Source organism: Pongo pygmaeus, chromosome 1 (assembly GCF_028885625.2).
Source record: "Pongo pygmaeus isolate AG05252 chromosome 1, NHGRI_mPonPyg2-v2.0_pri, whole genome shotgun sequence".
Classification (NCBI taxonomy): Eukaryota; Metazoa; Chordata; class Mammalia; order Primates; family Hominidae; genus Pongo; species Pongo pygmaeus.
Window position 1 is genome coordinate 198,946,465 of NC_072373.2, and position 56,620 is coordinate 199,003,084.

At 50.6% G+C, this 56,620-nt stretch overlaps 1 protein-coding gene across 7 annotated transcripts; it reads left to right on the forward strand.

Annotated features, from left to right (window-relative positions):
* The first annotated feature begins 215 nt into the window (after positions 1-215).
* SPOCD1 (SPOC domain containing 1) lies at positions 216-31,066 on the forward strand. Of its 7 annotated transcripts, none has more exons than XM_054465125.1 (16): positions 216-286; positions 875-2,296; positions 19,808-19,849; positions 20,894-21,070; positions 21,370-21,495; positions 21,649-21,703; positions 22,027-22,111; positions 22,915-23,074; positions 23,192-23,308; positions 24,802-24,927; positions 27,256-27,367; positions 27,594-27,744; positions 28,063-28,213; positions 28,738-28,827; positions 29,104-29,290; positions 30,239-31,066. In XM_054465125.1, exons 2-16 carry the CDS (start codon positions 914-916, stop codon positions 30,886-30,888), a joined length of 3,612 nt encoding a protein of 1,203 aa, XP_054321100.1. In that variant the 5' UTR covers positions 216-286; positions 875-913; the 3' UTR covers positions 30,889-31,066. The 7 variants fall into 7 exon arrangements, with proteins under 7 accessions (XP_054321100.1, XP_063522666.1, XP_063522658.1 ...); XM_063666596.1 differs by having other exon boundaries at positions 225-286; positions 875-1,525; XM_063666588.1 differs by lacking the exon at positions 19,808-19,849 and having other exon boundaries at positions 225-286.
* The last annotated feature ends 25,554 nt before the right edge of the window (positions 31,067-56,620 follow it).

The following is a 56,620-nucleotide window of genomic DNA, read 5'->3' on the forward strand; positions in this document are numbered from 1 at the left end:
AAGTTCAACTCTCAGGCAGGCAGCCAAGGCCCCTCGCTGCCCCATGCACCCACCTACCTCTGCTTGGGAGCCAGGATTGGCACCTCCTCCAGGAAGCCCTCAGGAGGAAGAGGGCGCCCTCTGCCGGGGCAGGAACGCCAGCACGCCTGGGGAGCAGCTCTTTGCGCATCATCAGGGACTCCGCCCCTATCCCTCAGCAAGGGCCTCCCTCCCCCGCATCACGTGATCCCAGCTCCTTTTCAGCTAGTGGGTGGAACCCCAGGAGGGAAAACCCAGGGAAGCCCAGGTGAGAGCGACGCGACCGATGGGGCCCGGATTTCTTGGATGCTGGGGGACTGTCCCAGTAAGGCTTGGGAACCTGGGTGGGGCGCCTTTCAGAACGGGACCGATGGGAGAGAGACGGGAAGGGTTATGGGCACGAACCCCGTTCAGTATCTGCTCCTTGCGGAGTGTGAGAACTGGGAGAGAGACTCCTGGCCCTTCCGTTTCCTGTGCTTCCTTGGGTGAGTGTCTTAACATCTCAGAATCTCAGTGTCCTCACCTGTGGCTGCCAGTATGAAATGAAATAAGCACGTAAGTCATAAATAAATGGTATCTTATTAGGTCCCATTTAAGCGAATGCGTGAACTCTCAGAGAAAAGAAGACCCTGGAGGCCACCGTAGCTCGGCCCTGTTTGGAGGCAGGCCTCTCCACCCTCACCCAGGACACCAGCTCCTGCTAGGTGCTCCCCTCCCTGGAGTGCTCACCCCTAGGCCTCAGGAGTGGAAGGGTCTGGGAGCGCTGGCTGGAAGAGGGGCTCCTCCCAGTTCCCACTGAACGGGCTGACAGGTCGGATTCTCCATGACAAAGTCTCCTCTTTCTGTCTCCACACAGGGCCCCTGTTGTGCTTTTGGCCCAGGTAGGTGGACAGACATGTCCCAGGCAGGGGACGTAGAAGGCCCCAGCACAGGAGACCCTGTGCTCAGTCCCCAACACAACTGTGAGCTTTTACAGAACATGGAAGGAGCCAGCTCCACGCCAGGCCTGGCACCAGATGGGCCGGGAGCAAGCTCTGGGCCCGGAGTCAGGGCTGGCAGCAGAAGGAAGATCCCCAGGAAGGAGGCCCGTCGAGGTGCCAGCTCCTGGGCTGCGGGTGCTGCTGAGGTCCGGCCAGGGGTCTTGGAGCTGCTAGCTGTGGGACAGAGCCGGGGCTCGATGCCAGGTCCTGGGCTCCACATGCAGCTGCCCTCGGTGCCTGCTCAGGGGAGAGCTCTGACCTCCAAGAGGCTCCAGGTTTCTCTGTGTGACATCTTAGATGACAGTTGCCCCAGGAAACTTTGTAGCAGGTCTGCTGGTCTCCCAGACAGAGCTCTGGTCTGCAGGGAGAGGCTTACAGGGGTGGAGGAGGTGAGCTGCCCCAGGCCCAGGGAAGCCAGAGATGGTGGAATGAGTTCTCCAGGGTGTGACAGAAGAAGCCCCACACTCAGCAAAGAGGAGCCCCCTGGAAGGCCCCTGACATCCTCACCAGGCCCAGTCCCTGTGAGGGTAAGAAAGAAATGGAGGAAGCAAGGGGCTCATTCAGACTGTGGGAAAGGGGCTGGTGGCTTCCTGTGGCTTGATCAGAGCCCTCGTGGGGACAACCTCTTGTCTGTGGGAGACCCTGCCCAAGTTGCTGACCTGGAGTCCTTGGGAGGCCCCTGCAGACCTCCCTCTCCAAAAGGCACTGGGTCTGGGCCTGGAGAGCCAGGTGGACGTGGGGCAGGATGTGCCTCAGGGACTGAGAAATTTGGATATGTGCCCACTGCAGGGCATGGGGCCCAGCCAGGCAGCCCCTGTGGCCCTGTCGGGTTCCCAGTGTCCAGTGGAGGGGAGTCCCTCAGTTCAGCTGCACAGGCTCCTCCACAGAGCGCAGCTCTCTGCCTGGGGACGTCAGCACAGGCCTCTGCAGAGCAGCAAGAAGCTGTGTGTGTCATGCGGGCTGGCAGCGATGAAGGCCGGGCTCCAGCTCAGGACCAGCAGGAGCTGGAGGCCAAGGCTCAGCCAGCTTCCAGGGGAAGGCTGGAGCAAGGACTCGCTGCCCCCGCTGACACCTGTGCCAGCTCCCGGGAGCCCTTGGGCGGCCTCAGCTCCTCCCTGGATACTGAAGCCAGCAGGGCCTGCTCAGGCCCATTCGTGGAGCAGAGAAGATCCAAGGGCACCAAGAACCTGAAGAAAGGTTCAGTGCCCTGTGCCCAAGACCAGGGCGCAGACAGAAGCTCAGACAACTCCCACCAGGACAGGCCAGAGGAACCCAGCCCAGGAGGCTGCTCCAGACTGGTGAGCTGAGTCTGAGAGTTTGGGATAGGAAGGGCCTGGCCATGTTTCTCAATACCATACTTGGCGGTGGAATTTAATAAAGCTAAGCTAGATGGGCGCTTCATGAACATTCTCTCTCACATCCCTATTAACTAAACTGGGTAAAATGAGGCCCACAAACCGGGAAAGAGAAAATAAACTACATTCGCTGAATCCTTGTGAGGGGTCATTATCTTTTGGAGTCAGTGAGTCCTGGGTTCGAATCTTGCCTCTGCCCACTTCCTAGCTGAGTGACTGTGGGATGTTTTCTTAACCTGTCTAGGTTTCCTCATTGTAAAAAAAGGATACTAATTGCAGCTTCATGGGGTTGTTTCAAGGATTAAATGAGATTATGGTATAAAATAATGTGCCTAGGCCTGGTGCAGTGGCTCACGCCTGTAATCCCAGCACTTTGGGAGGCGGAGGCAGGCAGATCATGAGGTCAAGAGATCAAGACCATCCTGGCCAACATGGTGAAACCCTGTCTCTACTAAAAATACAAAAATTAGCTGGGCGTGGTGGCATGTGCCTGTTCCAGCTACTCTGGAGGCTGAGGCAGGAGAATCACTTGAACCTGGGAAGCGGAGGTTGCAGTGAGCTGAGATCGCGCCACTGTACTCCAGCCTGGTGACAGAGCAAGACTCTGTCTAAAAAAAAAAAAAAAAAAACCAAAAAACAAACAAACAAACAAAAAAAAGGTGCCTAGCACAGCACAAGGCGCAAGGTAAATTGCTTAATTCGTGTTAAATTTGCTTTTCCTTTAGTGTTCACAGTTACCTTGTAAGATAGGCGTTAGCCCCATATAACCAGATGGGGAAACTGAGGCTCGGAGGGTTAATAATATTCTCCAGGCTCACATAGCTAGGGAGTCAGTGCCCAGCCATGTTCCCTATATCACCACTTCCCTTTCCTTTGTTCTTTTGCTTATGATCATCATCATTTTATTAATAATCATAGCTAACATTTATACACCAAAGGCAGAAGAAGACTCTACTTGTTTTTGGTGTATATTTCTCACATTGTTGGATTTTCATCACGTTTATTGAATATGCATGATGTGCTAGATGTTTTTGATTTAATCTTCACATGACGTCCATGGAGGTGAGGTTACAGACCCAGCTGGTGAATGGGAGCAAGGGTACAAGCCTAGGCGGTCTGTCTTGAGAGCTCACTGCACTGCCTTCTCTGTGTATTTTCTGTGTTATCGGCACAGTCGTAACAGCATCTGGCTTGCTTAACATATGCTGGATATTGTGCTAAGCACTTTATCTGCAATCTTTGTAACAAGCCTATGAGATAGACTCTATTGACATATACCCATTTCACTGATCTGAACACTGAGGCTCTGAGAGGTGACATGAGTACTCAAGGCCAAACAGCCAATTAGTAAAATAGAACCAGTGAGCTGTTTTCCACTATGCATCAAGCCTTTTTATCTATAAATAGGCTCCTATTATGCCGTATTGTTCCAGGACTTTGCTTGGTTTTGTAAGTTCTGTAGTATTTGAAGATCTTTCCCAGTGGGTTCACCTTGCTCTGCCGAATTTGATCTTTTCCTGAGCCCTGCGTCATAACTGTCTATGGATGTATTTGTCACAGGCACAGGTGCTGTCAGGATGAGGGCAGGTACTTCCTCTTCTCATTTCCAACCACTGTAGTGTAGTTAGGAGCATGAGCCCTGGAGACCAATAGGCTAACATTCAATCCTGACTTTGCCACTATCTGAACAACCGAGGTGAGTGGCTTCACTTTTTCAAGTGTAATTCTCTCATCTGCAAAATGTGGGTATGAAGAGTGCTTACCTCCTAGGGAGGTGGTGAGGTTGAAATGAGATGACACATGTTTGGCATTTAACATAGTGCTTGGTGCAAGAAAAATACTCAAATAGGTTACCTGTTAGTGACATAAGCAATTTCGTCCTACTGTAAGTAATGCAGGGGTGACCATCCTTGTGCGTCTGGCTCCTCCCTTCTTCACATGATTTATTTGGACCAGATGCCCAGAATTGGGATTCCTGGGTCTGCAGCCTTTAAGGGGGCTGGTTTGAATGCGGTGGTGGAGCCAGCTTCCTGCCTGGCTTGACTGGAAGCAGCCTACGACTGCTGGCTCCTCCAGGCTCCATCCTTGACTCTGCGGCACAGCCCATCATCCCACAGCTTTCCAAACAACTCGTTGCCGTGACAACCAGTACCAGCTGCGGGAGAAAAATTGAGTCTGGGCTATAACAGGGACAGGCGGGTGGTTGTGTACAGGGCTGAGTGGGACCTGGGCAGTGGGGGGCACAGTGCCCGGCTGGTCTGGAGCCCCATTTAGGGCCTTAGCACCTTCCCCTGGAGACAGCCTGGCTTGTGGCAGGGGCAGACAGGTTCAAGGTCAAGCTCTGCCTCTTACTACAGGGTACAGGGTGACTTTAGAACTGTCTTCAGACATTTAGATGAGTTTAACTTTTTTTTTTTCCTTTCTTAAGCTCAGTGGCAAGAAGACTTTTTTTTTTTAAATTTAATTCTTTTTTAAGATGGGAGTCTCGCCCTGTCACCCAGGCTGGAGTGCAGTGGCACAATCTTGACTCACCACAACCTTTGCCTCCTGGTTTCAAGGGATTCCCCTGAGTAGCTGGGACTACAGGTGTGGGCCACCATGCTCAGCTAATTTTTGTGTTTTTAGTAGAGGCAGGATTTCACTGTGTTGGCCAGGCTGGTCTCGAACTCCTGACCTCAGGTGATCTGCTGCGTCGGCCTTCCAAAGTGCTGGGATTACAGGCGTGAGCCACTGCGCCTGGCTGCAAGAAGACTTTAGACATTTAGAAATGTCTCTTCTCTGAATCTGAGTTGCCTCCTCTGTGAAGTGGGGAGAATGAACTGGGCCCCAGAACTGCCAGGAGTCTGATATCAGAGGCTGGCCGTGTTGTATTCTTCTGGAATGAACCAGAGACTCTTGGAAGAGAGATGGGAGGGGGACTGGATGCCATTCTCTTGTCCGTCCTGGGCCCCACAGTAGCCAGTGAGGTTTGGAGCTGCTCTGTGGGTGGGATAGCAGTGGGTATGTGTGGGGGGGGGCAGCTCTGCCAGTGAACCCGGGCTGCTCGCATTCCACCAGTCATAACCAGAGAGGCACACAGCTCCTCTGGCCTGACCCAGAATCCCTGGTTCAAGGTATGCTATCTGTAGCTGCAAAGTGTCAAGAAGTGACTGAAGGAGGAGCGTGTCTTCCTAACAGATGAGCAGCCTAAGAGGAGCTCGTTTCATTTATATTAGTGTGCCTACTATAGACTGAGCGCTTCAAGTATGTCATCTCATTTAATCCTTACATTAACCATTAAAGGTCAATGTCGGCCAGGCATGGTGGCTCACACCTGTAGTCCCAGCACTTTGGGAGGCCAAGGCGGGTGGATTGCTTGAGCTCAGGAGACCAGCCTGGGCAATGTGGCAAAACCCTGTCTGTAGAAAAAATACAAAAATTAGCTGGGCATGGTGGCTTGTGCCTGTAGTTCCAGCTACCCGGGAGATTGAGGTGACAAGATCACCTGATTCCAGGAGGTCAAGGCTATAGTAGGCTGTGCTGGTGCTGCTGCCTTCCAGCCTGGGCAACAGAGTGAGACCCTGTCTCAAAAAAAAAAAAAAAAAAAAAAAAAAGTCAACACTAATATCCCCATTTTACTAAGTAAGAAAACTGGGCTTCCGAGAAGTTAAGTGACTCACTCGGGGCACATCGTGAGTAAGTGGCCGAGCCAGGGTTTGACTCCAGTCCTGCATAACTTGACTGTTCACAGGGCTTTATTATAATTTGTTGAACAAGGAGCGGGGCTCGTCCAGGGATCTTACAGTCTAGTGGGAGGAGAAAGCCGCTAACCGGAGAATTGAAATACAGACTGAAGCCCAGTGGACCGTGGATGTTCAGAGGGGAGGAGAGGGCAGAGGAGGGGGCTGTCTGAACTGAGTCTGGGCAAGGGAAGGAGATGTTCAGCAGGTGAGAAAGTAGGAGAGGCTTGCTAGGAAGAGGGCAGTGCTCTGCAGAGCTGCATTGCAAGAGGCAGCTTGGAGTGTCGCAGGAGTAGAGGGTGGGGGTTACAGGTGGGACAGGAGCCAGGTGGGAGAGGCCAGCTTGAATGGAAATGGAGAGCCTGCAGGGTGGTCGAGTGTCAGGATGGCCTTTCTCCAGGGCAGGGACCAAGGAACTTTATCAACACAGGCATTTATAGAGAGAGCTTGTTCTGTTCCAGGCACTATTCTAAGAGTCTCGAATAATGATAATGATCCTTGCCCCAACACCATGAGGTAAATACTGGTATTATCCTCATGCTACTGATGAGAAAACTGAGGCACAGAGAGATTAAGTAACTTTCCCAAGATCACACAGTTCCTAAGTGTTGGCACCAAGTATCCCCATTGCATGAATATGCCCCAATTTATTTATTTGTTGACTCCGTGTGGACATTTGGTGTTTTTTTTTTTTTTTTTTTTTTTTTTCCTGCTACATATGGTGCTGCTGTGATAGTTTTGTATGGTTTTTGGTACATATGGGCAAGAGTATCTCCAGGGAATATTTTCTGGGGTGGAATTGCTAGGTTATATCTTCAACTTAAATGGTGCCAGATGTTTTCTAAAGTGGTTGAAATAGTATACACCCCCATCAGCAGTGTATGAATGTTCCGGTGACTTCACCTCTTCACCAGCCCTTGATGGTACCAGACTTAGGGTTTTTGCTGAAATGGAGATATGCTGTGGTGTCTCAATGTTGTTTTAATTTTCACTGCCCTCTTACTAAGGAGCATCTTTTCATGCATTTTGGTTATTCTTGTTAAGTCTTTTCTTAAAAAAGTTTTTTGGCTGGAGTACAGTGGCGTGATCTCAGCTCACTGCAACCTCCCCCTCCCAGGTTCAAGCGATTCTGCTGCCTCAGCTTCCCAAGTAACTGGGATTACAGGTGCCCGCCACTATGCCCAGCTAATTATTTTTGTATTTTTAGTAGAGACAAGGCTTCACCATGTTGGTCAGGCTGGGATTACAGGTGTGAGCCACTGCGCCTGGCCATTTTTTAAATTTTTTGTTAGCGACAGGGTCTTGCTCTGTCACCCAGGCTGGGTGACATAGTTCACTGCAGCCTTGAACTCCAGGGCTCCAGAAATCCTCCTGCTTCAGACTCCTGAGTAGCTGGGACTACAGGCCAGTGCCACCATGCATGGCTGGCTAATTAAAAAGTTTTCTTTCTTTTCTTTTTTTTTTTTTGAGACAGAGTCTCGCTCTGTTGCCAGGCTGGAGTGCAGTGGCGTGATCGTGGCTCACTGCACCCTCTGCCTCCCGGGTTCAAGAAATTCTCCTGCCTCAACCTCCCAAGTAGCTGGGACTACAGGTGCGCCCCGCCACCACACCTTTTTTATTTTTAGTAGAGATGGGGTTTCACCATGTTGGCCAGGATGGTCTCGATCTCTTGACCTCGTGATCCATCTGCCTCGGCCTCCCAAAGTGCTGGGATTACAGGCATGAGCTACCGGGCCCGGCCTTCTTTTTTTTTGAGATAGAGTTTTGCTCTTGTTGCTCAGGCTGGAGTGCAATGGCGTGATCTTGGTTCACTGCAACCTCTGCCTCCTGGGTTCAAGTGATTCTCCTGCCTCAGCCTCCTGAGTAGCTGGGATTAGAGGTGCCCACCACCACGCTTGGCTAGATTTTTTTTGTATTTTTGGTAGAGATGGGGTTTCACCATGTTGGCCAGGCTGGTTTCGAAATCCTGACCTCAAGTGATCCTCCGACCTCAGCCTCCCAAAGTGCTAGGATTACAGGTGTGAGCTACCGCGCCCGGCTAAAAAAAAATATTTTTTTTGAGATGGAGTCTCACTGTGTCGCCAGGCTGGAGTGCAGTGGCACGATCTCAGCTCACTGCAACTTCCGCCTCTTGGGTTTTAAGCGATTCTTCTGCCTCAGCCTCCCAAGTAGCTGGGACTACTGGCACGTGCCACCATGCCCAGCTAATTTTTGTATTTTTAGTAGAGACAGAGTTTCATAATGTTGGCCAGGATGGTCTTGATCTCTTGACCTCATGATCTGCCCAACTTGGCCTCCGGATTACAGGCGTGAGTCACCACGCCTGGCCAGAATTCTTTATCTATTCTGGATAGTACTCCTTTGTTGCTTATGTATTTTGCAAATACATTCTCCTAGAGTGTGGCTTATAATTTTGCTTTCTTTATGGTATCTGTTGATGAGCAGCAATTCTTAATTTTTAAAAATTGTGGTAAAGTGTATACATAACTTAAAATTTACCATTTTAACAATTTTTAAGTGTACAGTTCAGTGGCATTAAGTACATTCACATTGTTGTGCAGTCATCACCAAAATCCATCTCCAGAACGTTTTCCTCACCGCAAACTGAAACTCTGTACCTATTAAACAATAACCCCCCATTTCCCTCCCCCCACCCCTGATACCCACCATTCTACTTTCTGTCTCTATGAATTTGACTCCTCTAGGTACCTCACTTAAATGGAATCACTAAATAATTGTCCTTTTATGACTGGCTTCTTTCACTTAGCATACTGTTTTCAAGGCTCACCCACATTGTAGTGTGTATCAGAATTTCATTCCTTGTTGAGGATGAATAACATTCCATTGTATTCTTCTATCAATGGACACTTGGATGGTTTTCACCTTTTGGGTATTGTGAATTATGTTGCTAAAAACATTGGTGTACAAATATCTGTTTCAATCCCTGCTTTAAATTCTTTTTTGTGTATATACCCAGAAGTGAAATTGCTGAAGTAATTCTTAATTTTAAAATATCCAACTTTATCCGTTATTTATAGTTTGTTTTAGAAGTATTTTTAAAGAATTCATTTCCTATCTTAAGGTAGTGATGAAGTTCTCATATATTGTGTTGTTTTGCCTTTCACATTTAGGTCTGTAATCTACCTGGAATTGACTTTTGTGAATGATAGGGGGCAGGGATCTAATTTAATTTTTTGTATGGATACCCAATTGTTCCAACACCGTTTGCTGAAAATTCTGTCCTTCCCCATTTACATGCAATGCCAGCTCTGCCGTAAGTCAAGTTTCCGTATATGTGAGATTGATTTCTGGTCTCTACACTCATCTTGTTCAAATTGTCTTTCCCTTTGTTAATATTACATAATCTTAATTATAGTAGCTTATTAATAATTCTTGATAGTTGGTGAGACAAGTCTTCCAACTTTGTTTTTGTCAAGAGGATCTTCACTCTTACATTCTTCTGCTTTTTCATGTATTACAATCAGCTTGTCAATTTCCAGACACCCACACACACCACACACACACACACACACACACACACCCCACACACTGATTGAGATCTTGATTGGAAACATATTGAAACTATAAATCAGTTTGAGGAGAACTGACTTTTTTTTTTAAGAGATGGGGTCTCACTATGTTGCCCAGGGTGATCTTGAACTCCTAGGCTCAAGTGATCTGCCTGCCTTGGCCTCCCAAAGTGTTGGGATTACAGGAATGAACCACTGCACCTGGCTGAGAACTAACATCTTTACAATATTGAGTCTTCCAATCCATGAACATAGTATATTCATTTATTTTGATCTTTAATGTCTTTCAATACAGTTTTACATTTTCTCCATAAAAATCTTGCACTTTTTTTTTTTTTTTTAGACGGTCTCACTCTGTTGCCCAGTCTGGAGTGCAGTGGTGTGAGCTCAGCTCACTGCAACCTCCACCTCCTGGGTTCAATCAATTCTCGTGCCTCAGCCTCCCAGGTAGCTGGACTCACAGACATGTGCCACCATGCCTGACTAATTTTTGTATTTTTAGTAGAGATGCAGTTTCACCATGTTGGCCAGGCTCTTCCCAAACTCCTGGCCTCATGTGATCTGTCCACCTTGGCCTCCCAAAGTGCTGGGATTACAGGCGAGAGCCACCATGCCTGACATTCTTTTCAGGATTTATTCCTAGATATGATATCTATATCTATATATAACTTTTTATTATGGAAAATTTCGAGTATATGTAAAAGTAGACTGAATTGTAAGCAGGGCAAATTATGGTCCGTGGATGGTTTACCTCACCTGGTTTTGTAAATAAGCTGGACTATTTGTTTACATATTTTCTGTGGCTGAGTTCCTGTTACAATGGCATGGTTGAGTAGTTGTGATAGAGACCACATAGACAGCGTCAAAGATAAACAAAGCCAAACACTAGCTAAAATGGTAAGGACAGATTTCAGTAATAATGATTGCAATAGGGAAGATAGTTCAGCATGAACTAAACTGAACTCAGCTTTGATTTGTACAGAAGTAACTGGGCATTCTAAAGGAAGAATCTAGGAGTGGAGGAGGGGGGACAAGCAAGGGCTCAGTAGAGCCAGGGAACTGAAAATTACAAAGAGTCAGTCAGTATAAATGTAATTAGTCCAATTTTGTCTTCTAGGCGGCAGTTATCAAAGTTAGGATTCTATCCTCTGGTAGAGACTGGAGGCAGAGGTTCTATCCTCAGGTGTTGGCTGGAACAAACAGTACATTTTGGGGGCAGCCTTGAGTTTTCTTAGGCAGCTACTTTAAGAGGGGTAGAGTCATCTTAGGGATGTGGCCATGAGCTCTTAGAAACTATTTTAGTGTTTATTCAAGTCTTTATAGACAAAGGTTGAGGCCTAGCTGAGAAGGAGGCTCAGAGGAGCCTGGCTAGAGTTTGGTCAAGAAGAGAAACTGTCACTTGGCAGTCCTAAAGTATTTTCTGTTTTTTTTTTTTTTTTTTTTTTCCTGAGACCAATTCTTGCTCTGTCCCTCAGGCTAGAGTGCAGTGGTGCAATTTCGGCTCACTGCAACCTCTGCAGCCCGGGTTCAAGTGATTCTCCTGCCTCAACCTCCCAAGCAGCTGGGATTACAGGTGCCCACCACCATGCCTGACTAAGTTTTGTATTTTTAGTAGAGACGGGGTTTCACCATGTTGGCCAGGCTGGTCTCGAACTCCTGACCTCAGGTGATCCACCCGCCTGGGCCTCCCAAAGTGCTGGGATTACACCCTGGAATGAACCCTTTTGTACTCACACCCAACCCTAGCCACCATATGTTATCTTATCTTGCCTGAAAATCATCAAATATTCATTTAATATCCAAATTTGCAGTAGTTTCATAAAGATGACAAATTTTTAAATAATTAATTAATTAGTTTTTTTTGGAGACACAGTTTTGCTCTATTTCCCAGGCTGTAGTGCAGTGGCACAGTCTCAGCTTACTGCAACCTCCTCCTCCTGGACTCAATCGATCCTCCTGTCTCAGCCTCCTGAGTAGCTGGGACCACAGGCGTGTGCCACCACGCCTGGTTAATTTTTTGTATTTTTTGTAGAGATGGGATTTTGCCATGTTTTCCAGGCTGGTCTCAAACTCCTGAGCTCAAGCAGTCCACCCACCTTGGTCTCTCAAAGTGTTGGGATTACAGGCATGAGCCACCGCACCTGGCCAACAACTTATTTTTATAACTTGTCTTATTAAAGTCAGGATAGAAATAAGGTCCACACTTTGCGATTGGTTGATGTTTCTTTTAAGCCTTTTAAACTATAGGTTCTCCCTCCATATCTTGTTTTTTCTTGCAGTCTTTTTTTCTTTTGAAGAAGAAGAAATTAGAATGTCCTGTAATTTTTGTATCCCTGTAGTATAGTTAAGCATGCTCCTCTGTCTTTGCTTTAAGCTGTGAACTGGTGGTTGAATCTAGAGATTTGATTAGAATTGGATTCAGTTTTTAGCCCGAACTACTTCTTGGGTTGGTAGTGTGTTCTTTCCATCAGAAGGTACATGTCTCCTTGTACTACTTTATATTTACTGATGCTATTTTTTATATATATATGTGTATGTGTGTGTGTATATGTGTGTGTGTATATATATATATATAATTTTTTTTTTTTTTTTTTTTGAGACGAAGTCTTGCTCTGTCGCCCAGGCTGGAGTACAGTGGTGCGATCTCAGCGCACTGCAACCTCTGCCTCCTGGGTTCAAGCAATTCTCCTGTCTCAGCCTCCTAAGTAGCTGAGACTACAGGCACCCACCACCATGCCCGGGTAATTTTTGTATTTTTAGTAGAGACGGAGTTTCACCATATTGGTTGGGCTGGTCTTGAACTCCTGACCTCAGGTGATCCACTCGCCTTGGCCTCCCAAAGTGCTGGGATTGCAGGCATGAGCCACCAGGCCCCGCCTGTTTTGTGCTTTGCATACGTTTTGCATTTCTACACTTTCTCCCATGTAAAAACAGAATTGAGTTTTGTTTATTGATTTTGCATCCAGAAATCTTGCTTTTATTAATCTATATAATTTATCTATTTGAATTTTGTTTGTTTTCTATGTAGACAATCATATGTAGACAAATGACAGTTTTTGTTATTTCCTTTCCAATTCTTTACATCTCTCTTCCCTTCCTTTTCCTTACTGTGCTAGCTAAGACTGTTAGTATAATGTTGCATAGAAATGGTGATAGCAAGGAACCCATGACTTATTCTGGATTTTAAAGGAAATGTGGTCATCATTTCACCTTAAGTATGACACTTGCTATGTTATTTATATAGATGCTCTTTATCAGGTAAAGGAAACTCCCTTCTCTTCCTGATTTGCTAATTATTTACAATTATTATTACAATTATTACAATTACAATATTTGCAATTATTATAATTATTATTATTGCACAGTGCATTTAATCACTTATGTTTTTTCCATTTCTGAGATAATAATATGATTTTTATCCTCGAATTTATTCGTTAATTTAAGGAGTTAGTGTTTTTTTTTTTTAATATTAAGCTTTTTTAAATATTAAGTTATTGCCTTGCTGGAACAAACCCAATTTGGTAATGCTATATCTTTTTCATCTTTTCTGAATTCAATTTCATATTTTGTTTGGGGTTTTCAATGGATGAATTAACTGGCCTGAAATGATTTGTTCTCATACTACCCTTGTGAGATTTTGGTATCAGGGTTTTGCTAGCTTCATAGAATGAATTGTGGATTATCTTTTTGTTTTCTATTTTCTGGGATAATGTATTTAAGATTGGAATTATTTGTTTTTTGGACATTTTGATAGAATGGCTGGTTAAAAAAAAGTATGGACTGATGTTCTCTTTAGGGAAGGTGTTTCCTTACCTACTGATTCAATTTATCTTGTGGCTATAGGTTTATTCAGTGTTGTTTTTCTCTTGAATCAATTTTGGTAAGTTATACTTTTCTAGATATCTATTTGTTTCATCTGAGTTTTCAAATTTATTGGCATGTTGGCATATAGTATTTCACAATAGCCTCTTATCTTTAAGGACTGTGCACTTGTAATTATGCATTCCAAATATTAGCTAGTTATACCTCCTCTCTTTTCCTTAATCAATCTTGTCAGAGAATTGTCAGTTTTTTCAAAAAACCGATTTTTGGTTTGTTCATCCTCTCTACTGTATGTTTGTTGTCAATGTCACCTTCCGTTCAGTTTATGCTACTATTTATAAAGTCTTAAAAATTATGCTTAGTTCATTAGTTTTCTGCCTTTTTTCCTTTCTAATAAAGTCATTTAAAGCTATAAAGGAACCTTTTAATTGTTGCTTTTGCTGCATTCATAGACTTTACATACAGTCTTATTCAATCTCAATATTTTATCATTTTTAATTACGATTTTTCTTTGATCTATGTGTTATTTAAAAGTCCCTTCCCTTCTCCTCCCCTCCCCCTCCCCTTCCCCTCCCCTCCCCCTCCCCGTCCCCTCCCCCTCCCTTCCCCTCTCCTCCCCCTCCTCTTCCCTCCCCTCCCCTCCCCTCCCCCTCCCTTCCCCCCTCCCCTCCCCTCCCCTTTTTGAGACAGAGTCTGGCTCTATCCCCCAGGCTGGAGTGCAGTGGTGCTATCTTGGCTTACTGCAGCCTCCACCTCCCAGCTTCAAGCAATTCTCATGCCTCAGCCTCCCTAGTAGCTGAGATCACAGGCATGTGCCACCACGTCTGGCTAATTTTTGTATTTTTAGTAGAGATAGAGTTTCACCATGTTGGCCAGGCTGGTCTCAAACTCCTGACCTGAGGTGATCCACCCGCCTGACCTTCCAAAGTGCTGGGATTACAGGCGTGAGCCACCATGCCCGGCTAAGAGTGTATTTCTTAATTTCCAAACGTAATATTTTGTTGCTTTTGTCTTTATTGCCTTCTAACTTAATGACATTGTGGTCTGAGAAGTTGGTCTTTATCTGAGTTATCCAGTCTGATAGCCACTGGCCGCTTGTGTCTATTGAGCACTTGAAATTTGGTTAGTCCAAATTGAGATGTACTGTAAGTGTAAAATATACACTGAATTTCAAAGACTCAGTACAAAAAAAAGTAAACATTTCATTAATAGTTGTTCATGGCTGGGCGCGGTTCCTTACGCCTGTAATCCCAGCACTTTAGGAGGCTGAGGCGGGCAGATAATGAAGTCAGGAGTTTGAGACCATCCTGGCCAACATAGTGAAACCCTGTATCTACTGAAAACAAACAAACAAACAAAATTAGCCAGGCGTGGTGGTGGGCACCTGTAATCCAAGCTACTCAGGAGGCTGAGGCAGGAGAATCGCTTGAACCCGGAGGGTGGAGATTGCAGTGATCCGAGATCACACCACTGCACTCCAACCCTGGGCAACAGTGTGAGACTCCGTCTCAAAAAAAAAAAAAAGTTTTCATATTGATTACATGTTGAAATGACAATATATTGGATATGATGAATTAAATAAACTACAAAATTAATTTCACTTTTTAAAATGTGGCTACCAGAATATTTAAAAGTACACATGTGGCTTATGTTTCTGTTGGGCAGTGCTGATCTAAAAAAGTCTTTTGAAATTTGTTGATATTTGCTTTTTGGCCCAGGCTTTGCTCAGTTTTTATATATGTTGCCTGTATACTGGAAAAAAATATGTATTCTCTAGTTATTAGGATTAATATTCTGTATATATTTTTATATATGTACAGATGAAGCTTGTTGATTTCATTAATTATTTTTTATTCCTACTGATTATTTTGTCAGCTTTATTTATCAGTAGTTACAGAGATACATGAAACTTTCTTGCTGTCATGGTGGATTTGTCTTTTTGCTTGTAGTTCTACCATTTTTTGCTTTATACTTTTTGAGCTTATGCTATTAGATGCTTATAAGTTTAGAGTTGTTATAGCTTCCTGGTAAAACTACATATAATTATGTAGTCAAGTCTTTGCCTCTAATGATTTTTTGCTTTAAAATCTCTTTTATCTGATTATTAATATAGCTACAAAGCTTTATTTTGGTTGGTTATTTGCCTGTTCGTATATTATTCCATTTTGTTATTTTAACCTTTTTGCATCATTATGTTTTAGAAATAGGTCTCATAAAGACTTTATAATTGTATTTTCTTTCCTTAAAGTTCTGATAATTTTTGTATTTTTCTGAAATATTAGTTCATTTACATTTGTTATAGTTACTGATTTATTTACATCTACTCCTACCATTTTATTCTGTGCTTTTTTTTGAGACACAGTCTCACTCTGTTGCCCAGGCTAGAGTGCAGTGGCGTGATCATAGCTCACTGCAGCTTTGATCTCCTGGGCTCACAATTCTCCCACCTCAGCCTCCCAAGTAGCTGGGACTACGGGCGCATGCCACCGTGCCTGGCTCTTTAAAAAAGAAAATTTTAGTAGGGCCAGGGTCTGGCTATGTTGGCCAGGCTGGTCTCGAATTCCTGAGCTCAAGCATTCCTCCCGCCTCAGCTTCCCAAGGTGCTGGGATTACAGGCTTGAGCCACTGCACCAGGCCTGTTTTGTGCTTTGCATATGTTTTGCATTTCGGCACTTTCTCCCTTTCATTTCCTCCTTTTGGATTATTTTTTTCTTACTCCTTTTTATCCCTCTAGTAGTTTAGATGTTTCCTATCCTCAGTTTATATTTTTTTGGTGGTTCTCTTAGAAATTTGAGCACAGGCCAGGCTCGGTGGCTCACACCTGTGATCCCAGCACTTTGGGAGGCCGAGGCCAGTGGATCACAAGGTCAGGAGATTGAGACCATCCTGGCTAACACGGTGAAACTCTGTGTCTACTAAAAACACAAGAAAAAAATAGCCGGGTGTGGTGGTGGGTGCCTGTAGTCCCATCTACTCAGAAGGCCTAGGCAGGAGAATCGCTTGAACCTGGGAGGTGGAGGTTGCCTTGAGCCAAGATCATGCCACTGCATTCCAGCCTGGGTGACAGAGCGAGACTCCATCTCAAAAAAAAAAAAAAAAAAAAGAAAGAAAGAAAAAAGAAATTTGAGCACAAATAACTAACTTATCAAAGTATAAAGGTAGTTACAATCTTTGTCTTACTCCAAAATGATATAGGGATCTTGGAATGCTCTAATTCCAAGTGTGTACCTTTCCAATTTGTGTGTTGTTGTTATCCAGTAAATTGGTCCTATCTTGTTTTTCAAAAAATCCCCAAATTACACACTGTTATTATAGTTTCATACAATCAATGTTTATTTAGATTTAACATCTTCATCATTTTCTTTGCTCAAAATTCTTCCTTTCATCTCAGCTTTTCTATCTGAGATTGTTTTTCCTTCCTTCTGCCTCAGGTTTATCTTTTAGCATTTTGTTTATCGAGCAAAGCAAAATTATCAAGAAAAATAACAGCTCTCTTGATTTTTCTCTACAGTATCTTTATTTCTTCCTTATTCTTGAAAAGTATTTTGTCTGGGTCCACAATTGATAGTTATTTTTTTAAGCACATTGAAAATATTATTTTTCTATGTTTTGCTTTTCGTTATTACTATTGAGAAAGTAGCTGTTAGTCTAATTGCCATTCCTTTATAGATAAAAGGTATTTTGGTGAATGGGATCATAGAATAGTAGTTGAAGTTATGGCCTCTGGAATCAGACTGTCTGGATTTAAATCCCAGCTCTTTGGTTTTCTAGCTGTGTGACATTGGGCAAGCTGATTAACCTCCCTGTGCCTCTATGTGCCTTAGTTTCCTCTTTTGTAAAATGGGGGAGATAACAGTACCAGTACCTCATAAGATTGTGGTGAGGATTAAATTAACTAATATATAAAGCACTTGCCACAGATGTAGCACATTTTATGTGCTATTCAAGTGTTAGCTATTATTTTTTCTTTTTATGTATGTAAGGATCTCCTTATGAGTGTTGATGTGTCTAGGTATGAATTTCCTTTTATTTATTCTGTTTGAGATTCACTGAGCTTTTTGAATCTGTAAATTTTTGTCTTTTATCAATTTTGAAAAATTCTTAGCCTTATTTCTTTAAACACTGCTTCTACCCATTCTCTTTCCTCTCTCCTTCTGGAACTTTAGATTAATCATTTTCACCCTTCCTTCCTTCCTTCCTTCCTACCTTTCTTTCTTTCTCCTTTCTTTCTCTTTCTTTCCCTCCTCCTCCTCCTCCTTCTCCTTTCCTTTCCTTTGCTTTCTTCTCCTTTCCTTTCTTCTCCTCTCCTTTCCTTTCCTTTATTTTGAGACAGCGTCTTGCTGTGTCATCCAGGCTAGAGTACAGTGGTGTGATCATAGCTCACTGCAGCCTTGACTTCTCGGGCTCAAACAATCCTGCCACCTCAGCCTCCTGAGTAGTTGGGACTACAGGTACACACCACCATGCCTGGCTATTTTTTTTTTTTTTCTTGTTTTTGTAGAGACGGGGTCTCGCTATGTTTCCCAGGCTGCTCTCGAACTTCTGGCCTCAAGCGATCCTCCTGTCTCGGCCTCCCAAAGTGCTGAGATTACAGGCGTGATGTGTCTCTTAGTGCTTCACAGTGTCTGCTGTGAAGATTCTGGATAATTTATTTAAATGTGTTGTCCAGTTAGCTAATTTGTTTCAGCTGCATCTAATATGCTATTAAACCCATATATTGAGTTTTTAAATTTTAATTAAGATTGTTACATTTTTCATTCCCAGAAGTCGTGTTTCGTTCCCGATCAAATCTGCTCAGTTGTTTTTTGTAGTTTTTTTGTCCTTCACTCATGTATTCGTCTCCTTTTATTTCTTTAAACATATTATACATACGTAGTTTGTATTCTGGTCTGATAGTCCAGTGTTGAAAGGCCTCGCTCGTCTCATTCTCCTGCCTGTTGTTTTGGAGCCTCATAACGTGGACATTAGGACCCCTGAGACAGGGGCCAGCCAAAAGGCTTTGAACTGTGAAGGGCTGGTCTTGATATTCTTCCTGTTGCTCTTCTTCCCACACCCCTGTTTTCTTTGTTTTTTTTTTCTCCCTCTTTCTCAATTTACTTTTTTGAAAGGCTGATTCATTTCCATGGTTCAAAAAAACAAAAAAAGTGAAACTCATCTTTCCCGGCACCCAGTTGCTTCCCTACTGGCAGCCTGGGTTATATAGGTTCTTGCAGATACTTCCTGTGATATTTTATGCGTATTCAAGCAAATACAAATTTTAAAATTCATTCTGTCTGTAACACGAATGGTAGCACACCACACGTATTGTTCTGAACTTGTTTTTAATAAAAAATATGTTTCTGATTATAAAAGAAATACATGCTCGTTTTGAGTAACATGAATACCCAAGTGTCTACAAGTAGAAAGGGAAAGTCTCCCTGGAGTTTCATTCCCCAGAGATAACCTCTATTATGTATCTGTAAATATATATTTACATAAATGGGCTTATGCAACAGATATTGTTCTGTAACCTATTTTTTCTTTTTCTCCCAATAATACTTCATGACATCTTTCCACGAATCTTTTCATGTCTCCACATAGCCCCACAGCTAAGTGCTTGGACTTTGGAGTCAGACAGAGCTAGGTTCTAATACTAGCTCTGCAGCTTAGCAGCTATAGGACTTTTCAGATCCTCTTGGAGCCTCAGCTTCCTCATCTGTAAAATGGGGATAGAAATAGTGTATACCTCATGGTGTCATTCTGAGACCTTAATAGCATGAATGATGTGCTTCTGTGGGGCCAGCTACTTCATAAGCCCTCAACGAGTGGTAATTTTTATGATGACTTCCTTACCCTTTATAAGCCACATAGAATTCGTAGTACAAAGTGTCACCATTTATTAACCATTTCCCTTTGATGGTTTTTTTTTTTTTTTTTTTTTGAGACGGAGTCTCACTCTGTCGCCCAGGCTGGAGTGCAGTGGCGCAATCTCGGCTCACTGCAACCTCCGCCTCCCAGGTTCAAGTGATTCTCCTGCCTCAGCCTCCCAAGTAGCTGGGATTACAGGTGCCCGCCACCATACTCGGCTAATATTGGTATTTTTAGTAGAGATGGGGTTTCACCATGTTGGCCAGGCTGGTCTCAAACTCCTGATCTCATGCGATCCACCCGCCTCAGCCTCCCAAAGTGCTGGGTTTACATGCGTGAGCCACTGCACCCGGCCTGATGGACATTTTTTTCATTAACCATTTTCCCTTTGATGGACAACTTTTTTGATATAATTATAACTCAGTGAACACTGAACACACACCCTTTCAACAAGAATGTCTTCTTTTTGTGAATTCCCTTCCATGGGGTGGCTGGGTCCTCTGGATTCTAATCTCTGCATCCTCTTTCTCTCCAAGGAGGAAGTGAAAATACCCCATGGAGTGAAGCTTGTGTGTTACGTAGGTTTTTACGTTTTATTATTGCTTTTCTTCCTCCCTTGCCTCAGATGGGGTGGAGTGGGAGGGCTCCTCCACAGTAGATGTGGAGATCCTACCCCCACCCAGCCTGCCCTCCCCCAGTGGTTCCTAGTGCTCCCCTCCCTCTGTAATGTTGGATCTTAGACTTTTAGTTTCCTGCAGACCTTGGAACCTGACCATTTCATGATCATTCATTCAAGGATTAGTTTTCAGACTCACCTACTTTTAAAACAATTCCCTGCGGTTTGCAATAAATGAAAAGAATTGAAACACACTTAAAATGGTCTAAAAGCCTAAAGAAAGCAAGAAAAGAGGAAGGAGAAGGGGGATCTTGTTACAACAACACCTTACTCTACCAATCTTGGAAAGGTACACCTGCCAGGCTCAAAGTTAACACTGAGCTTCCTGGCAGCCATAGCAAAAAGCCGAGCAGGATAGATTCCATAGTTCATTAGAAGAACAAAATCTACTTTGCACCTTGAAACAGTCATGAAGGGATTTCTTTTATGGGCAATAGAGGAGTGATCAGCGGCCTTAAAGAGTGTAAGCCTTACAAATGCCTGCATTTGGCTGCTTCAAGGGAGAGGCACACAACAAGTCAGTGACCCCTGAAAGGGGCATGACAGAGCTTTGAGCAGGAGGAGGTGGAGTCAGAACAAGGTATGTCCCTCCTGATGAGATGCATCTGTGGTCAGAAGAAGAGCGAGAGGGTCCTGGCACAGAGTCCAGTTAACTATGAATGTGACTGGGGGTTAAGGGGGAAGTTGAGAAAGGATGGGGATGGAGACAGGCCCCTCTCCTGGGACAGAGGCTAGCCAGGTAGCAAACATTCACTGAACACTATGTGCCAGGCCTTTTCCAAGCATTGCGAATACAGCGGGGACCAAGACAGGCATGTTCTCTATCCTCACGGAGCTTACACTCCAGTGGGAGAGAGACGTTGAACAATTACAGGTGGGGCGAGCACTCTGAAGGTGGGAACAGCAGCTGGCCCCGCTTGCTTCTGAAGTGCAATCTCCCCCGCAGCTGGGTTCCGGGCCAGTGATCCAGCTCCTGGGGGCCGTCAGCCACAGCCAGGCAGGGGGGCAGCTGCCACCAAAGCTGGAGGTTCTAGAGGACTTGATGGAGGTCAGCTCACCCTCACCTGCCCAGAGGCTCAGAAGGAAGAAAAGGCCCATGGCGCAGGGCCCTGCTGGGTGCCAGGTACAGAACAAGTGACGTCATTTAATCCTGCTGAGAGAGGCACCTTCACACCTGATTCACAGAGCTGTCACTGAGGCTCAGAGAGAGGGTGCCACTTGCTCGCGGTCGTTCAGAATAGCCAGAGGCAGGGTTAGGCCCCAGCCTGCATGGCTGGCCTGGGCTCCATGTGTACTTCTTTCTGCAGCTCTGAATTCAGGGTGGACTGGAGGAGGGAGGGGCTGGGCCTCCAGTACATCTGGGGAGGGAATAGTCCCTGGCCTCCATTTCCGGCCAATAGCTTGTCTACTCCCTGCCCCAAGGTTTTCCAGCCTTCTCCTTCAGGAGGCACAGCAGGGGACCCTGGTGGCCTCTCTGACCCGTTCTACCCTCCAAGAAACGGTTCCCTGGCCCTTGGCGACCCCAACTCGGACCCTGCATGTCCCCAGGTGAGTGCTTCTGCCCCGGCCATGTGCCTCCATCGCTGGAGCATGCGTCAGGGAGGACGTGGGCGTGGGGAGGTGACTAGAGGAAGCAGTGTCCCCTGGGCTGGAAGGCCAGGCCCACCAGCACAGCCTCAATTCCTCATGCCTCCCCTACAGAGTGGCCCAATGGAGGCCGAAGAGGAGTCTCTGCCGGAGCGGGCAGAGGACTCAGGTGAAGGGCCCTGGAGGGAGCCTCTTCTGCTTCCAGAGACTGCTGTGGTCTGGGGAGGACTCGGGCCCAGCTCCTGGCCCCAGCCCCTGCTGTGACTCTTCTCTCCCCGCATCCCATCAGCCTATAGCTCCTCCCCAAAGGGGTGGGGGAGGGGGTGGGGGCCACTGGCTGCCTGGGCTTGGCTCCCAGATGGATAGAGGGAGAGGTCTAGGTCTTTGATGGTGGGATCCCTCTCCTGTCTGCCTAAACCCATCAGCCTTGAGTCAGCCCCCTCCCCTTTCCCCTGGGCACCCCTGGGAGCCTGTGACGCTCTCTCCCCACAGCTCAGCTCCAACAGGAGAAGCCATCCCTGTATATTGGGGTGCGGGGCACTGTTGTCCGTTCCATGCAGGAGGTGCTATGGACTCGGTGAGGCCTTGCTCCCCACTCCCCTGACATCCCAAGGGCCGCCCTCACACGCCCCCGCCTCCGGGGCCCTGCCATGTTCTAAGGGCTTCTGGGTGTCTGGCTAACCCCATTTGGTAGCTGTGCCAGGTCCCTTGCCCACACCAAGAGCCAGTGGAGAGCTGAAATTTGAAGCTGGGTCTCTCTGGCTTAAAGGCTGTGCTTCCCCACTTAGCTGCTGCAGCTGTCAGCCTCGTCTCAGGTCCATCCACGTCAATGTCACCCGCAGCAAATGCTTTCACATAGTGAGAGTCTGTGCCGGGAGCGGCTCAGAGATCTGAGCCCAGAGCTGTCATTTGCTGATGGGGAGACCAAGGCTCAGAGAGGGTTGGACTTTGCGAAGGCCACATAGCAAGTCAATGACAGATGACACCGAGGGCCAGGGCTCCATTTCCTCCCCCTGACTCCTGCCTTACTCTGACCTGACCCCGGCTTCCTCCCCTCCACACATCCTGTGGGCCAGAGACGGGGCACAGGCTGGTGAGTCAGACAATCAAGTTTCAAATCTTGCTTTTGCCACTAATAACACAGTTGTGAGTAAGCCCCTTATTTTCCCTGAGCCCCAGTAACCCCATCTGTAAAAGGAGAATGATCCTATTTCCTCCTCACAGAGTTGGGGTGAGAATAAGTAGGTTCCTGCAGGGAAACACCCACGACAGGAACAAGTTGGCCCAGACCCTGCCACCCACCCATCTGCCTCCCTGTGGGACTAAGTGCCTGGAGAGCCTCCCGGGCTCAGTGCCTCTGCCCTGCCCTGGCCTCCACAGCCTTCGGGAGCTCCCAGACCCAGTGCTGAGTGAGGAGGTGGTGGAGGGCATTGCCGCTGGCATTGAGGCAGCCCTCTGGGACCTGACGCAAGGCACCAATGGCCGGTACAAGACCAAGTATCGCAGCCTGCTGTTCAACCTGCGGGACCCCAGGAACCTGGTGAGCAGGGCTTTGGGCTGGGCTGGGTCCCCTCTCTGAATCTCAGAGCCCCCGCAGGATGCTAGGGTGGGGGAGCTCTTTCAGCGTGTGGTGCAGCCCTGCCCCCTGCCCCCCCAGGACTTGTTTCTCAAAGTGGTTCATGGAGCTGTCACCCCCTATGACCTGGTGCGGATGAGCTCGATGCAGCTGGCCCCCCAGGAGCTGGCCCGCTGGCGGGACCAGGAGGAGAAAAGGGTGAGTGCTGAGCCCAGTCAGGATGGGTGAGGGGATGTGGGGGCAGAGTGGGTGGCCTGAGAGTGGAAGAGGGAGAGATGGAGACAGGGAGGGAGGGAGGAGGAATTCAGAAAGACAGAAACAAGGAAACAGAGAAGGCAGACAGGGAGTCAGAGAGACCCTCTCCACAAGAGAAACAGGAGAAGGGGTGGAAATGAAAGGGACTGGGGATGGAGAGCTTGGTAGAGATGTGACACACTTGGTTTTCAGTTGAGCTGGACTGTGGGGTGGGGGGGCTTGGGAGAGGACTGTGGTGAGACCTAGAGTCTGGAGTCCTGAGGTACCTCTTTTCTGATCCCAGCTTCAGATGCCCTGGAAAAGCCTGGAGGTCTTCCTGGTACCCCAGGTTGGGGGAGGGGCCCCATAGCCCCTGGGATTCACAGCTGTGTCCCCATATACCCTGTATCCATGGGTCTCTCCCTGCCTGGGAACTGCTGTGGGACAGGGAAGCTGTGGCACTGAGCAGGCTTTGGAGAATGCTCACCTCATGTTTGTTGGTGGCCCAGTGAGAGGAGAAGGGACTGATTTAAGGGCTGAGGCCACTGGGATGGGGCAAGGCACTCCAGCCCCTGCTCTGGAAGACACTGAACTGATGAGAATGAATAACCAAGAGTCCATCAGGTGAATCTGTCCACTATAGGCTGAGCTTCTGTCCAGGCTCTGTGGGGGCCAGGGATCAGGACTGGCTTTGTAATTTGCGGGAGCCAGTGCAGAATGAAAATGTGGGGCCATTTGTTCAACAACTGCTAAGAATTTCAAGGTGACAACAACAGAGCGCTAAACCGAGCGTGGGCCTCCTAAGTGCAGGGCCCTGTGCGACTGCACAGATCTCACGCCTGCGAGGCTGATCCCACCAGAGAGGAGCAGACCTCCTGTTCTCCAGGGGTTGTTAGAAAAGGAGAGACAGGTTTTCAGGAAGTATTGCAGATAGAGTGACATTGATCGACAGTAAGACTCACCACTAGCATTTACTATGAGCCATGTTCCAGGCTAAGCACTCTATATATGTTGTTTAATATAGTGCTTTAAATTAAATGCCTACAGAACAGATAAACTGAGGCTTAGAGCAGCTAAGTGCTTGCCCCAGGCCATACCATCTTATGAATCTTTATTAATGGCCCAGTGGGAACTCCAGAGCCTGCACTCTTTCAGCAACACCACACCCTTCCCAGAAAAGGATGAGGTACCGTCAGAGGTTGAATTGACTTGTGGGTGAAAGTGAAATCCAGGAAGGCTTCCTGGAGGAGGCAGGACTTGAAGGGTCAATCAGTGGAATACGGAGAGGTAGCGCTAAGGGTGGAGGGCTTCCCAGAGGAGGGGTATGGCGGAAGTAGAAGTGTTGAGGAGAGGGGAACCACAAGAGAGGGGCCTCAAGGGAGGAAAGTGAGCACTTGGGCTTTTGATGGCCAGAGGCCCCCTAACTGGGCTCAGCTTGGGCTGCTCCACCTCTTCAGGGCCTGAATATCATTGAGCAGCAACAGAAGGAGCTGTGCAGACTTCCAGCCTCCAAAATGACCCACAAGGGCGAAGTGGAGATTCAGCGGGACATGGACCAGATGCTGACCCTGGAGGATCTGGTGGTAAGTTGGAGCCTGACCTGGTGCTGGGCAGAGCCCATGCCTGGGGGTCCCACGCCTCGCCTCACCAGCAGTGTGGCCTTGGGCATGTCACCTTACTGCTCTGAGGCCCACCTTGTTTGTGATAAAATGGGGACAGCGATCCTTATCGCATAGGGGAACATGGGGTGGGACAGTGCTGCTGGCACAGGCCTGCCAGCACCTTGTCACTGTCGGTCCTCCTCCTTTTGGCCTCACCCCAAGGCCCCCACATGAGTGGTATTAAGTCCCATCATCACAGGCATCCCCAACCTCAGGCATTCTGCCCAGATCGCTGCTGGGAAGCAGCAGGCTGCGCTGTTCCAGGCAGTGACTTTTTCAGATGGAAGGAAAGAAGACCCACTGTATTCAGTGGATTGGTTTAGGGATGCTCCAGGCAGGGAACCACCCGGCGCCCTGGCAGTCCATCCAGAGGAACTTGTCCTCAGACCTGGAAAGCCAACGGGAGTGACAATAGTCTAGGGCTCTTGGCGCTGAGGATCTGCTCCATCCTTATGTCCATCCTGCTCCTTCCTCACCCGTGGCCCCGGCTTGCACATAGCCTGTCATGGTGGCTCAGCAGCTCCAGCATCCATGAAGCTATCATCTCAGACTCCTGCAGTTGATTAGAACTTTCCCTTGGCTTCCTTCGGTCACTCTCAGAAGGCCACTCTGGCTGTAGTTGAGTGTTCTGTAGGTCAGATGTTCACCTGGGTCTCATCAGCTGCGTGTTCAGGAGAGGGGTGCAGGGCAGGTCCCTTTAACTATATTTAGTCAGTCAGTATATTTATGGGGCACCTACCAGGTGCCAGGCACGGTTCTAGGCACTGGGAAAGTGACAGTGAACGACAGAAATCCCTGCTCCCCACTCCTACCACTAATATTCAGGCCAACGCCTGGGAGAACCTCTACCTGTGCCAAGAGGATCCCTAAGGGGTGTGGCTGCTCCTCAGTCTAAATCAGTTTGTATTCCCTGAACAAACTGAATGGCAATGTCGGAGAAAGACCTAGATAGCCACAGAGAGGAAGAGAGAGAGGAGGTGGGAGGGGAGGGGAGGGGAAAATAACACATGATAACAATCTTTACTGTTTATTGAACACCTACTGTTCGCACCTTTTACAAGCAGTGTCTCATTCACATCTCACAATGGCCTAGGAGGTTGGTGCTATTCCCTGCCCATTTCTGGGATGAGGAACCTGGCGCCAAGGTCACATATGTGTGGTGGGGAAGCTGAGATTTGAACCCAGGCTGGCTGACTCCAAAGCCTGTGCTTTGAGACTGTTCTGGAGGTGGTTGATAAGAGTAGAGTTTCAAAATCCCTTTAAACGTTCCTAAAGCAGTGATTGTTTTATGTTTAAAGCTATTTCTAGTATGAGGAAAAAAAGTGATTTGGCAATAGACGTCAAGAGTCTTTAAAATGTTCCTTCTCCCTGATTCTGTCATCTGCTTCTGAAATCTTGTCCTAAGGACATAATTTAAAGTTTAGGAAACTACTTTCTGCACAAAAATGTCCTCAGTGCTATTTAGTAATAGTGAAAACCTGGAAATGACCCAAATGTATAGCAACAGAGATGAGACGTCCACTCCAGTCTCACCCCATCACATCAGTGTCTACGGGGACTATATGATGTGACAAATGCCTCTGCTATTATTAGTGAACAGAAAGAGAACACTAAGTTGAATATTTGATCCCAGCTGTTTCAGGAAAAGGACCCCCCAAACCCTGTGTATAGAAAAAGATTATAAAGGGCCGGGCGCGGTGGCCCATACCTGTAATCCCAGCACTTTGGGAGGCCGAGGCGGGTGGATCATGAGGTCAAGAGATGGAGACCATCCTGGTCAACCAACATAGTAAAACCCAGTCTCTACTAAAAATACAAGAATTAGCTGGGCGTAGTGGCACACGCCTATAGCTACTCAGGAGGCTGAGGCAGAAGAATCGCTTGAACCCGGGAGGTGGAGGTTGCAGTGAGCTGAGATCGAGCCACTGCACCCCAGCCCGGGCAACAGAGCAAGACTCTGTCTCAGAAAACAAACAAACAGAAAAAAAAAAAAAGAAAAGAAAAAGATTGTAAAGGAATACCCAGAATATCAACAGTGGTCTCTGAGTGGTGGGACAAGAAGTGATTTTCTTTTTAATTTTTAAGTTTTGGTGTTTTCCAAATTTTCTTTATGAGTTCACAGTATTTTGTTAATAAAACAACATTTATTATTGAGGAAAATAAACCACATCCTGGGGCCCCCTACCCATGGAGGGCTCCTGGCATCCCCAGCCACCTTCTCAGCCTGCCCCTCTGTCTTCTGCCTCCCAGGGACCGCAGATGTTCATGGACTGCAGCCCACAGGCCCTGCCCATCGCATCAGAGGACACCACGGGGCAGCATGACCACCACTTCTTAGACCCCAACTGCCACATCTGCATGGGTGGGAGGGGACACGGGAGGGGTGCAGGGGTGGCAGCTAGGCTGGGGCTGATCGTGCAGTTCAGCAGCAACAGGGATTTGTGGCCTGGGGAGAGGGTGGCAGAGCAGGGGTGCCCGTGCCCCAGGTCACCTAGAAAAGAACCTGGTTCAACCCTGGCTCTAAAGCCCTGGGCTGGCTTCAGCGCTGCTGCTGCCCCTGTTTCAGCTCCTGCCTCTGCTATTTGCAGACTGGGAGCCCTCGAATGAGCTGCTAGGCTCCTTCAAAGCCTCCAAGAGCTGTGGGGACAATATCTTCCAGAAAGCCCTAAGCCAAACTCCTATGCCTGCTCCAGAGATGCCCAAAACCAGGGAGTTGCTTCCCACGGAACCACAGGACAGGTGTGGGGTTGGGAGCAGGGAGGTGGATAACCCAGCAGGGTTGAGGGGGAGGCCACTACCTGGGGCAACAGACATAGCACTGGCTTTTTCTGTGTGGCCTTGGGCAAGTCTTCCCTCCCTTGGGAACCTCACTTTCCCCATCTGTGCAATGGAACTAATCATCCCAGCCTCCTGGCAGCCCCCTGCACAAGGCCAAGCTTGGGCCAGTGTTCCAGTCCCCACAGTGGGGACACAGGATCTGCTCTGAAAAGAAAGGAGGTGTCGGGGAAGTCCTCATGGCCTGCTCTGTCTGGCCCTGTCTTCTGTCCCTCCCTCTAGGGTCCCTCCATCTGGGCTCCATGTGCCTGCTGCACCCACAAAGGCCCTGCCCTGCCTGCCACCCTGGGAAGGTGTTCTGGACATGTTCTCCATCAAGCGGTTCCGGGCCAGGGCCCAGCTGGTCTCCGGACACAGCTGTCGGCTTGTCCAGGTGCACCTGCCCTCCTCGCCAGGGATTCCCTTACACACTGACAAGCCCAGGCAGCCTCTCTCTCTCTCTCTCTCTCTCTCTTTCTTTCACTCGTGCATTCTAAAAAGTCATGGGCACCCCTCTCTGTGCCTGGCCCTGTGCAAGGCATGGGGGCAAATGAGATGTTGGTCCCATTCCTACAGAGACAAACAGGGTGAAGGACTCCCTGTCACCCATAGCAAGAAGGGCCCAAAGGAGGGTTTTAGGAGTGATCGTTGAGTGGCTTAATGATCAGCTAAAGTGTCGGATGAGGGCAGAGGATAGAGGAGGGAGGGACGGAGGGGCTTTGGAGAAGTTGTAGATTAGCCAGTACAGGCTGCAGACCTCCATGGGGCAATTAGAGCTTTCTGGGCAGCCACTGAGGGTCCTGGAACACTGCCTGCCCATCTTTGCCACAGGCTGCAGCCTTCCAGGTGGCTGGGAATGTGTCCACCCCGAGTGGGTGGGAAGCTGGGGGGCTGACTGGCCATCCTTCCTGCCCCCAGGCTCTGCCCACCGTGATCCGCTCGGCAGGCTGCATCCCCTCCAACACTGTCTGGGACCTTCTGGCCAGCATCTGCCCAGCCAAGGCCAAGGTACCTGCCCACTCTTGGGTACCCCCTCTTTTCCTAGCACCTTACTCCCACCTCCCTCTCGACTTCTAGAGTAGAGGCCTGGCTTGGATATCTGGGTCTAGTTCCCAGAGTGACTGCAGACTCACTGTGTGATGCTGGGCAGGTCCCTCTGTTTCCTCCTCTGGAAGATGGGGACATACGTTCTCATGGAGTTCTCAGGGGTTTCAGGGATCCCAGGGGTGTTGGCAGGAGCAGAGGATGACTGCGCTTACAGCTGCTCTCCTCCTGCCACCGCAGGATGTCTGTGTGATCAGACTGTGCCCACATGGGGCCCGGGACACCCAGAACTGCCGCCTGCTCTACTCATACCTCAATGACAGGCAGCGCCACGGCCTGGCCTCTGTGGAGCACATGGGGATGGTCCTGCTGCCCCTGCCTGCCTTCCAGCCCCTGCCCACCAGGCTGCGCCCTTTGGGGGGCCCAGGTGAGTGCCCAGTCCCCATAGCAGACCCTGCCTCTGCTCACTTGGTGACCAGACCAGGCACGGTTGACACAGTCACCCAGCAGAGGCAGGCACATCTCAGAAGGGAACTCCTCACCCAGCCAGGCAAATGTGAGAATAATGACAGCAATAGCTCACGCTTGGATATCATGAACTGCGTGCCAGCCGTTGTTCTAAAAGCTTTACCTAGATGAATTCTTGTAGTCTCAGAATCACCCTATGAAAATGGTACTATTAGACTAGACTGTCCATCTCACAGACGAAGAAACTGAGGGAGGAAGAAGGCAAGTGACTTGACCAAAGTCACACAGCCAGTCAATAGCAGAACTGGGCTTCACTCCCAGGCAACATGGCTTCAGAAACCTGGCCCCTAACCACCACACCACACTGCCTCTCAAGGTAGGCACCCCTGAAGAGAAACTCCAGGGACAGCCACATTTGACCCAGGCAGCAGGACAGAGGCAGGACCTACACACACTTGACTGTAAATGTCACCTCAGAGAGGAGGGAGGGATGTTTCACCACAGCCATGGGGGGCCGAGCTCAGCCTCTGTGCATGGACACCCTCCATGGTGTGGCTCAGGAAAGCAGCCAGGGTGGCGGTGGGCACTTTGCCCACTCCTGAGCAAAGCGCTTGGCCTTTTGGGGCTCCATGTCCTGAGACGATGAGGTAGACTTTGAGTCTGTAGAGTCTTCAGGTCAAACCATCCATACCCCAGCCTCAGCCAGATGAGCCTTGATCCCGCAGAGCTCAAATCTTCCGAGACAGCCCCACCTTCCTACTTACTTTTCCCAGCATCTCATGGGCCCCATCTCACTGTGGAGAAGCCCTTCCTGGGATCTAGCCTCCAGATCTGCTGCAGCTAAGCTGAACACAGTTCTTCCCCACAGGCCTTTGGGCTCTTCCTGTCTCCCCTCTTCTTTCCCCAGGTCTGGAGGTCACTCACTCAAGTCTGTTGCTGGCTGTGCTGCTCCCCAAGGAAGGGCTTCCAGACACAGTAACGTCCAGCCCCTGGTTGGGGAAGGTTCAAAAGATGGTCTCCTTCAACAGTAAGGTGGAGAAGAGATACTATCAGCCAGATGACAGGAGGCCGAATGTCCCCCTGAAGGACACCCCTCCCCCAGGAGGTGCCTGGCAGCAGAGCCAGGGCAGGGGCAGTATAGCTCCAAGGGGAATCTTTGCTTGGCAGAGGCCCCCCAGAGGCAGGGGGAGGCTCTGGCCAGAGCCTGAAACCTGGCAACATCCTGGGCGAGGGCAGTGGCCCCCAGAGCCAGGCTTGCGCCAGTCCCAGCATCCCTATTCAGTAGCACCAGCTGGTCATGGCTTTGGCTGTGGCCAGCACTTCCACAGGGACTCCTGTCCCCACCAAGCCCTGCTCCGGCACCTCGAATCTCTGGTGACCATGAGTCACCAGCTCCAAGCCTTACTGTGCCCCCAGACCAAGAGCTCCATCCCCCACCCTCTGCAGCGTTTGTCTAGCCCCCTTGCAGCTCCAGAGCCCCCTGGCCCAGCCCCTGACTCCTCTTTGGGGCCTACAGATGAAGCTGGCTCTGAGTGTCCCTTCCCTAGAAAGGCCTGACCCTCCTTATCCACCAGAACAGGGGTTTTGATGCCCTCACTAGTGTTGAAGCCTGTTCTAGAGAGAGGCAGGACTGCAAGGAGAGGATGGTCAGCCCTACTTACCTGCCCTGTTTGAGCTTCCTGTTTGACAATGTTTGCTGTTGATTTTTTGTTCAATAAAGAATTTGGTAAAATTGGGATTGCATCTGCTAGCTGGTCAAGAGAGTCCCTGGTCCTGGTCAGATGTGGGTTGAGTGGGTGTGTCAGTGAGTGTCTTGTGCACAAATGTGCAGCCTTGCTCATTGCTGGTCTGAGGTCCTGAACCATCACTGTGCCCCAGGACACAGCTGTTGCCACGGTGGTTTCTGGAAGCATTTTGCGAGTATTCTGAACGAGGAGGAAGAGGAGGTGGTGGGAAAGAAAGTAGGACCGAGGTTGGGGGTGGAGAGAGAAATGGACAGAGCCTTTTGGAGGGTCACAGACATCCAGACATCAAGAGATTGCTAGCGAGGAAAAGATGAGCAAGTTGCAGTGGTTTTTAAATTTTTCAGTTAATACTAAGATTTTTTTTTCCTTTGACTAGATGGTGAAGGATAGTACATACTTTCACCGTATTCCCTCCAAGTCTCTGAGTCTATGTGCTTCTGGGGGATCTCTGTGCACTAGTGTGCCTGCAAGCATGTGAGAATATCCGTGTGAGTTTCATGGCCTGCCTGTGTGTAGGTCTCTGTTGAGGAAGTCAGGAGATCCAGATTGGGTGACTCCTCTCTGTATCTCTTGCCAGATTCCAGAGACTGGTGTTAGAAAATGTCAAAGGTGTTAGCTTTGGTGGTGGGCATTCAGTGTGGGGTTGGAGACTGGTATTAGGGTTGGACGGTGCTGCCTTGCCTTGGGCCTAGAATAAGCTTCTAACAGCAGCTGTAACTGTCAAGCGTTTCATGTGGGGTGTACCTCGAGAGAACTGAATCTGCGGACTCATGGGGGATCCAGCTGCCAGGGCCAACCAACCCAGCGTGGGGAAAGGGGCCTGGCTTTCAGGAGAGAACCTCTCTAGAACCCCACCTTTCGCCCCGGGGCCAGAAGGGCCCTACCCGCTCCTTGCTTACCCCTTCGCAAAGTCCACCCATGTACAGGCCTCGCCCTGGATCCTGCTGCACTGGGAGGGGTGGGGCGATGGTCGGTTGGGGGAGCCCTTCTCTGCCCCATGAGCTCTGCGGCTGCCCTACCCGCGGACGACAGCAGAGGGGGCCCTAGGCCTTGGGATGGAGGTCGGGGCTGGCAGGACCGGAGTCAAAGCGGGGGTGGGGCGAGGTGCGGGAAGTTAGCGCAAGGAGTTGGAAGCGGGGGCGAGGTAGGATGCGGGTGGGGTGCAGGTGAGGGGTAGGGAGAGGGGGCTGGACAGTTGAACCGGGAGAGGGAGCGGGGCTCCTTCGGGAACTTTTCAGGCTCGGAATGGCCTGGGAGCGCCGCAGCCTCCGCGCTCTATGCAAATGACGCAAATTACTATGCAAACCTACAGCTCGGTTCTGAGCCCACAGTTTGGGTGGTTTTCCTAATGCAGTTGGTATGGAGGGAAACGGCTGTGCACCCCTTCCCCTCCAGGCCCAGGGCTTCCTCCGGAGAGCCGCCAGAGCCGCTCTCCTGGAGCACGCAGGCAAGAGCGAGCTCTGAACTCTGGGCAGGGATTTCCTTTGGGAGCTTCAGTTTTCCCCTCTGTAAATGGGGGTGATAACGCGGCTCTGTAACAGCTCGCCCGTGGAAGGGCTGTAGGTGGGCCCCGAAATCCTGCAGCCTGCTAAACATGACACCCTCCCCCACCCCCGCCACCTTTTGGCCCCAGTCCACGAGCCCCTTGCCTCTCTCTCTCGGCAGAGGCCTGGAGTGAGGATTAGGCATGACGTTGCTAGGGGGCGTGACTGACGGTTGCTAGGCTCCAGGGACGTTGCTATGCAACGCTGGGCGGGGCTTGTTGTTGCTAGGCCGGAGCTGGAATCTCCTGGGACCCGGAAGGGACACCTCGCGCCCTGGGTTTTAGTGGAAGGCGCCCCAGGCTACCAGGGATCGCGACGCTGCTCTCCCGGTGACTTTCTTCGGGCCCGAGCTTCCCCCGGCTGGACGCGGTTTCTGAGGGTCCTTCCGGTTCACACTCTCTGCCACTCCGTGATCCTCTTGGCTCCGGAGTGAAGAACTCTGCGTCTTTGTGCACGTGTCTGTGCGCCTGCCTGTGGGGGGGGTGGGGGTGAAGAGCGGGTATCGCTTTTGGATTTCCATAGCAACTGCTCCTGTGTCACGCCATTGCTCCCAAAGGTTTGAGCGGTTGCTTGTACAAATTTACATATATCTGCATGTCATTAACATAGAGGCGGGGCCGGAACTTGTTTGGGCAACTATCCCTGGACGGTTCTCTTTGCTTCTTCCTCATCCTCGTCTGATAGGCGAGTGGGCTGCGCATGCGTGAGTGTTTAGCCTGTCCATGTTCTCAGATGTGGGGTGGATGAGTGAGCTGTGATAGTGACCATCAGTTCCCTTTCCCCACGTCCCCTTATTGAACCCTTAGCATGAATCCATCCAGATATCCCTGACTGAAGACACTCAGCTTCCCAAGCAATGCCAGGCCTTGTTGGCACTGCTATTCCTTTTCTGGCTGTGTGGCCTTGACAAGTTTAGTTGCCCTCTCTGCGGCTCAGTTTTCTTCTCTGTAAACAGGGATACTAATCCCTAACTTACCAGGTGATGGGAGGGTTTAACGGGATGCCACTTTTACACACACCAATTGCTGCTTTCTGGCCTACAGTAGGCACTCAGTGGTACTCCCTTCCTCCCTCCCTAGAGCCTAACTCTTCTCAGAACCCAACCATAGCAAATCAACTTCAGTTGCCGCTTAAGACATGACAACTAGACACCAGAAGAACTTCCAGATGTCAGGGAGACTGGATTTGATGCACAGGATGAGGACTATTGTTTTCTCTATTTGTCCTTCTTGGAAGCTGGAGGTCAGGTCGGTGAGTGTGGACCCTCCTACCGCCTCCCCTTTACACCCTTGTCTCTCTCAGGGAGCCCACTGATTTCCAGAAAACTTGCTTTCTTGTCCCAAAGGCCTGGAGCCTGAGACGGCTGCAGCAGTGACAGCTGAGCTTGGGAGGCCCGAAGACCAGGGCAGAGCAGGTGGTGGCTAAGGAAGTACCTTCCAGGACTGAGGTGTTTGGGATGGAGTAGGACTGGGATGGAAGGGAGACTGAGAGCAGAAACTGCTTGGAGAGCCACATGTCTGTGCCTTTACCAGAGAGGACTGGGGAACCCTGTCCCAGTCCTTGCCCTTTCTGAGCCTCAGTTTCCCTGTTGTAGGCAGTAAGGACTCCTCTGTTTCAACTTGTGTGGGGGGTAATAAGTCAGCTCAGTATGGAGAACCCTCTGGTTGCTGCAGCTATGTAACAGTGCCATGGAGGGAGTTCCCTGTTCTTTGTGCTGTGCAAGCAGAAGCCGAGAGGGACCCCTTAAGTGTGCTGGATTGGAGCAGCAGAACTCCTGGAGGCTCTTGTTCATTTAAAAACTGGGGTTGGCTCCTATCCTGTGTGGAGGAAGATTGTTGGTGATGGACAGGGGTATAAGAACTGGGTTCCAAGGGGTTGAGTGGCTTCCTGGAGGAGGTAGGACTGCATGGGGACCATACTCTGCAGTTGTCACTCTGACTGCTGTATGCAAGACTGCTGTCTGCTGGTGGATGGCGGTGGGCCAGCCACCTGTGCTCCACAGGTGAGGGTTCCAGGGACAGGCTGTGAGCCTGGCAGTGTCTGGCTGGCCCACCTGTGTCCCACTCTGGGGGCCAATTAAGTCTCCATCCCTAGCCGCGCCGATTAACAGTTAATAAGGCAGCAAACACCTGCAGCTATGGAGGCGCATTAAGAGCAACAGTCGGCATAATACACAACCCGATAAGTGAGCAATTAACAACCGGAGAAAGATTAATAGAAGCAATTACGTCCTACTTGGAGCTCTGTAAATATAACTGTCAATGGCCAGGGTATTCAGTTCAGTCCTGCCTGGCCCCACCCCAGGCCACAGTCTCTGTTGGCAGGGGTGCCCACTGAGCCAGACTGTGGATCCTGGACCGCAGAGGCATGTACACAGGCACAGATATGCAAATGCACACAGAGATATACACATCCAGACATACTTAGAGAGGTGGCCCACAGAATGCAGTCATACAGATATAAAAATTCCCCACTGTCTCACATACTCGCATTCACAGACGGGTACACACAGACACACATAGGGCCTTCCAGAAGCATACACAGAGATACACAGAAAAATACCCATAGTGTCACAAAAATACATTTTCACAGAGCTAGAGCCACACAGACTACCAGTGACACTCACATATACAAACAGACGTGTAGACACACACAGCTTTTTACTCATAGGGTCACATGTGCATACAACCCTCCTGTGATGCCCTTCAGAGGGTTGTCCATAGTGGGTGAGAGCAGCAGCAGGGCCCTGGACTGAGAGAGAACTGGAGTGAACTGGAGAGAATTGGACTGAGAGAGAACTGGAGGGTGGGAGGGGACACAGGAGGGACAGAATGTGTGTGAAAACATGCAAGCGTGTCTGCATGCATGTGACTCTAAGCATGTGCATCTTTGCAAGAATGTGTTTCACCTATATATGGGCACATTCCTGTGTGTAAACATGCATGTGCCTATACGTCTGTGTGGCTGCATGAGGTGAGTGTCTGTCATGATGCCTGGGTATATGTACGTGTGCTGTGCCCAGCAGATGTGTGACTACACATGTGGGTGTCTGGATCACGTGTGATCATGCTGTGACAGTGTCCATATCTAGGTAATTGTGTGCCTGTACTTCTGAGTGGCTTTACATGTGTCCTGTCTCTGTGCTGGGGCCAGGGAGGGACACTTCCCTGGGAAGCCTGGGATGGTGCCTGAAAGCAGAGTTGTCCCCCCACTGCCCGCCACCGGAATGGGACTCAATGACAGGCAGGGATGCTCTCAGGCTGACTTGGCTTCCCTCATAGGGACTTCCAGCCCCTTTCAAGAGATTGACATGGAGGTTAATTTCTCCTGCTTGAAAGCTGAGCCAGGAATTCACTGAGCACCTTCCTCTTAAAGCCACAGCTCCAGTCCCCACTGGGCTCAAGCCTTCCCCACCCTTGTCTCCACCCTGAGCTTCCCTTGGAAAACCCCCAGACGTGAGACCCATGCACTTTGCTCACATTCTGGGACATACACTGTCATGCACAGAATACAGTCATGCAGACACACAAACATGGCCAGTCATGAATACAAACACGTCAAATTGTGCTTATTGTCACACCCCGACCTAGCCACCGTGTGCACAGGCTGGCCACACGCACAAAGTCCCACACAGCTGCACCCCCACATGCCCACTCGCCCATCACTCTCTGAGATGAGCCCAGTGCCAAGCTGGAGGGCCCAGAGGGGCATCCTGCGACAGGTCCCCCCACTTCCCCAGCCTGGCCAGATGGTGGAGGCTGACAGGCCCCAAGGGAGCTCTCCATCACTGCTAACCCGCTGGCTGACAGGCAGGCACTGAGGCCTGGCTCCGCCAGAAGTAGGCTGGGGTGCAAATAAGGAAGTAATGAAGCTCATCAGCCTCTCCCCTCAGCCCCCACTGCCCCAGGCCAGGATAGAGCCTGTCCCAAGGTCTCTCATTCACACTCAGACATCTACAGGACACAGAAGGACTTGGATGCATGTGGGCATTCTGCCTCTAATGCCACAGGCACAGGGGCCCCTTCTGCAGGGTGAGCCACTCACCAGGCCACAGCTGACCTTGCAGAGAGCCCGCCTCCCCTATCTGTCTCCCACCACCTAATCAAAACAGGCAGAAAACAATAATGTTCAGGGAAACAGATCTGAGGGTCCCAAAGCCAAAACATCTGCCTGTCAGTCTGTTCTTCCATCAGTCCATCCAGCCTTCTGTTTGACTTTTATTCACTCAGTCCTTGTTTTTCATTTATTCACTTGCTCATTCAGTCATTCAGCCAATAAAGACTTTAAACAAATCATGACATTCAGTCCAATGACCTGGCTGCCCTCCTGGCATCCTGGCCTGGGGGTGCAGGAGCTGGGAAAGGAGAAAAGGGGGCCTGGGTTATGAGGGAGGAGGAAGAGGAAGTGGAGGGGATCCCCGTTCCCTGCTTCTTGCTCAGTCTCTTAAATGAAAGAGAAGGGGCTTCTGCAGCTGGAGAGAGAAAAAAAAACAGCCAAATCCTAGGATAATAGATAATAATAGCTAACGCTTACGCACTGGTACTCTGTGCCAGGCACTGTTCAAATTGCTTTACATGAATTAACTCAGTTCATCCTCATAACAACTCTGAGAGGCAAGTACTATTATTAACCCTACTGGGGGGCACAGGAAGGTTAAGTAACTTGCTCAAGGTCAAACAGCTTGTCAGAGCCACCCCAAGTGTTTAAAGAGCCTAGGGCAACAACACAAAAGGCGGTCCCCAGCCCTCTGCCCACCTCCCTTCTCATCCTACCTTGGGCTGCATCCTGCAGTATAAGGGCCCTTGTCTGCATGCCTGTGGGCACCCCAACACTGCAATCCCTGCTAGGTCCACACTCCTGGCAAACAGCCACCCTTTGGGCTTGAGGAGGAAGGACGCGCATGGGAAAGTGGCTCCGTAGACTCTGGTTGTTGGCTTAGGCCTCCTTGGGCACGGAATTCCAGGGTCGTGGGTTGGAATATGGCCTAGAAGGGGACTGGAGCTCCAGGTGGACCCTGAACTTTTGAATTCCTCACCCCCATGCAGAAGAGGGCCAAAGGATGTCATCTAAAGTGGGACCCCAGGGCATGGACCTTGTTTGCCCAGGTCTGAGAGTCCTGGGGACAGTAAGTGGCAGGTCCCAGATATAATCCCAGTCATTCCTGTCAGAGAGGCCCTCTCCCGAGACTGGTGGGGGCTGAGGGAGTGGAGAGGGAAGAGTTTGCTGAGTTTTACTTCCCCATCCCAACTCTGACCTTACCAAGTTCAGACCATTTCCACCAATGGGTACGCACCCCAGCTCCATGCTGGGTGCCGGGGTCTGTTGAGGATGACTCGAATTGTTTTTCTTCCTGTAAATTGACCAATTATGGTTGTATTTATTTATGGGGTACAAAGTGGTGTTATGATTTTTTAATACACTGTGGAATGATTAAATTAAGCTAATCAGCATATCTAGCTCCTCAAATATTTAACGTTTTTTTTTTGTGATGAGAACATTAGAAATTTACTCTCTTAGCGATATTGGAATGAGTTCTCATCTTGTCACCCCTCCCTTTCTGTTTCCGCTGGCATCCCCACCCCTCCTGACCAGGGACTGGGGAAGAAGTGGAGGCTCCTGGGATTGGATGGGGACCTTCCGCGTCAACACAGCCAGCCCCTGCCTCTGCTTCCCCAGGATTCCTGCTGGGCCTCCAGAGGCTTTTCCACACAATTACCCAGGCCAGGAATTTCGATCTCTGGTGCCAGCCAGGCCCTTGTTATGCAAATATAGGGAAATGAGATGCAAACAGAGCCGTCGCAGATTAACAGAGAAATCCCTGGCAGCTGGAGGAGTCACCTTAAAGTCAGTTCACCCCAGATTCCCCAGTACCCCTCTCCCAGGCTCTGTCGGGCTGGGCCTGCCTGGCCCCTCCCCTTCCTGGCCACCACTTTTCTACCCCCTCAGAAGCCTGCTCAGTCACAGGAAGGGGCTGGACAAGGGGGGCCACCAAGGCCCACCCAGCTTGAGATCTCTGCCTCCTCCCCTCACTTTAAAGAAATCCAGGCAGGGGTGGAAGTTAGCGGGGAGTGGTGAGTGGAGCTGAGACAGAGGGAGACTTCTGTTTTGCCCCATAGAAGAGGGACTTCACACGCACACACATGCACACACACACAGTTGAGAGTGAGAGCAGCCCCTGCAATACACACATATACACTCATGCTGACAATGACACAAGCCTGGCAACACCACCCTACAGGCCTGGCCAAGCCCCCCTTCCCCGATACCATCAATCAAAGCACAGACACTCAGAGGCTGCAGTGCAGAGGGCGAACAGGCTATGTCCCTGGCCTGGGGTCTGGTGGGTGGTGGGTGCTGCTGGTAGGTCCCTGGCTGTATTTGAAGACAGAGGGAATGCAAGATCCCACCTGGGGCTTGACCCCCGGGAAAGGGGCTGGGAGTGTGTGGAAGAAGCCGCAGCCTGGATGCTGCCCACCAGAACCCCTTAGGGTGTTCAGGCTGGTGTCTACGTCCCGGGCATGCCCAGGGGAGCCTGGCCCCTGACTGGCCCAACCAGCCCAGGCCCAACTTCTAAAAATAAGAGCCGAGAATCTCAGCCTCTGGTTGGTTCTGCAGGAGCCTGTTGCCTTGGCAACGCCTTCTCAGAGGCCTCCCTCCTGGCTGGGCTGCCCCATTGAGCTGTGGGTCCCTATGCCAGCCCCCTGTGCTGGCCTCTCTGCCAGCCAGCCCTCTGCCCTGTCCTCCTGGAGGAGGGTGGGGTGTGGGGGGCAGGGCAGGAGGGAGGACCTTGGGGACTCTGGCTGAGCATAATAGCCTGTGTGTGAGAGCCAGGCTGGGGCTGGCAGTGTCAGAGGCCATGTAACTGTAGGGTGGTGACTGTGTGTGTGACAGTCCGGTATCTTACAGCTCCTGTCAGGCTCTGTCCCTGGGTGTACATCAGTGCCTGTGATTTGACTCTCAGAGCCCCGTGGGTGGCTGTGCTCTCTCTCTGAGGATGTGTGTCCCCGTGTGTGACAGTGTGTGCCCATGTCCTGAGGGAGGGACCTGGCCGGGGACTTCCTCGCCTCCCTGTGGACTTCCCTCATCGTTGCCGGCCCCACCTTCCAGGGCTGGCAGTGCAGAGGTGACGAAGGTGCGGGGTGCTCAGGGTGAGCCAGAGGTCGGGCTGCGTGTGGTGGCGGGATCAAGGTCAACTTCTCCCATCATCTGCAGCCTAATATCATAGAAGCCCCAAATCTGCCTATCTAGGGGAAATGGAGGAGGAAGCCACTCCTAAAACTGCAATCGAAATCTCTGAGCGTGCTGTAGTCACTGTCAGAAGCAGAGGCCCCCTCCCCCCACTCTGCCTCCACTCTTCAATTAATCACCAAGTCCTGTCCAATCTCCTCCTAATCACTGCTTCCAAGGGCCCCTCCTCTCTTGGCCACCACTGCCCAGTCCAGGCCAAACCCTCCCTCCTCCGGACGTGCAGCAGCCTCCCCACCGCTGCCCCCTTGGCCCAGGTTCCACATCTGGCCTCTCTCTATCTCCCACGCCCCATCCCCTCACCATTCTGTGTTCACAAAGATAAAACACAGCTTAGATCCTGTCACCCCCCTGCTTAGGACCCAAACAGAGGGAGAATTGGAGTTCTAGGCTGGGGAACAGGTATGTGCAAAGGCACAGAGGCAAGAGAGATCCTGGCCTCTTCTGGAAACTCTTAGTCACTGGCGTGGCTAGGTGAGGGGACAACAGGGAGAGGATGGGGGTGGACAGAGGCCTGACCAGGGAAGGCCCAGAAGATCAGGCTGAGGAGCTGACACTTTGCAACGCTCCACTTTGTTCCTAGAGCAACGCTCCACTTTGTTCCTAGACCAAAGTGTCAGTTCCTCAGCCTGGTCTTCCAGGCCTTCCCTGGTCAGGCCTCTGTCCACCCCCATCCTCTCCCTGTTGTCCCCTCACCTAGCCACACCAGTGACTAAGAGTTTTCAGAAGAAGCCAGGATCTCTCTTGCCTCTGTGCCTTTGCACATACCTGCTCCCCAGCCTAGAACTCCAATCCTGCCTCCGTTGGATAAAGCTTAGTCATTGTGGGACACAGCGCAGGCATTGCCTCCAATGGGAAGCCTTCCCTGACTGCCCGCAGGCTGGGTTAGGAGTCTGTGTTTCTCCTAACATCCTGGGCTACTCCCCCAACCACACACACACACTGCATATATTTCTAATGGCTTTTATTTCCCCCTGAAAATGTATACAAGATTTGGAAGAAACAGAACAGTATAAATTGAAACAAAAAATCACCCAGAATCCTCTCAGGTTAACTCTCAGTTTATTTCCTTCCGGACTTCTTCAAACAAACTGATGAAACATTTTCTTTATAAAATAAAGCCCATCCTATCGGTATGGTTTTCTTTCCTGCTTTGTTTCATGTATCATTATATTGTGAGCATTTGCCCAGGTTATTAAAAATTCTTCAAGAACATGACTTTTAATGTTTGCATAATATCCTTATATATGGATATATCATAATTTATTTAACCAACCCTCTATTGCTAGACATTTATGTTGGTTGTGATTTTTCATAGTTGTAAGTAACAGTAATAAGCATCTTTGTACCTGGTTCTTTTTAACAGCTGTGGTTATTTTTTGGATTGAGTTCCTCCAAGTAGATTAATGGGACCAAAGGGTCTATCTATTTTTAAAGCTCTTGACACTCCTGCCCAGTGGCCTTCTAGAAAAGTTGTTCTAATTTACCCTTTCATCAACGGAGTCTGAGAGCACCCAGACTGCAGTTTTCACCAACACTGGTGCTATTTTTGAAAAACAAAACAAAAACCTGTCTTAATTTCAATAGGTAAAACTGCATTATATTGTTGTTTTAATTTGCATTTCTTTGATTACTGGGGAGGATAAACCTTTTGAATCTCCTCTTTTGTGTCATGCATGCATCACACTGAGCTATAATTATATTTTCACATCCTGCCTCTCCCTCACCAACCTCAGCTCTGAGGGCGGAAGATGGGACGGAGGACGTCGTGTGCCTAGAGTACTGCGTGGATTGGATTGAGGCCTCTGGCTTCAGTCTGAGCTTTGGCCTTGGGCAGACCTGGGGGTCAAGCCTAGCTCTGAGGCTTGAACTTGGGCAAATCGTCTTGCTTCTCTGGGCCTCAGTTTCCTCATTTGCCAAGTGAGTTTGAAAGAGCACTAGACAGCCGGGCGCCGTGGCTCACGCCTGTAATCCCAGCACTTTGGGAGGCCGAGGCAGGCGGATCACGAGGTAAGGAGATTGAGACCATCCTGGCTAACACGGTGAAACCCCGTCTCTACTAAAAATACAAAAAATTAGCTGGGGGTGGTGGCGGGCGCCTGTAGTCCCAGCTACTTGGGAGGCTGAGGCAGGAGAATGGCGTGAACCCGGGAGGCAGAGATTGCAGTGAGCCGAGATCGCGCCACTGCACTTCAGCCTGGGCGATAGAGTGAGACTCCGTCTCAAAAAAAAAAAAAAAGAAAAAAAAATGAGCACTAGACATGAAGAGTGTGGAGAAGCATGTGAAGAGCTGTGAGCAGAGGCGAGTTTTTTAGGGCTAGGAGGCAGTGTTCCGCTCACATCCAGAGAGCTGACTTTGCTGAGGGAAGAGAAAATGTTCAGGACCAGCCAACTCCTCCTTCCCCGAGGCAAGATGGCGCCCAGATGCCTCTTGGTTCACAGGTGGATAGGAGCTCAGAGAAAAGTGTCCAGGCAAGACTGGGAAGGACCATGGCACAGCAGACAGGTTTTCAAATTCAAGTTCAGCCCAGACCAGGGAGTTCCTGTCCTTGTGGTAAGTCAAGAGTGGCTCTGTTCATGTGTGGCAGGGTTTTTGTGTTGCGGGCTATTGCCCACACCATTGCCTGCTAAGATTTAATCACCATTGTTAGTGCCAACTGAACAGAGAGGGAGAGTATCTCTGCCCTGGTGGCACAGCATCTCTTCTGGAGACTGGCCCTCAGCCATGGGGAGTGTCTTGGAGACAAACCCCTGCTGGGGGCGCCCTCATCCATTCTGGCTCAGGACATATTCCAAGACAGACACGCACAATTTCTCCGCACATTACTAGCCTAATGATACTGTCATTTGGAGTCTGGAAATGAGGAGAAATTGGCTTTTTCTCAGTAATTAATGTGAGCGATGGGCCTTGAGATAGAGTAGCAGCCCCCTGGGTGAGAACCAAGCTTTCAGGCAAGTCAGCCAGGTCATCCCCCTGCTCCTGGAAAGATCTGTGTTCCATCCCCGGCTTCTTCTTCCCGACACCCCTTGGATAGGTCAGGCCCCCTCCTCTTCTCCATAGGGATCACTTTAGGGATCACCTGAGCTCTGATGGTCAGGAGGTTCTTCCTTGAGCCTGCCCACAGTCCTTCATGCTGCAGTTCAGTCTGCTTTGCCACTGCCCCCATGAGAGCTGCCTTTGCTTTTTGGGAATTCTTGGCTGTAGGGACTTTCTTTATCTCACTTACTGAAAGCAGAGGGGAAAACACCAGGGTAGGGGCTGGTGGAGGTGGGGTGCTTCAGGAGAAAACCTTAAAGAGGATGGGGGCAGGGCTTGGCTCCAGTGGGCAGAGGCTGGAAGCTGACCCAACTTTCCTTTCTGAGAGAAGCATTCACCAGGTTCATAAATATTTTTCTGGGCCTCTGCCTCAGTTTCCCCACTGTGCTCAGGGGAAAATGTTTCTATCCTGTCCCTTTGTCTTCTCTCTCCATTCACTTTTGGGGCTGAGTGAAGGAGACGTCAAGTAAATCAGCACCAGGCTTCTCTTCTTCTTCTTTCTTCTTTCTTCTTTCTTCTTTCTTTTTTTTTGAGACAGAGTTTCACTCTTGTTGCCCAGGCTGGAGTGCAATGGTGCCATCTCAGCTCACCGCAACCTCCGCCTCCCAGGTTCAAGCAATTCTCCTGCCTCAGCCTCTCGAGTAGCTGGGATTAAGGCATGCACGACCATGCCCATCTAATTTTTGTATTTTTAGTAGAGACAGGGTTTCGCCATGTTGGCCAGGCTGGTCTCAAACTCCTGACCTCAGGTGATCCACCCGCCTCAGCCTCCCAAAGTGCTGGGATTACAGGCGTGAGCCACTGTGCTGGGCCCAGGCCCTGCTTCTAATCAGCTCCAAGTCAGGTGGAACAGGCAGACCCTGGTACAAAGAGCTCTGATTCGGAGTGACCTGTACCACAGAAGAAGGAGTTTACAAACAGAACCCAGGGGAGAGAAGAATTGATACTTCCTGGGGAAATCTGGGAGGCAGAAGAGGGGGCCTGGGAGGATACATTTGGTAACAAAAAAGTGGTGCTGGGAAAGCAATCTGGGCAGAGGGAACAGCACGGCCAAAGGCTTGGAGGTGTGAAAGAGCCTGGCACGATCTGTAAATGGTGTCTAGCTCCCAGGGAACAGGGTGGATGCAGAGGTAAGAAGGGAGGGAAAGCTGGGCGGTCTACAGCAGGTTGGAACTTTATTCTGAGGGCACTGGGGAGACACTGAGGGTTTAAGCAGGGGAGGAATGGGGGCAGGTTTTTGCCAGAGTAGTCACGTGGAGAAAACATGGACAGGAATGGTGGGGGGACAGGACTGGCAGCTACTGCTATGGTATCTGTGGTCCTGAACAAGGATGGTGGGCTCTAGAGATGTTAAGAGGGCAAACCAAATGGGACCCCATGGCAGGCTGGAGGTGGGATGGATGGCTGCTGGTGATCCAAGATCCCGAGTTTAAGATGAGTCCCAGCACAATCTACTCCTTCCACCCTGAAGCCTCGGTAGCTCCCAAGGCCTCCAGGAGAATGTTGAAATTTCCTGGAATGACAGTCCCAGTCTGGCCCTATATACCTCTGTGACCTCAGCTCCCCTACCTTCCTGTGCTCTGGCCCACCTGGTTTCTCCACAGGAGCTCTTCATAAGTTCCTATGGCTCATTCTAGCATTCAAGCCGTTGTTCACATTAATTACTGTTCCCCTTCCCCATGCTGTCATCCCTCTTCCCTGTCTCCCCAAATCTTCCCCATCTTCTCACTGAAGCGAGCCCTGTAGGCCTTAGTGCCCCTCCACCCCCACTTTCACCTTCTCTCCCTTTCCTCTACCCTCTTCACTTAGCACAGGCCTGGGCTGACCATATAATCAGCATAAACAGCTGCCTAAAGATCCTACAAGGAGAACTGCAGGCCTCGGCTCAGATTAGAGCTGAAAGCTGGCTCCCATCCTCCAGTGGCCCTGACAGGACCAGGCCAGGGGAGCAGTCTTGTCTGCAGCTATGTTCCTCGGCCAATGGAGCTGTCGTTATTGCTCCAAATTAGGCACCAATTTGCCCGTGTAATTGTTTGCTAATTAGCATGAAATCCTAATGTAATTAGTTGGGCCCCTTATCCGGGAGCCTGGGGAGTCAGAGGCAGTGGGGGGCTGCTGGAGAAGGGAGGGTCTAGGAGGCTGGGGAAATGGTTGTTTGAGAGAGAAGGCCCCGAGCTGCCATCAGGGCTGAGACAGGGAGTGATAGAAACTGCAGAATCTCACAGTTGAAAGGGCCCTTGGAGAGGCTAGCACTTGCCAACACCTTACAGATGGGGAAACTGATAACAGATAGGGCAAGGAACCTCCTGGGAGCTGGTGGCAGAGCTGGGCCAAACATCCAGGCCATCTGTTTACACTGACCAGAGCGGTGCTCTGGCCGTGGGTGAAGATGACATGGCCCATGGCTCTCTGGCATCTGCTTCTAAAGAAGGGAAGCAGGGAGAATGGGTGGGGGTGTGGTATCAGCCCACATTTTTTTCTTCTTTGAGACAGGTTCTCACTCTTGTTGCCCAGGCTGGAGTGCAGTGCAGTGCAGTGATCTTGGCTCACTGCAGCTTTGACTTCCCAGGCTCAAGTGATCCTCCTGCCTTAGCCTCCCAAGTAGGAGGGACTACTGGCATGCGTCACCATGCCTGGCTAATTTTTGTATTTTTATTACAGATGGGGTCTCGCCATGTTGCCCAAGCTGGTCTCGAACTCCTGTGCTCAAGTGATCCACCTGCCTCAGCCTCCCAAAGTGCTGGGATTATAGGCGTGCACCACCACGCCCAGCCCAGCCCATAGTTTAAGTAGGAAATGCAATGGAGAGAGGGCCTAGGCAGGATGCCAAATTGTTAGAACTGGAGGAGCAGCGGGAACAAAGAAGAGGTTTCTAGAGCTTCTTTCTGGGGAATGACTTGGGTGTTGAGAGGGAAGATGGGGAGGCCAGAATGCTTTCCTCCGGCTGAAAGGCAAATCCCCCCACCGCCACCCTAGGCTTTCTGCCTCTCCCCATCTCTCTGGAAAGGGTCTGGAGAAGGTGCTAGAGCCAGCCCATACCAGCTTGTGAGAGCTGACTGTTAAATTCTTAGGAATTTTGCCAGCCAGTTAACTTCACATTGGTAATGTAAATTAGCCATCATGGGAGGATTTACACCATGGAAATTGGCAAATGCTGCAAATCAGGGCTGCACTTCCCCGACCCCAAGCCAGTTGTTAAATTGTACCAGCATACCACTGAACCCTTCTGAAATGTGATGAAACAGCCCCAGCTCTCTCCCAGGCAGCTGGGTAGGATCGGGAGGAGTAGCAGCTGTTCTCAGGACCATTCTGGGGACACCACATTAGTCACATGGTCTCCACTCCCCACTCCCCATCCCTAGCATCCAGTCTCCCCACAGTTGACTCTCACACCTCAGGTTGCTCCTTCTTCCCCTCCCTGCAGTTATCCTCTGCGTCAGTTCCCAGGGTTCAATTCTCTTTACTCCCTATCATTTATATTTTAGAGTTGGGGTCTTGCTCTGCCCAGTCTTACTCTATCCAGGCAGTGATCATGGCCCACTGTAGCCTTGAGCTCCTGGGCTCAAGCAATCCTCTTGCCTCAGCCTCCTGAGTTGGGACTACAAAGGTGAACCACCATACCTGGCTAATCTTATTTTTTTGCAGAGAAGGGGTCTCACTATGTTGCCCAGGCTGGTCTCAAACTCCTGGGCTCAAGTGATCCTCCCCCCTTGGCCTCCCAAAATGCTGGGATTACAGGTGTGAGCTGCTGCACCCGGCCTCTTTAATCCCTATCTTTACCCAGATCTCTCCTGTTTCCTGGACACTGTCTCTAGATGTCCTGAAGGCACCTCAATGCAGCATGTCTAAAATAGAAATCATCGACTTCCCACAAGTCTTTCCCCATCTGAGTAAATGGCACACTCCCCCTCAGGGCCTTTGCACTTGCAATTTCCCCTATTTGAACAGCTCTTCCTCTAAATATCCCTCATGTGCCTCAGGGGTCTGCTCAGATGTCACCTTCTCAGAGACATCGACCTCCTTTCCTAAAACAGCCCCCATTCTCATCCACCACTTCTGCACCCTTGCTGGACACTATTTTCCCTCTTTGCACTTGTCCGCACATGCATTCCATATATTTAGGTGTTTGTGTCTGCCTCCCTTTCCCCACTAGAAGGTGAACTCCACATAAACACAGCAGTTATGTGGTCAGGTTCTAGAAGTTCCTTGGAGTTTTGGAACTGTTCAACTGATTGTGTCTGTTCGATTCACTCAGTGCTGGACATTTTTAGTAAGCTCCCAATAAATATTACTTGAATGAATGAATGAATGAGCCTCCATCCAGTCCCCTTTTTCAATCTTGACTCCTCAAATCCACCATCCATTGCCCCAGTTGTTTCTGAAACAAACTTGACTATGATTCATTCCCGTCTAAAACCCTTCATAGATCTCTTTTGCTTTCAGAATAAAATCTACCTCTGGTTTTGCTTACAAGGCTCTCAGTGATGTATTTCCAGCCTAACCTTCATTTCGCACATCTTCCCTCAAGCATAAGTACCACACACACACGCACACAGCCATGCACACAGCCTGGGTATACTATTTCTGCCTCTTCTGTACAGTGCTCACTCCCTTCTTAAGTGGTCCTGCATTCTCTGACTCATTTACTTCTTTCCTTCATTCCGTCAATAAGTGTTTTAAATGGAGCGGACCCTTGGTGCCAGGCCTGTAGCTGAGCATTACTGGGAGGAGTCAGCCCACACCTCTTCTCAAAATGCTCCCAATCTGGCAGGGAAGAAGGCCGCGAAACCATCATTCCATCTGTAGTTCCTCCTTTACTGTCCTTTGGACATCCTGACATCACCTCCCTGTGCCCAGCCAGTTCTCTGTGGTGGGGGGTTGGGGGGGGGAGCATCCCTATGAAGAGGCAGCCCCTGACCCTTGCCTCCTTCTGGCTGTGGTGTGGCACCTGATGGAAATGACTGGATTTGGGGTCTGCTTTTTCCTGCTAACCCTTGACTGAGAGCTTCAGGGAGGTAGGATGTAGGGTGAACCACCTCTAGTTCTCCAAAGCCCATCAGAGTAGAGGGGATACTGAGTGACTCAAGGCTGCCCTTATTCTCTGGGACTTCTGAGTCTTGGCCTTCTTCACCCAACAGGGTCCAAGACCCAGGGAGAGGTGGGGTTGTTTGAGTGCGGGGTGTGCACAGACTTGCTGAGTCTCTGGGTCAGGGTGTGTGTGTGTGTGTGTGCACTCCTGGGTGTGCACTGGTGGGCTTGTCCCTGAGCCCCATGTCAGGGGCCTGTCCCAGACTTCTGTGCTGGGTCAGCTGTGCTGGGGCATGTGGTGTGTCTGAATTATGGCAGCGTGTGCATGCATCTGCTCAGGGATGGAGCTGCCTCAAACCCCAGTGGTCCCTCCTGCACTCTAGCTTGAGTCTCCAGCTCAGCCACAAGACAGCGAAGATCTCACAGCGAGTAGGCCCATTGCGGAAGACTGATGAGCTGCCCCCAAGCCCTCAGCAGAATGAGAGCGTGAAGCCGGCGCCACTCGGTCCCTCCCGCTAACTGCCCATCCTCTCCGGCCATTGCCTCCCGAGTGCCCGTTGAGTGCCCGTGGGTCAGCGAGCGGGGCCGCTGGAGGAAGGGGCGGGTGTGCCCAGGGCTGGCGGCAGGCCCGGGGTCCCTGGGAGGAAAGAGCCGCTCGCTCAGCCCCCTCCTGGCGCCCAGAGAGGGCCCTGGCGGCGCGGGCACAGAGGGGCACATAGCGCGGGGCGGAGGGAGGGGGTGGCGGCACCGTCCGTGGGGGCCGCGGGCTCGCTTAGCCTTCCGCACTGGCGCTCCCTCGCGCGGTGCCCCTTCTGCACACTCACACACACTCATTCCCACAGCTACACACTCCAGCACCTGCAGGCACAAACGCTTGCAGGGACACACCACGACACAGACACCCAAGCATACACTGGTATCGGCTGGAACACGGACACACAAAGGCACAGGCAGGCTCATAGACTCGTCCCTGAGTCACACATAGCCCAGACTCAGATGCACACACACAGATTGGAACGCTCGCTTGCACGTGCACAGACACACGGACACACCCGCACACCCCCGCGGGGGTCCGAGCACACACGCGCCCTGGCAGACGCTCACAGACACACGCAGGGCCGGGAGCGCACACACACAGACACAGGCTCATATAGACAGACTCGGTCCTAAAAATACGCACTCGCAGAGGCAAAGGCTAGCGCACAAGCACGCACAGACACACCGACAGGCGGCCCACAGACACCGCGCTCCCTGCCGCACTCACAGCCCACGCAAGGGCTCACACACGGCCTCACGGAGGACAGTCATAAAACACCCAGACACACGCCACACACGCACGCGCGCATTCGCGGACACACAAAAGCGCCACACACACAATCGGGCAACGCAGAAGCACTTGGGCCCCAGCTGCCTTTGAAATTCAAATTCGCGCTCTCTTTCGCCGCTCCCGGCCGCGCGGCCCCATACCCGCGCCGCCGCCGCCGCCGCCGCCACGGGCTCAGGACTCACGGCGCCGCCTGCCCTGAGCGGAAATTAAAATTCATTTCAGGGGAGACCTGCACAAGGTGTGGGAGCGCGGGCGGTTTCCGGCAGTGGGGCCCTTTGTGAGGGTAAAAGGGGTAAGGGCACCATAGGAGTGGGAGCCTCTGTCCCCCCATATGTGACCTTGATCCGGTGGCTGTGCAGCCTCAGGGTTCCCTCAGGAGCGGGACCTCCAGTGGAAAGTCAGGCTCCAAGCTGGCCAAGCTGGTTGTAAGGGAGGGCCCGATGGAGGATTCAGCCTGGGAATAGGAGGGGGTGGGGGGCTTCCAGGGAAGGATTAGTTCCCAAAGTCTCCAAAGACAAGAATCCCAAGGCCACAGGTACAGATCTGCAGACATGCACCACAGTGGATCCAAACCCCTCATCCAGACACAGATATAGGACACCCAGAGACACATACCCAACAGTATCACACACGGACCTCACTGGAAGCCGAGGGCCTGCCAGCACTGCCAGGCACACACAGAGACACGCACCACAGGCTGGCACAGACACATACCACTGACATGCAGACGCGGTCACACTTGGGCCTGCAAATGCCATGCACCCTCACTCACCAAAGGCACAGACACACACAGGCCTGCAAACACTTTCCACACACACACACACACGCACATGGGTTCAAGCACACACCGAACCCCAGGAAACATCACACTCTGGCTGCACACAAACTCCAATGACACGCAAACACTGCCCTGTCAATACACCTCACATTCACCCAGACACTGAGTGGATGCCAAACCCCAGCATCGTAGGTGTGTATGCATTCTACACCACACACACACGCACAGACAAAGAAATGCATGAATACACCACATACCCTGCAAACAAAGGCACACACACGCACATGCAGCAGAGATCCCAGAGCCAGGTCCAGGCTTCTGACGTACAAAGCCTAGGCAGACACACACGAAACCCGCTCACAGGCACACCATATACACACACAGACTCTCCCCCTACACATTGACGCACACAACCACCCACACGTGTACCGGAGCTCAGCCCCACTCACTCCCACTCTGACACACAGAACACTCACTTGGCGAGGTGCTCCAGGGCCGTTCCCTCCAAACACAAGGCTCGGGAAACTTACACCCCTACCCCATCCACAGGCTTCACCCCCAAGCCTGGGACCCTCTGAGGTCAGAGTTGTGCCAGGGTTGGTGGTAAGCCAGAAGCAACCCCCTCAACCCTGCAGTGATTGCTTTATTGCCAGCATGAGTTAGTGTACGTTCCTCTCCAGCAAGAGGGACAGATGTCCTCCTGGGGTGTGTCATCGTGTGGTCCTGTAAGAAGTGTGGTTGTGCCAGCCAGGGAGGCATGTAGGTGACACTGGTCCTGCATTTTGTCCTTCTCAGCACCCTCAGCAACTCTGGTTGCCTCCCCCAGAACCTAGGTGTCCAGCCTCAGCCTCTTCTAGCAGGTGTCAAGCCCTGGGAGTCAGACCCCCACCGACCAAATCTCTCACTCCGAGGGAGCTGGTCTTCTTTGGAAGATCAACTCTAATCCTGAAATAAATTGTTTCAAAAGTTGGTGCTTGGTCTCTCCTCTGGGAGGTGGCAAGGAGGACCAGGCTGAGGCAGGATGAGGCAGAACTGAAGCAGGGCCTCTAGCAAACCCTGAATGGGGTAGAGGCCTGGCTCTTGTCTCAGTCTCTCTGTAAAGCAGCTTCCTCATCTGTGAAATGCGGGTGACCAGACCGATTGCAAGGGTTGTTCTGAGGGCTCATTTGAACAATAGGTGCAGAGCAGCTGGCACAGTGTCAGGCCCACAGAGGGGCTTGGCTGGATGAGCCAGTGCCTCCAAACCTCTAGGTCCCTGCACCCCTGCCTGCTAAGCCCATGTGTCCTGTTTGGCACAAGCCCAGTTCAGCAGGATCCAGGTGGCACAGAGCCCAGGAGAGAGGACCTGGGGCATCCCAGGCAGTGGAACACACGGGCCCTCCCCCACTGCCAGCGTGCCCCATGCCTGCTGAGAGTGTCCCAGCCCCTCCCTGAGGGATGCTCCTCACCCCCGCCCATGGCAGGAAGCTGGGAGCAGCTCTTCTCAGGCGCCTCCGCCCCCTGAATATCCACCAGCCTTGGGTGTGGGTACAGGGTATGGTGCTGTTATCCCCGGCCGTCTGGAATGGCTGCCAGGGCTCACGGACCTTAAGGCCTATAGTAGGGAAGTGTGGGATTAGACCTCAGGAAGAATTTACCAAGGGGGAGTGCCTGGGCTCCCTCCTGTGAGGGACTGTGTCTGACCTCAGTCTAGAGCCAGAGGTGATGGCACTAATATATAAGCCAGACAGATACCCACTGGACCAGAAAAATGGAGGGGGCTTGTGTCCTGGGGTTGTGTCAAGTGTATATGTCTATGGGCCAGCAACTGTGTCAGTGTGTAGATATGGCTTTATCTGTACATGAATGGTGTGTGTGTGTTTACACAGACATGGAAGGCTGAAAAGGAAGAGGAACTTCCAAATAAGGAGAAGAGGTGCTGCAAAGAAGTGGATCCAGATTCAGTTTCTCTGCAGGGATCCCCCACACACACTGTCCCCATCACACTGGCAAAACCTTGGCTCCTGCCTCCTTATCTGCAATGATCTCAGCAGAAAAGAGCTCCCGCTGGTACACCTCTCTCCCTTTGGGGGATATGGGGGTTGCTGGGAAGGTGTTAAGGTCAGGGCCCCAATCCTGAGTGATCTCTGTGTCCCCAGAACCTGGAACAGCCCATAGTCCTAGTAAGTCTGAAACGGGCCCACATTCATGCAGATGACATCTACATGCAGACGACATCTGGGCATAGCACTGTGTGAGACACTTCCTCTTTTTCGTCTGATGTGACCCACATCAGCTCTGCTAAGTTGGACTCGTTGTTTCCATTTTACAGAAGAGAAAACTGAGGCTTGGATATCATGAGTGATCTGCCCAAGGTCACACAACTGGTGAGGGACAGAGGCAGGAATCCAGATCTGTGTGGCTTCAGAGCCTGAAGTCTTCTGGTTCATCACATGGGAAACTGTGAACCAGTGTTTTACTGCACAAACATCAGTCAAGAGTCACAGATCGAAAGCTCTGTGAGGGCAAGGTGTCTGCTTGCCATTTCACCATTCATTCACTCAGCAAATATTTGCTGACTACTTACCTTGTACCTGGTGCTGGGTGCCACGGGCCCCAGCTGTGAATGGATGGACAAGGTCCCTGACTTCACGGAACTCACAGTCCAGGGAGGCAACAAGTTACATATGTGTAAATAAACAACGTATCTTCAGAGCAATGAGTATTGCCAAGGAAATATAACAGGGGTATGGGATGAAGCAACTGGGGGTGGGGTAGAGCTATTTTAGAGGTGTGGTCAGGGGAGGCTCCCTGGAGGAAGTGACCTTGGAGCTGAGACCTTCTTGATAAGGAGTCAGCCATGGGAATTGCTGGGGGAAGGGTTTGGAGTTTTCTAAGAGCAGCAAGGAGAACTGTGTGGCTGCAGCGTGGTGTGGGGTGGGGGTAGGGGACTGGAGATGGGTCTGAGAGGCTGCTAAGGGCCAGGCTATGCAGGGTCTGGAAGGCCACATTGTCAAGTGCAGTGGGAAGCCTTTAGCAGGCTTAAGAGGTGCCCTGATTTACACTTTTAAAGAGATGGCTCAGTTCAGTGGGCTCCAGGAGAATGGACTGGGGTGGGGGAGGTAGGAGTGGAAGCCCAGAAATTAAGTAAGGGAGAATCTGGGCACTGGATGATGGTGGTGTGGACTCCCCTGTTGGCAGTGGGGATGTAAAGAGTGGATAGATGTGGGATATTTTGGGAGGTAGAAGCAACAAGACTTGCTGATGGCCGGGATCCCAGTGCCTAGAACATAGTAGACTCAATAAATATTTGTTGAATAAATGAATAAAGGCGCCAGGCTCTATATACATCCTCTAGATGTGTGCATCCTCTGGTATGAGGCACATATGTAAAGATCACCCAAGACCCTAAAGGGTTGCTCTATCCTCTGCACTAGGGGCCAGGGGCCAGAGAGTGCAGGTGCTGCTCAAGGAGTTGCACACAAACCAGGCATTTCTGGGAAGATTTGGCTAGTGAGCAAGGCATCCTCCCTTCTTTCCCCAATCTGCAGCAGCAAGAAAATGACAAACACCCAACCTGGGTTGCCCCAGGCTCCTAGCCCCTTTGGCATCTGCAGCAGGAAGGATGGAAGCTAGACATGAAGGATTTCCCACAGGCAGAGAGGGCCAGTCCACCTTTTCCAGGATGGCCTCCAGGATGCATGCCATTCAGAGCTCTCAGGTGTTGGTCATAGGAACTCTGGGGCAGAAGATTGTCACATGGATTTGGGTGTCTTTAGGGACAGGTTATGAGCGCCTGATAGGTGTATGGGGTAGGAGCGGGACTGGAAGGAGACCTCGGCACCCACAGCTTTGGGTGGCCCTGGACCGTGCCTAGTTGAATGGCAGCGGTGAACAGGGCTGAGTGAGGGGTGCTCCTAGGTCCCACTGGCTGGAAGGAAACCTACCTAGGCTCTGGGCCAAATAAATCATTGGGAAGGGAAGAAGAACATTTTCTCATCTGTTTAAAGGGCAACGAAGCATAGCAGCGGCCGGCCCAGCGGGAGGCAAGGCTGAGGCCAGGCGGGTGAGGCCAGGGCAGCTCCCTTCCTCGACACACCATCCTCTCCTGAGCAGCCCCACCAGCTTAGGCCTTGAGGGCTGTCTGCCTTCCAACTGGGCCATTGATGGTTGTTATTATTGACAAAAATATTAATTAATTGGTAATAAAATAATTACTTACAAAGGCCCCTTCAGGGACGTAACCCTTGCTAATCCATCTTTTATCTCACTGGATCCCAGACTGAGATCATTTATACCATTTCCCAGATAAGGAAACAGAGGCTCAGAAAGCTGAAGGGACTTTCTCAAGGTCACCTAGCATGGCAGGGTGACAGCAAGGCAGTTGCCCTTGTGGAGTGGGTCCCCATAATCCCATCAGAGGTTCCAGAGGGGACCCCAATGGGGCTAAAGGGCTGAAGTCATTGTCCTTGGTCCAGCTTAGGGGGTTCAGAGGGATGTCCCTTTATTCTGCTCAAGCCCTCTGTGCTCAAGCTCTGGCCGGTGCCCCTTCCCATGCCCAGTCTCTGCCCCAGGCTCCCTGGAGGCCCCTCCTGGGGCTAAGACTTGCTCTTTTCACCCCCGCCTGAGCATCAGAGAAGTAATTTATTTTCAACCAGCTGGATTTGAATATGGAAACGATTTGTAATTACTCCAAGTCCTCCTGGGCGGCATTATTACCAGAGTGAGTCTGGAAGGGCAGGGGCTCCTGGGAAAGGAGGTGGGGAAACCCTGATGCGGAGAGGTGCCTCCAGGGAGAGCCTTCCAGAGGTCAGCCCTAGTCTCACCTGCTCACTCCTGTACAACCCCGGGGAGGTCCTGCTCTCCCCACACAGCTCCCACAGCCCCCTTTGCCTTGCTGACCTCCCCACCTTGCCCCTACTGAGCCCCCGGGTATGGGACACCATCTCTGTCAGTCCCTCACTCAGTCTACCTATGCTTCCTTGGGCGTACATTTTTGTGGCTGATAGAAGGGGTCAAGAAGTCAGAGGGCTAGCGAGGAACAGAGAGACAGACAAAAACGCTGCTGTCGATCTGGGGCCAGTCCCTCCCATCACCTCTCACCCAGCTGCATCCTGGGGAAAGAGGAGGGGGGCCTCAGGGATCCAGCTGCATCACATCTGCAAGAGACCTGCCTAGGTTTCTCTGGGCTCCGGGTCTCTAATATGCTAATGATTATGAATATTCATAAAGAGGGAAGCAAGCTCCCTGTAGGAGAGGAGGGGGCTGGAGCTTTGGACAGGGTCCTGGAGATTTCTAAAGGGCTTGCATCCTTGTGGGCAACCCATGTCTCCACCATTTTCCCCACTTTTGCCCACCTCCTTGAAGCCCCAGTCTCAGCAACCCCATTGCCCCTCCCAGTGCCCATGTAAGGAGGGGGCCTGGATTTCCCACTGTCCTGGGGTGGCTTTCAACATACTTTGCAGCTGGCAAGGCCTGCCTGGCCTGGCTTTCACATAGCAGCTGAGCCTTGAAATCCAGAGATGTCTGAGTGTGTTTGAGGGTGCCTAGAAAACCCTAGGAGCCTTGCTTGCCAATGCTAGGCCCAAGGCACAGGCCTCCTGGGGCATCCGCAGGGAAAGGGAAGGTGCCGGCCCAGCCCTCCTCCCTGCCTCATAAGGCCTCATAAATTCTCTTAAGGTGACAGGTGAGATTCCTTCATCGCCCCTTATTACCTCCTTCCATTAAAGTCGATAATCTCTCACAATCACTCACAACAAATGTCACCGAGGCTGCTGGAGGTGGGAGGGACAGAAGGAGGGAAAAGAGGGCGGTTCTCTGCCTCTTCCTGCTACTGCCCCTGGGAAGAGGTAGGCTTTTCTCTTCTTGCCCCATCTCGAGGGTGACACAACTTAAGGGGCATCAGTGGAGAGGTGGGGTTGGTATTTGCTGAAATGAGGACTTCTTTGCACTGAAAATTTGGCCCTTCCTAGCTAGTGAATCTTCAACAACCTTCAAAAAGTATGGTCCTGAAACCATCCCACCCTCATTGCAAAGCTGAAACCTTCCCACCCTTATTGCAAAGCTGCCCCCTGCTGGTTTCTCCTCTGACCAAAGCCATGGGATTAACCTACTTGTATTGGCTGCAATAGTGTGTCCCTGGTCGGCCTACCTTACTGATGGCAACATGCCCAGGCCACAGACTGCCTGACCAGAGCCCTGAACCATGGGCATCTCCCTGTGTACCACCTGAACCATGAGGGCTCAGGCCCCACCCAATTGTTTCTGGGCTCAGTGCCAAGATGGGGAAGGGGTGGGTCTGTACATCTCTGCTGCTTCTACACAAACAGATGCAACATGGGGGTGCCCCTGGCACAGGGAAAGGCACTTGTGGGAATAGACAGGGACTCAGGAAAACATGTAACACACTGCACACGTGTAGCATCCCCGTGCCTAAGGACGTGCAACATTGCAGTTTACAGTATGCATCAAACATGTCACATTGCAGTATACATATGTGGCTGCTACATATGAGTTACCCACAGTCCTCAGCACACATGTGGCACCTGTAAGCTTGCATACATATAGCATCCCTGCGCACAGGAACAAGCAACATGCATTCAGGAC

What these genes read in the sequence shown, in the direction of transcription:
- SPOCD1 (XM_054465107.2), top strand. Translation starts at nt 842, where the DNA reads ATGACAAAGTCTCCTCTTTCTGTCTCCACACAGGGCCCCTGTTGTGCT. An exon ending in CAGGAGGTGCTATGGACTCG is followed by an intron (nt 22,112 to 22,914) that starts GTGAGGCCTTGC and finishes TGGCCTCCACAG; the next exon opens with CCTTCGGGAGCTCCCAGACC. An exon ending in TGACCCTGGAGGATCTGGTG is followed by an intron (nt 24,928 to 27,255) that starts GTAAGTTGGAGC and finishes TCTGCCTCCCAG; the next exon opens with GGACCGCAGATGTTCATGGA.